We start from the raw sequence: 72,089 nt of genomic DNA, 5'->3' as shown, positions 1-72,089 counted from the left end.
AGCTCGAGTGGCCAAGGAAGCTTCTAAAGCCACGGAGATGACATCCTATGAATGTGGGGTGCAGAAAACGGAGACCCGGTTGACAGAAGAGATGGCAAAAGTGTGCAGGGACTATTGCACCGAGACATGGGTAGTAGCACTCAACCGAGCGAGAGTCCCTGCTGACTTCAAGCTGAGGAGGGCTGAGAACATCTTCTTCCCGAAGGACATCCAAAAAGTTCCAGCGACACTCCTTCCTTCTGTTGCTAACCCTCTCCTTCCTCCTGAGCAGCTCCCCACCACTCAAGCCCCTCCTCCTAATGCTGAAGTCTTAACAAGGGCTGGAAAAGGTAAAGAGGTTTTAACCACCGATGAAGGCTAAACACTTCGAGGAAGCTCTCACGATCAAGGATGTGGTCTCCAAGGCTAAGGATGCAGAGCTTAAGTCTAAGGCTAGAGATTCCCAATCCGAGGCAACTGATCCTAAGAAGGACCCTCACCCAGCAAAGGCAAGGGATTTCTTTTTTTTTTTATCTTTATGCATGTTTTTTTTTTTGGGTGGTATTTCACCACTGTTTATAATAGACTCTCCTTTTGATCAATGAAAAGACTTTACCTTTTGTTTCATGAATCTTGCTTTTTCCTTGTAACCTTTACTCTCTTATCAATATTAACCAAGATTGCTAACAATAGTGGATTGTTAGTCCTCATACTTTGACAAAAGCTAATAGTATTTTGTTACTGCTAATTCAAATAAATTGAACAAGTGCCAGCAATAAAGAGAATTATCACATACTTGTACTTAGAGCTGGGCCTTCTGCAAGGAAGGCTGAATCTTATGGAGATGAATAATATATCTTGTAAAAAATAAATAGGGCAGACAACCCTTATTCTGCTCAACACTTATATAAATATCTAAGAACATGAACTTACTTAAAGCCCCTGATCTAAGAAGTTGGGTATAACCTAGGATCTATTTTGACATTTAGAAAAATAAATAGAAAGTGCTAATTTACTCAAAGCATGTGGTCCAAAAGACTAGGCATGAATGAGGTTCTGCTTAAAACTTGGTGAAATGAACCTTAAGTATTAATTTACTCAAAGTATGTGGTCCGAGAGATCAGACATGACTGAAGTTCTGTTTAATACTTAGAACAATAATTAAAATATATCAATTTTCCTAAGGTATGTGGTTTGGGGAGTTAAGCATGACCAATGTTCTGTTTGATACTTAGATAGATGTTAAGGAGTATTAATTGACCCAAAGCATGTGGCCCAAGGAGCCAAGCATAGCTAAAGTTTTATTTAATACTTAGAACAATGATTAAAAGATATCAATTTTCCCGAGGTATGTGGTCCAAAGAGCCAGGCATGACCAAGATTTTGTTTGATACTTAGATAAATGTTAGGGAGTATTAATTTACCTAAAGCATGTGGTTCGAGTAGTCAGGCATAGCTAAGATTCTGTTTAATACTTAGACCAATGATTAAAAGATATCAATTTTCCCAAGGCATATGGTCCGAGGAGCCAGGCATAACCAAGGTTCTATTTGATACTTAGATAGATGTCAGAAAGTATTAATTTACCCAAAACATGTGGTTCGAGATGCTAGGCATAACTAAGGTTTTGTTTAATACTTAAAACAATGATTAAAAGATATCAATTTTCCTAAGGAATGTGGTCCAAGGAGTCAGACATGACCAAGGTTCTGTTTGATACTTAGATAGATGTCAGAGAGTATTAATTTACCCAAAGCATATGGTCCAAGGAGCCATGTATAGCTAAGGTTCTGTTCAATACTTAGATAGATGGTAGAACGCATGACACACAATATAATAAACCCAGGCATGGTAAAGAAAGCTTTCATTAATAATAATACCTTCTTAGGTTATTTACATTCCAAGGGCATGGTATAACCTTTTCCTCTAGATCTTCAAGATAATATGCGTATATTCCAACCACTAACGTAATACGATATGGCCATTCCCAATTGGGTCCCAATTTTTCCCATGTTGGGTTTTTTGCAATGCCCAAAACCTTTCTTAACACCAAGTCACCAAGTGCCGGTGGTCTCAGCTTCACGTTGGCATCATACCCTTACTTGAGCTTCTGTTGGTAATAGGCTAATTGGACCATGACATTTTCTCTTCGTTCTTCAATTAAGTCTAAGCTCTTTTCTAGTAGCCCATCATTACTGCTTGGAGTGAAGGAACTTGTTCTCAGTGTGGGGAATCAAATCTCTAAAGGAATAACAGCCTTGGCCCCATAAGTCATTAAAAATGGCGTCTCCCCAGTAGACCTACAGGGTGTAGTTCGGTATGCCCAAAGGACGTGTGACAATTCTTCTACCCATCTTCCATTTGCGTCGTCTAGCCTCTTCTTAAGCCCACCCACTATGACATTGTTGACAGCTTTAGCTTGTTCGTTCCCCTGTGGGTATGCCAGGGTTGAATATCTATTTGTTATGCCCAACTCACAACAGTACCTCCTAAAGGCCTTGCTATCGAACTACAATCTATTGTCCGAGATGAGGGTACGAAAGATTCTAAACCGAGTGACAATATTCTTTCAAACAAATTTCTTGGCATCCGAATCCCTAATATTTGCCAATGGTTCAGCTTCAACCCACTTGATGAAGTAATCCTTGCCGACCAACATATATCTTTTATTCCCTATTGCTTTAGGAAAATGGCCTACGATATCTAATCTCCATTGAGCAAAAGGCCATGGGCTGGACAAGGGATTAAGAACTCTTCTGGGTTGATGAATGTTTAGTGCAAATCTTTGGCATTGGTCACACTTCTTCATATATTTTTGTGCTTCCTTCTGCATATTTGGCTTCCAATAGCCTTATGTGAGGGCCCTATGAGACAAAGATCTGCCCCCATGTGGCTTCCACAAATCTCTTAATGTAATTCTTCTAGGAATAGCTCAACTGCTTCAGGGTGTACGTATAGCAGATATGGGCCAGAAAAGGATCTCTTATATAACTTTTGGTTCTCGGACAGCCAAAACCGAGGAGTTTTTCTATGTACCTTGTCGGCCTCAGACTTATTCTCAGGCAAGACATCTTTCTTTAGGAACAGTACAATAAAGTCCATCCAGTTAGGTCCTACCTTTATTTGATGAACATGAACCACATTCCTCTTTACCTTAGTGGGTTTACATAAGTCCTCCACAAGAATCACCTGAGGTAAACTTTGTGCCGAGGGGTTTGCCAACGTGGCAAGAGAGTCTGCATGTGTATTTCTACTTCTAAGGATTTGTAACAAATGAAAAGACTCAAATCCAAATTGTAAATGTCTAACCTGATTCAAATATTCCCACATTCTGAGATCTCTAACTTCCAAGTCTCCTTGAACTTGGCCTACAACCAACCTTGAATCAGAGAATATTTTCACTGCATTTCCACCCATTTTCTGAACCATGGTCATTCCTACCAGTAGAGCTTCATACTCAGTTTCATTATTTGTGGCTGAAAAGTACAATCTCAAGGATTTCTCAATTGTAAATCTCTTAAGAGATACCAGAACTAGCCCCACACCAGATCCTCTGTGGTTCGCTGCATTATCAACGTAGACTTTCCAAGACAAAGGTTCTTGTAAGGAGATTGCACCAACCGATTTTCCATCCGTGTTTTGGTTCTCTACTCTCTCTTCTAATGGGGTTTTGGCAAACTCAGCTACCAAGTCGGCGAGGACCTGACCCTTGATAGAGGTGCTAGGCATATATTTGATATCAAAAGCCCCTAAGATCGTACCCCACTTTGCGATTCTCCTTGTATAGTCAGCGCTCTGAAGTAGAGATCTGAGCGGGAGTTGGGTTAAGACAACCACTGTGTGTGAATGAAAATAGTGGGGGAGCTTACGTGTAGCATGCACTACTGCTAGAATGGTCTTCTCAAATGGTAAGTAACGGACCTCAGTCTCATGTAGTGACTTACTCACATAATAAACTAGCCTCTGTACACTACTATCAACCCATATCAACACCAGGCTCACCGCGTGGGAGGCCACTGCAACGTAGGCAAACAAAACCTCATCCACCTCAAGTCTGGACATAATGGGCGGCCGAGAAAGATATTCTTTCAACTACTAGAAAGCTAGGACACACTTCTCAGTCCATTCAAATCCCTTCCACTTATTCAACAACTGAAAGAAAGGCCTACACTTGTTTGCTGATCGAGAGATGAATCGGTTTAGAGTAGCGGTCATCCTCGTTAACTTCTAGACCTTTTTGAGATTCTGAGGTGGCTGTAAATTATTGATTGCCTTAATCTAGTTAGGGTTGACTTCAATTCTGCAGTGTGTAACCATATAACCCAAGAACTTCCCTGATCCGACACCAAAAGAACACTTGGATGCATTAAGTCATAGCTTATGTCTCCTCAAGATCTCAAATATATTCCCAAGGTCATTAACGTGGTTAGATTCCAACTTGCTCTTGACCACCATGTCATCTATATAGACCTCAATATTTTTCCTTAACTGTGGCTCAAACATCCTGGTTATCATCCTCTGGTAGGTAGCTTTTGGGCATGCTTTGTTTAGATCTGTGAAGTCCACACATACCTGCCACTTTCTATTTTTCTTCTTCACAACCACAATGTTGGCCAATTATTCAGGGTAGAACACTTCTTTAATAGCCCTAGCCTGCTTAAACTTCATCACCTTGTCTTTGACTACGTTAGAATGATCCTTAGATGAGTGCCAAGGTGGTTGCTTTCTAGGGGCGACAGATGGATTGATGTTCAGATGATGGCAAATGAAGCTCGGATCCACCCCCGGAGCTTTATAAGCGTTCCAAGCGAACATATCAACGTTCCTCTTGAGAAACTCCACCAGCTCTTCCTTCTCCTGAGGCAGTAGCTGAGTCCCAACCTAAAAAATCTTCTCCGGGTCATCACCTACAGTAAATTTCTCTAAATTTTCACATTTCACCTCATCGACTGGCCCTTCTATAGGTAACACCGAAGACTTTGACTGCTATAAGCCTCCCTCAGCAGAGGCCCAGGACTCGGCTGCAGGCTAATGCAAAATTACAGATACGAGGCACTATCTAACAATAGACTGACTCCCTACTAGCTCCTTAATCTGGTCCCCTGACGGATACTTCACTTTCTGATGTAAAGTTAAAGAAACAGCCCCTAGTGCATGAAACCAGGTCTGACCACAATGGCCGTGTAGGGAGAGTAGGCGTCTACTAAAATGAATTCCACTTCAACCACCTCTGAGCCTGCCTGCATGGGCAACCTAATCTGGCCCTTTGGGATGACAACTTTTCCATTAAAACTCACCAAACGTGAATCATAGGCTATCAGATCTTTAGGCTTTAAGTTTAGCCTTCTGTACAAGTCAGGGTACATAATCTCTGCACCACTACCCTAGTCTACCATTACCCTCTTCAAATCATGCCCTACTATTCTGAGGGTGACCACCAAAGCATTATCATGTGGCTAGATGATTCTAATCTTGTCTTCGTCTGAAAAACTCAGTGTCGGTTGGATCTCCACTCTAGCTTTCTTCAGCTTAGAATTAGAGTCCTCGACTAGTAGCCGAGCTACAAACATCACCTTGGAAGGATAAGAACTAGTTCTCCCCGCTGCAGCAAAGATGACATTGATTGTACCTAACAGGGGCCTCGAAGAAGCATTCCCCTGAGCCCCTGGCTTTGATTGGTCTCCTTGCCCGTTGGGGCGATACAAAAATTGTTGCAACCTTCCCTCTCTGATTAGTTGCTCAAGGTTCCACAGAGTTCTGCAGTCTTCGGTGGTATGCCTTTGCTCCTAGTGATATTGGCAATGAAGGCTCTGGTTGCACATCAAGGAGTCTTCACTCATTTTGTTCGGCCATTTAAAATATGGCTCGTTCTTGATCTTCTCCAAAACTTGATACACCGGTTCTCAAAATATAATGTTAACCACTTGAGGAGCTGTAGACCCAGACTGCCCAGCGAAATCTCTCCGAGGTCTGTTGTTGTTGTAGCGATCCGACTTGATTCCCTCATCTCTTGAGGGATAACCTTACCTTTTCCTTTGCCTTGCTACTAGTCCTCCTCAACCCTCTTATATTTATCAATCTGATCTATCAGCTGGCATACACTAGTAACAGGTTTCCCAGTTAAAGACTTCCTTAAGCCATGCTCGGCAGGTAGGCCGACCTTGAAAGTGCTAATGGCCTCGTCATTAAAGTCACCATCTATTTCGTTGAACATCTCCCAGTATCTGTCCGAATATGTTTTCAGGGTCTCTCCCTCTCTCATGGACAGAGACAATATGGAATCTAAAGACCGAGGAACCCTGTTGCACGTAATAAAGCGGGATCCAAACACCTGAGTGAGTTCCTTAAGGGAATCAATGGAATTTGCCCTCAGACCATCAAACCACTTCATCGCCATAGGCCTTAAGCTGGATAGGAATACCTTGCACATCAAGGCCTCATTCTTGGAGTGCATAGCCGTTCTTTAATTGAAGTGGCTAACATGCTCCACAGGGTTTGTTCAACCATTATACATGGTGAACGCGGGCTGAGTGAACTGCTAAGGGATCTCCCTCCCTCAATCCTGTATGTGAAAGGTGATCTGGAAATTTGGTTGAGTGCTTTACTCATAGCATCATTTTCCAAGCCTCTTGAAGATTGATTTTTGCTTCTGCGCTCATGATGGTAGTCTTCATCATACAAGAAAGATTCACTTGAGGGAGTCCTTAATCTATGCCTGTAGCTACCATCTTCTTCCCCATTAAAAGAGAAAACAGAGTTGAAAGGAGCTCGTCTTCATCGTTTGTGACGTAAGCTTCTCTTCAGGTGATTAATCTCCAACTGCATAGCTTTGGTATCTTTCTCATAAGACAGGTGGCTACGACCCTGGGAGTGGCTTTTACTAGTATAAGTAGTATGCACACTCCCCTCCCGATCCCTTATTTGCTCAAGATCACAGAAGTGATCTTGACGTTGAGACCCCATAGATTCTGCTTTGATTGGACTTGAACCTACCATCGTTGAACGTTAAACTCACTAAAACACGAGTAATTTCCCACAGATGGCACCAATTATAAGGACCAAATTGAAGTCCCTAGCCCAAAAGATAAATGGACTCAGGCCCAAGAAGCCCAAAACAATGAATTTGTAGAGAGTTGGTTGAAAAAACTGGGCTTTAGTGAATCAAACAACAAATAAGGTAGATTTTGATGATAAAAGAATGAAGATAAACAAGTTTAAACTAAAGAAAATTGTCCTTAGCAAAGTCCAAGGAGATTGGTTCTTATATATTTCTTTCAAGTTTAATTACAAAGTCAGTTTTTGATGCTACAGTGTTTTTCTCTTAGTTTTCTAATCCCCTCTTCCTCAGGGGTTTCTTACATTATATATCCCCCCTTGATCGATCTTGGCCTTCCATTTGTTGATCATCCAGACTATTACTTGAGTGCTAGTCCCATCAGACACCTTCTCTGGCCCTCTATAAGTTGGGGTAGCCAAGACAGCATTGTTCAGGAGTCTTCTCCATATAAATACGGCCAAAAAGTTAGTTGCAGAGCATTTAATGTGGTGGCAGCAGCTTTTCCTTAGATAACTCTGAGCTTCCATCCCTCTTGTACATTCATAATGCATGTCCCTATCAGTGGAACTTCTCGAAAGGTCACTTTGAATGATAGGATATACATTTGGTCTGTGCTTTGCTTATCTGAGGAAATACTCTTCCTCGGATCACTTCCCCCAACCCTTCCATTTTGCAACATACTCACGGGACTCTAAGCTTAACACCTTAACTACAGTTTGTTCGTCCTCGGACCGACCAACATCCTCAGCCAAAACCCAAAGCCTAATATATAATTTTGGGCCCTTATCCCTACAATTAGTTATCCTTAAAATATTGATAATAGACTTTTAGTTGGAGCAGAAGTCAAAACAAGGGGTTTTTTTCCAGAAAGAAAATGTGGGTTGTCATTTGGAATTTAAGTTTATAATTTTTTATAATAGACTTTTAGTTTAAATAGAATTTAAATTTTTTGAATTTTAAATGATAAAGTTTTACCTAAATTAAATCGTTGTTAAATATTATCCATTAATTTGAGGAAATATATCCTAACAAATAATATAAAATTAATTTACTAATTAGTGAGAGTAGTTACTTGGCTTAACTACAACTTCTATGCCCAATTTTTATTATATAGTATATGATGATATGATATGATTTTTAGAAACTTTTTATAGGAAATGGAAAAAAAAAAAAAAAAAAACTGATTTTTTTTTAACAATTTTTATACTATTTTCCACGAAAGTGGTATCAAAATTTTCCTAAAATTGTCCATTGACAAATTCCTTAAGGGTACCCGTTAATAAGATCATTTTTTTTTTTCACTTATAGTTTGTCACATAGAACAATTATAAAAAGTGTGTAAGAAAGTATGTAATAGTGGAATTATTTAATTTAATTTGATAATTTATCATGAGCAAGAGTAGTAAATACCATACACTATCAAAAGAGAAAGTAGGTACGCAACAAAATGTCATGACGTTTTCACAATTTTTTTTAGTTGTGATAGGTCCTAGTCTAATATTTTATTAAAGAGAAAAATTAATAGATGCTCTAAGGATATTAGTTTAGGAAAATAAAAACTTTTTTTATGAGAAAAAGAAAAAGTAATTGATTATTTTGACAACTTTTTATATTTCTCATAGAAGTGGTATTAAAATTTTCCTAAAACAATCCACTAACAAATGCCTAAAAAATGCCCTAAGGACATCCGTTAATAGTATCCTTTATTTATTTAGTTTTATTTTGACCTATAAAAGACTAACACCTTAACTATTATAAAAATATTGTAACAATTTGTTTGGTCCATCTTATCAAAATTTCAGTGGGCACTGAGCATCAACATAAACTCTAATTAAAGACCATGCAATCCATACAGCAGAAATATTAAAGGTTACTTTTGCTGTTGGTTTCGTTTGGTCTATTTTTTAGATTATAAAAAGACATTTGTTTCAACAATAATATTTTCTAAAAAAAAAATTATCTTTCAAAATGTATTTTTTTTTTTAATTATCTCATTTTCCTTCAACCTAATTTTTTTTATAATATTATCGAATACAAAAATATGCAGAAAACTAACTTCAAATAAGGTTTTTCATTAAAACAAATAAAGTGTCAGTGTTCATTTGATGTGATGTGTGGGTAATACAAGTGGGAATGGTTGAGAATCTTGAGATTCCTAGGACAAATATGCATGTTAGTGTCAGCCCAATGCTTTGCCAGCCTACTCGAGAAAGGCCCTCAAATGGGGACAATAAGTGATTTTTTTATTTATTTAAAAAATGTGATTTTTTTTTCTCCACCATCAAGAATGTGAAACGTTCAAAAAATTAAGTGATATTGAAGATAATACAAATTTTTACAAATTGATGTGTCCCTAACCACAAGGAGTAATTCAAATACTCGTTTATTACTAAAGTACCACCAATCGCATTCATTGTTATATCAATTTATAAGTTTTTTTTAGTAAAAATTGTAGTAATTTTAGTATTTTTTTTTAATAGAATTAGTAAGTGAATTAGTCATATTAAAAAAGGAAAAATAATGGATTTAAAATTTTAAAGAAAATAATGTAGAACAATAATTAAATATTATTTAAGTGCTATTTAAATATCAAAAGATCCATTTAAATAAGCACCAAGCCTCCTCCTTACCATGTCAGTAATTTTATGACTCTCAATTTTAGAGTTCTTGGAGATTATTATGAGTTTTTTACTTAACTATCAGTAGGTCTTTGCTCAGCTCTACATCAACGTACTCTGTACATGTTTCATTTTTTCAGGTCTTCTGACATTATGAGTATGGACAATTGGCTTATGTGCATCATCAATTACAACTAGGGGTGTCCACAAGTCGACCCGGGTCGAGTTTGTGCCCGACTCGGACTCGACCCGACAGACTCGGGTGGGAGAAATCATAACCTGTAACCAACACGTGTGGAGCTTCAAATCGGCCGAATCGGGTCTTGTTGGTTTCAGATGCATATCAGTCGGTTTCGGGTTCATTACGAGGGGTCGAAATTTGGCTGGATTTTGGCTGAAATCTTGCTGGATCTCAACAGATTTGGTCGGATCTATCGAGATGTAGCTAATATTCCTCCATATCCTTCAAGATCTAGCCGAGATCTCGCTATATTTATCGAGATCTGACCGAGATCTCATTATATCAGAAGAGTTTTGAGTTTAGGCTTACCGGTTCTTTGCCGGAACACGAGATTTGTGACTAGAAGAGAGAAAGGCATTGGGCAGGTTGGGTTCTTCAATTTCTTAGACAATCAAACTGAGACTCGAATCGATGGTATCGGGTCTTCACACCAGCGACCCACAGCCGATTGAACCATAGCTCGAATCGGGCAGTTATCGAGTTGGAGAGTGTCGGGCCGGTCGGATTCTTTAAGCTGGGCGGGTGCTGGACAGCCCTAGTTACAACAGGGAAGAGAATTTAATTTAAACTCTGGATATTTCTATTGGAATACAATAGGGAGGGGAATTTAAACTCTGGATATCTCTACTGGAAACATTAAAAAAAAAAAAATCAATTTGTTGAGTTACAAGTTCTTGGCAACTATAAATGGTTTAATTTGACAATTTTATAAGGCTTATAATTTCTATGTGGCTACCCAGTCACTAACGCATCAATGAAAGGTTTTGTGAAGCAACATGACTGGGTTAAAACTCCCATTAATTGCATAAAACTTAACTTCAATGTGACTATAAATTAGGGGCGTTCACTAAACCACAAAAATTGCACTAAAATCATCCGCAAAATGGTTTAATCGCATTGCACAGTACCCTCTATATATATTAATATATTTATCTATTTATATATATATATATATATGTATGTATTATAAGGACAAAATATCAAATATATTATACATTAATAATTTAATACCCTTGTAGCAGCTCCCTAGCCATATCTTACTGTTTTAGTTTCTTAAAAAAAAAAAAAAAACTTATCACTCTTACAGCCCTCAGATCCAAGCCGCCACACTACCACTCGAACTGTCACTACTGTTGCACTAGCTCAATCTATTATTGCGGTATTTATCTTTCTCTATGTGTTCAATTCAAGTTTCTCTTTGTTAAAGTTAATCTATTGGCCTATTGCGGTATTTACTCAAGACAAAGTAGCTTATATATGATAAAATTGTTAATTATATTATTATTTTATTGATTGTTGCCGTTGCTATTTGGAAAGTGATAGGGTCAATAGCTATATGGCCTATGTTAGATATTTAAGTTTCATTTTTTGTGGGTTTTCTTCATGAGAAAACATTCCATCAGGAGCTGGCGTAAAACATTGGTTTTACGCTAGCCAATAAAAAATCGCCACGTGGAAAACATTAAGTTCACGCTTAAACCCCTCTCCAAACAGACTCCAAACAGAACGAAGAAAGAAAATTAGCCCTCAGACAAAAGCTCAAGCCTTCACCTCTGCTTCCTTCACGCCGAACCTCCGCCACCGCCACATGGATCGCCAGAGCAGAACGATTTTGAAGAAGAAAGAGTTCTCGTCGTGCCCTCTGCTTCCTCCTCTGGGGTTGTGCCGTCCTTTGCTTGCCCTAACCTCCACCACACTACACACTGAAGCTCACTGCCACAGAGTTCGTCAGAGTTATGCGTGGAGCTTGGAAACAAACCGGAGCCGCCATGAGCCACAATCCAAAGGTTTGTTTTTCATGATTTTCCCTTTTCCCCAATTTGGATTTTGAATTGGGTGTTCGGATTTTTTGTTTGCTTCATCGAAAAGTTTCAAATTTTGAGCATTTCCTTTTTGATGAGAACGGAGGGTGAGTGTATGTTCATATCTTGTATTGTTCTAATGAAAGATGCTGTGTTGGGTTTTGATATGATCTGGGGTTTGTTTGGTTTTTGAATTTGGGATGTTTGATTGATTTGATTAAGTTAGCTTGACTGTTAGATAAATTGGCTTTAAATGTACAATGTGATGGGATTGAGTTTGGAAATAATAATTGAATACTGAATTGGAACTTGTTGTGAAGAAGTTGACAATTGTGTTGAAAGTTTCAAAATTTGTTTTACTTTTTCACAAGTGGGTTTTTGTTGGGTTGCTATAGCTATATTATGCTTATAAGATTGATATTTTATTTTATTTTTATTTCTTTTGTTGTGGTTTGAACTGGGTAAATTTTGGTTTTTGAAGTTTATGTTGGGTTGCTGGAGTTTTTTTTTTTTTTTTTTTTTTTTTTTTTTGTATGTATATGCATATGTGTATGTGGGTTTTACTTGGTGCAATATTGATATGGGAGGATTTTCTGCCCAAAGTGTGGAAATGGTGGCACTTTAGGGAAGGTAGCAAAATCAATTACTACATGTTTGATTGGAAGTAATATATAGAATGAAGTTGTTTAAGCATTGTATCTACTAGGAACAAATAGAGAGTGTCCATGCTCCATGACAACAGGGGTCAAGGATCAGCTCAGAGATCAAGAAATCTCCAACAAAAGAACTACCTGCTCTAATACCACTTGAACGGTTTTAGACCCCTTAAAACAACCAGATTGGTTAGCCGAGATTAATTAGCGAAGTTGTTACTTAGTCAAATTATGCAATTCTGGGTTAAAGCAATCAAATAATCATATCAAAATAATAAAGCAGCGGAATAATAAAAGACACAATGATATGATCACCCAGGAAACCACACTATAAAAACCTGGGGAGGATTTGACATAGCTATCCTCAAGGTAAACCTGAATCCACTATGCGAAAGAATCGAAGTTCATACAGAAGGACTACAAGCTCCCCGCTTGACTTCCTAATGCTACCTACCAGTAGAACTTACTGACACGATCACGTGCAAGCTCCGAATCCACGGACTCCTTCTTTCTTGGATTCTTCAATCAGCTACAAGCACCCACGCTTGATATTCTTTAAAATTCAATGGTAACAACCAAGTTGATCATCAAGATATTGATACTATCTCTAACTTGAAAACCTTAAGTTTTGTGTAAAGGAAAGCTCCTCTAGATCTCATAAGAGATTTACACAAAACAGCAATGTATGAGCAACAATACAACTGGAGCAACTCTAAAAACGTGGTTAGGGTTTTACCTTATATACTTAGGGCAAAAACATAAAACCCTAAACATTTAATGAGTTAGGGCTGAGTTGGAAATTCTGCAGAAAACGCAATCTGGTCGATTTTCGATCGATCGAATCTATTTTTTGATCGATCGAGCCAGACCGAAATGCCCCAATGCATCTGCAGTCGATTCCAACTTTACAATAATTAAACAACTTTGAGCACACTATAACAAGACTAAACATATTGTTTTGATCATGATTTGCCAATATTACACATTAGAGTTCTAAATACATAAATTCCTAAACCTTTAGAACCTAACACATTGTACATCTAAAGCCAATTTATCTAACAGTCAATCTAACTTAATCAAATCAATCAAACATCCCAAATTCAAAAACCAAACAAACCCCAGATCATATCAAAACCCAACACAGCATCTTTCATTAAAACAATACAAGATATGAACATACACTCACCCTGCGTTCTCATCAAAAAGGAAATGCTCAAAATTTGAAACTTTCCAATGAAGCAAACAAAAAATTTGAACACCCAATTCGAAATCCAAATTGGGGAAAAGGGAAAATCATGAAAAACAAACCTTTGGATCATGGCTCACGGCGGCTCCAGTTTGTTTCCAAGCTCCACGCACAGCTCCGGCGAACTCTGTGGCGGTGAGCTTCGGTATGTGGTGTGGTGAAGGTTTGGGCAAGCAAAGGACGACACAACCCCAGAGGAGGAAGCAAAGGGCATGGTGAGAACTCTTTCTTCTTCGAAATCGTTCTGCTCCAGGGATCTGTGTGGCGGTGGTGGTGGTTCAGTGTGAAGGAAGCAGAGGTGAAGGCTTGAGCTTTTGTCTTTTAAGTGTAAACTTAATGTTTTGCACGTGGCGATTTTTTATTGGCTAGCGTAAAACATTGGTTTTACGCCAGCTCCTGAAGGAATGTTTTCTCTTTCTTCATTTTTGTTTGTTGCTGAATCTAGATTTATATCTAACATAGGCCATAGCCATTGATCCATCACTTTCCAAATAGAAACGACAACAATCAATAAAATAATAAAATAATTAACAATTTTATCATATAAATAATAATATAATTAACAATTTTATCATATATAAGCTACTTTGTCCTGAGAAAATACCGCAATAGGCCAATAGATTATATATATACATACATATATATATATATATAGGGATATTCAATGTTTCTCTGTACCATTGTTTGGGTCTGTCAAGCCAAACTTTGATATTGTAGAATTGTCGTTCCCTTTGTGTAGGGTAGTGAGTACTTTCAGCAGCACTGTTGCTTGAAGGTTTTGTGGGTTGGTTTTTTTGGGTTTCTGGGAAACACTGTGTGAGTAGAGGTCTACGAAGTCTAGGAGGAACATCATGGAGAATCTGGTGTCGAAGTGGGGAAATTTGTCATTGGACGATAGGGAAGGTGAAGAGGTCCAACTAAATGAGAATGAGAGCTCGATGAATGTTACCATTGCAGCAAAATTTTTGACAAATAAAAAAAAAAAAAAAAAAAAAAAAAAAAAAAAAAAAAAAAAAAACAAAAAAACAAAACAAAACAAAACACAACTGATTTTTTTAACAATTTTTATACTATTTTCCACCAAAGTGGTATCAAAATTTTCCTAAAATTATCCATTAACAAATTCCTTAAGGGTACCCGTTAATAAGATCATTTTTTTTGTCACTTATAGTTTGTCACATAGAACAATTATAAAAAGTGTGTAAGAAAGTATGTAATAGTGGAATTATTTAATTTAATTTGATAATTTATCATGAGCAAGAGTAGTAAATACCATACACTATCAAAAGAGAAAGTAGGTACGCAACAAAATGTCATGACGTTTTCACAATTTTTTTTAGTTGTGATATGTCCTAGTCTAATATTTTATTAAAGAGAAAAATTAATGGATGCTCTAAGGATATTAGTTTAGGAAAATAAAAACTTTTTTATGAGAAAAAAAAGGGTAATTGATTATTTTGACAGCTTTTTATATTTCTCATAGAAGTGGTATTAAAATTTTCCTAAAACAATCCACTAACAAATGCCCTAAGGGCATCCGTTAATAGTATCCTCTATTTATTTAGTTTTATTTTGACCTAAAAAAGACTAACACCTCAACTATTATAAAAATATTGCAACAATTTGTTTGGTCCATCTTATCAAAATTTCAGTGGACGCTGAGCATCAACATAAACTCTAATTAAAGACCATGCAATCCATATAGCAGAAATATTAAAGGTTACTTTTGCTATTGGTTTCGTTTGGTCTATTTTTTAGATTATAAAAAGACATTTGTTTCAACAATAATATTTTCTAAAAAAAGAATTATCTTTCAGAATGTATTTTTTTTTTTAAATTATCTCATTTTCCTTCAACCTAATTTTTTTATAATATTATCAAATACAAAAATATGTAGAACACTAACTTCAAATAAGGTTTTTCATTAAAACAAATAAAGTGTCAATGTTTCCTGAGTGATCATATCATTGTGTCTTTTACTATTCCGCTGCTTTATTATTTTGATATGATTATTTGATTGCTTTAACCTAGAATTGCATAATTTGACTAAGTAACAACTTGGCTAATTAATCTAGGCTAACCAATTTGGTTGTTTTAAGGGGTCTAAAACCGTTCAAGTGGTATCAGAGCTCTAAAGATTTAGGATTTTATGTATTTAGAACTCTAATGTGTAATGTTGGCAAACCATGATCAAAATAATATGTTTAGTCTTGTTTAGGCTTGCTCAAAGTATGTTTATTTGTAAAACTAGAATCGAGTGATTGCAGATTTATTGGACTAAATCTGTAAGGCTCGATCGATCGAAAATTAGACTCGATCGATCAAACCACGTGCAGATTTATTTTTCTGCAAAGTTCCAGTTCAGCCCAAACTCTATTTAAACGCCTTGGAGTTCAAGTAAAACACTCCTATATATAAGGAAAACCCTAGAACATTTTTAGGACTTTTGAAGAGAGAGATTAGAGTGCCTTTTGTGCCTCCTTTTATTTTTAGGGTTTTGTACCCAAACCTCTCTAAGTCTTTGTTGCTCATATTGCTGTTTTGTGTAAATCTCTTATGAGATCTTTAAGGAGCTTTCCTTTACACAAAGTTTAGGGTTTTCAAGGTGGAGATATTATCAAAACCTTGATGATCATTTAGTTGCAGATTCAAGAACTTAAAGAAAAACAAGCGTGGGTGCTTGTACTTGATTGAAGAGTCCAAGAAAGAAGGAGTCCGTGGATTCGGAGCTTGCACGTGGTCGTGTCAGTAAGTTCTACTGGTGGGTAGCATTAGGAAGTCAAGCGGGGAGCTTGTAGTCCTTCTGTATAAATTTCGATTCTTTCGCATAGTGGATTCAGGTTTACCTTGAGGATAGCTAGGTCAAATCCTCCCCAGATTTTTACCGTGTGGTTTCCTGGGTGATCATATCATTGTGTTTTTTATTATTCCGCTGCTTTATTATTTTGATATGATTATTTGATTACTTTAACCTAGAATTCCATAATTTGACTAAGTAACAACTTGGCTAATTAATCTAAGCTAACCAATCTGGTTGTGTTTTAAGGGGTCTAAAACCGTTCAAGTGGTATCAGAGCGGGTAGCTCTTCTGTTGTAGATCTTTTGATCTCTGAGCTGATCCTTGACCCCTGTTGTCATGGATAATTTGAAGTGTCTTTCTGCTCATGCTTCTGCTGATTTTATTAATGCCTGTAATATTTTGAATAAAAAGGACACTATTGTTTCTGTTGATTTTTTTGATGCTTTTGAAACTCTTCGTAAAGAATTATCTAAATCTTTGAAAATTTCTAAGAAATTTAAAGAAGAGTTAAAATTGGCTATTCTTGAAAAAGAGGATTTGATTGTGAGATTAGATGAGTCTAATAAAAAGAATGAATTTTTGAGAAATCAAATTTTCTCTCAAGATGAGAAGATGAAAAACTTGGAACAAAAGTTAGTTGAATCTAAAACTAAAATTGAAAATTTGACTAGTACCAAGCCTTCTATTGATAACAGAAGTGTTTCTGTTTCTCTTAAGCCTAAGACTGAGAAAGTCTATATCCCTCCTTTCAAGAGGAATAATAAAAAGAAGGCTTATTTTGCTAGGTTAGACAAAGGTAAAGGTTCTGATGTTAACACTGAAGTTTCTAAACATATGTCTAAACCTGCTGCTAGTGTGTAAAAGAAATCTGTTTTTATGTCTACTTGTCACCTTTGTGGTGTTGTTGGTCATATTAGACCAAATTGTTCTTTGTTGAGGCAAAAACCAAAATCTGAGACTAGACTTACTGTTAGGAATATTGATGTTCCTAAATTTATTCCTGTTTGTCACTTTTGTGGTATCTCTGGTCACATTCGTCCTAATTGTTATAAATTAAAATTTAAGCATTATGTGTTTCAATCTAGGATATGTGATGATATTTCTCCTACCATAAGTCCAAATAAATTGTTTCATATTCTTTTGAAAAATTTGAGCTTGTTGGCTTGTGAAAGGAATTTGCAGGATTTTAGTCTCTCTCAGAAGATTGGTGTAATTCCTCAAATACACTCTGCTTCACATGGATTTTCACCTACAAAGCCGAAGACTCGTGCTAGATGGGTGAGAAAAGATTCTCCAAGGTGAGTGTTGCTAACTTGTCCCTGATTTAATTCTTTCAATTATTTGTGGACATGTTTTGTTTTTGTTTTTAATTGTGTTGTATTTTAGGTTGTTTTTATTTAAAAAAAAAAAATCCAAAAACATTGAAAAATTTCAAAAAGACAAAAATATTTTATTTTGTATCTTGTTTTATTGTTCTTGAGGATTTCATGGGTTATGATATCTCTCTCTTGATTTAGAACATGCTTGACATTGTGGAGAAACTTGAATAGCTTGTGCTAAACTATTTCTGATTTTGTGTGAGTATGTTCTAGTTTATACATGTACTCATGGGTTAATTAAGAAATTGATATTTCTTGTTTGTGTACCCTCTATAGTTTAGTTAAGCATTGTCATGCATTGCATTTGCATTGATTCATTTAGCATAATATGTGCTTTTTGTGTTTGGTCATAAATTTTCTTTTAGAACCAAAAGGATTTTTGTGTTTTGTATTTCACATTTTAGATTTATAATCAAGGATTGGCCATATTATCTTTACATAACAAGTTTATGTACCTTGATTAGCTTTGATGAGCTTATTTATTGCACTTGACTAGTTGAAGCTTTATAGTGCATGTTGTGTGGAAAAGATGTTTATGGTTGTTAATCACTTTGTCTTGATATTGAAGTTACATGTCATTTGACTGTCGGACTTGATCCTTTTGAGAAAGGCATAAATAACCATCCCACCACTGTTCACTAGCCAATCATGAACACTTTAGTGCATATCATAAGATTCTGTGCTCAAGAAAGTGTAGCACATGCACAAAAAGAACATAAGGTGTTGCCTCGACTTAATTGCTTAATGCTTAAAATTGGTGTGTACTATTAGGCTTGATGTCATCTCACATAATTAAAATTGGTGTGTATTATTAGGCTTGATGCCATCTCACATAATAATGAGGCAAAAATACAAGAAACTTACATGATTGCAAACTTTTGTTCTAGGAGATGTGGGAGTTATAGGATGTAACTCTTTAGGTGATAGTCTCTTTTAAATTCTATGTGATGGATTGTGTGGACTTTGTGATTAATTGCTATTCACATATCACCTCACATGTATCTCAAGTTTTTGCTAGTTGCACACACTACATAAGTTTACTCTTTATTAAATTTGGTACATTTTATTGTGTGTGATTTTGTTGTAGCCATCCAAAATTAAAAGTTCCTTGACTTTAATGCAAAATGTTTATAATGTTTGCGCTTTGAGGAAAAATTTATTGAAAATCTTGATTTTGGAAGATCTGGGTTAAATTTAAGTGTTTTTGAAAAACTTTTCGTCTCATACTCATGCATTTTTTTATAAAACAATGTGTTTTGAGGAGTTTCTGCATTAAAATGCTCTGTTTTTCAAAAATCTGATTTTTCCAGATTTTCGATCGATCGAACCTGTTTTTCGATCAATCGAAATTGCGATTAAAATTATTGGTCTGAGTCTGCCTGACTCGATTGATGTTCGATTGATACTCGATCGATCGAAATTGAAAAATTTTCAGTTTCTGTATTTTTTACCAAAATTTTTTTTCATGCATCACTTGTGTTTAGGATTCACATGCATTGCATTGTTTTTGTATCCATCTTGCAGTTTTGCAGTCATATCTCTCATTGTTTTCACACATAACATGCATACACTTTACTAAATTGGGTACTCAACTTGATTTAAAAATTGATTGATTAATTTTTAAGTTGTGTACATTCTAGTATATGTTATTTCTTATGTGTAAATTGTAGAAAATATTTTTCTTAAGAGATATGATGGATAATCAATGTGCAAATATTTTCTCTACTCATGCAACTGTTTATGGGTCACATAGTGCCATGTTTGCATTTTATTGAAAGAGAGAATATTTTTTCTTCATGTGTATCCTCACCTTGTTTTTCACTTTGGTTTGTGTGTTTTTAACTTTGGTCCTGCTGGTGAAATTGTACCTAATCCTGTTGGTGATGCTGCTTCTCCCCCACCTCCTTTATTTTTCCCCAAAACTGTTTTTCCTAAAACTTGTTTTGTTTTTCCTATTTTTGATAGGGGGAGCAAAGTTTTTTTAACCTGTGTTGTTTATAGGGGGAGCTGTCTCTATTTTCTATAGAGTTGAATTGTTTTGTATCCCCTTCTTTCCCTATTTTCTCTTATCCTTTGTTGCGTATGTTGACTGTTTACTCTTTGTATGAGTTGTCTTTGTCAATACGTGACAAAAAGGGGGAGAAATAGTTGATATGTGGGAATATGTGTGGAAAATACAAGAATGTTATGTTTAGGGGGAGTTAACATTGTTCTTGATGTATCTAACTTAGGGGGAGAGTTAGTTTGCATATTTGTTGATTTACTGTTTTTCTGTCACACATGCGTTTATGCGTTTTGTTCAGTGTTTCAGGAAATATACAGGTTGATTCAATTGTGTTGCTGTCTACTCTTGCAACTGATAGATAGTAGTTAGGTTGAATTGTATTTGCGCTATTTGTAACTTTGAGCATTTCATGTTTGTGATGTGTTTTGTCACGGATTACCAAAGGGGGAGATTGTTAGGTTCTAAGAAATTAGGAACTAATGTATTAGAACTCCAATTTGTATTTTGTTGGCAAACCATGATCAAAACATTTAGTCTTGTTTAGACTTGCTCAAAGTTTGGTCTTTTATGTAAAGTTGGAATCGAGTGACTGTAAAAGTATTAGTGACTTTCGGCCTGGTTCGATCGATCAGAAATTATATTCGATCGATCGAAAGTCACTTATCAGCAAAATCAGCAAACGTAAAAAGGCCATAACTTATTCGTTTGAAGCCCAAATCGCAAGCCGTTTTTTCCAGTATTTAAAGGACATCATAAGCTAACCCTAAGTAGGGTTTTTGGAGCTTTTTAGAGAGATTAGAGTGCCTCTTGTGCCTCTTTGGTATTTTAGGGTTTTGTACCCAAACCTCTCTAAGGTTGTTGCTTATATTGCTGTTTTGTGTAAATCTCTTGTAAGATCTTTGAGAAGCTTTCCTTTACACAAAGCTTAGGGTTTTCAAGGTGGAGATATTATCAAAACCTTAATGATCATTCAGTTGCAGATTCAAGAACTTAGATACACAAGCGGGGGTGCTTGTACTTGATTGAAGAGTCTAAGAAAGAAGGAGTCCGTGGATTCAGAGCTTGTACGTGGTCGTGTTAGTAAGTTCTACTAGTGGGTAGCATTAGAAAGTCAAGCGGGGAGCTTATAGTCCTTCTGTATGAACTTCGATTCTTTCACATAATGCATTCAGGTTTACCTTGAGGATAGCTAGGTCAAATCCTCCCAGGTTTTTACTGTGTGGTTTCCTGGGTGATCATATCATTGTGTCTTTTACTATTCCGCTGCTTTATTATTTTGATATGATTATTTGATTGCTTTAACCTAGAATTGCATAATTTGACTAAGTAACAACTTGGCTAATTAATCTAGGCTAACCAATCTGGTTGTTTTAACTTTGGTCCTGCTGGTGAAAATGTACCTAATCCTGTTGGTGATGCTGCTGCTGCTGCTGCTTTTGCCCCACCTCCTTTATTTTTTCCAAAACTGTTTTTCCCAAAACTTGTTTTGTTTTTCCTATTTTTGATAGGGGGAGAAAAGTTTTTTTTAACATGTGTTGTTCATAGGGGGAGCTGTCTCTATTTTCTATAGAGTTGAATTGTTTTGTGTCCCCTTCTTTCTCTATTTTCTCTTATCCTTTGTTACGTATGTTGACTATTTACTCTTTGTATGAGTTGTCTTTGTCAATACGTGACAAAAAGGGGGAGAAATAGTTGATACAAGAATGTTATGCTTAGGGGGAGTTAACATTGTTTTTTATGTATCTAACATAGGGGGAGAGTTAGTTTGCATATTTGTTGATTTACTGTTTTTCTGTCACACATGCGTTTATGCATTTGTTGAGTGTTTCAGGAAATATACAGATTGATTCAACTAAGCTGCTGTCTACACTTGCAACTGATGGATAGTAGTTAAGATTGGATTTGTTGTTATGAGCATTATTTTTGTAATGGGCTTTTACTTTGTAAACTTTGAGTTTTTAGTTTGTGTTTTGTCACGGATTGCCAAAGGGGGAGTTTGTTAGGTCCTAAAGATTTAGGATTTTATGTATTTAGAACTCTAATGTGTAATGTTGGCAAACCATGATCAAAACAATATGTTTAGTCTTGTTTAGGCTTGCTCAAAGTATGTTTATTTGTAAAACTGGAATCGAGTGATTGCAGATTTATTGGACTAAATTTGTAAGGCTCGATCGATCGAAAATTAGACTCGATCGATCGAACCACGTACAGATTTATTTTTCTGCAAAGTTCCAGTTCAGCCTAAACTCTATTTAAACGTCTTGGGGTTCAAGTAAAATACTCCTATATATAAGGAAAACCCTAGAACGTTTTTAGGACTTTTGAAGAGAGAGATTAGAGTGCCTCTTGTGCCTCCTTTTATTTTTAGGGTTTTGTACCCAAACCTCTCTAAGTCTTTGTTGCTCATATTGCTATTTTGTGTAAATCTCTTATGAGATCTTTAAGGAGCTTTCCTTTACACAAAGTTTAGGGTTTTCAAGGTGGAGATATTATCAAAACCTTGATGATCATTCAGTTGCAGATTCAAGAACTTAAAGAAAAACAAGCGTGGGTGCTTGTACTTGATTGAAGAGTCCAAGAAAGAAAGAGTTCGTGGATTCGGAGCTTGCACGTGGTTGTGTCAGTAAGTTCTACTGGTGAGTAGCATTAGGAAGTCAAGCGGGGAGCTTGTAGTCCTTCTGTATGAACTTCGATTCTTTCGCATAGTGGATTCAGGTTTACCTTGAAGATAGTTAGGTTAAATCCTCCCCAGGTTTTTACCGTGTGGTTTCCTGGGTGATCATATCATTGTGTCTTTTATTATTCCGCTGCTTTATTATTTTGATATGATTATTTGATTGCTTTAACCTAGAATTGCATAATTTGACTAAGTAACAACTTGGCTAATTAATCTAGGCTAACCAATCTGGTTGTGTTTTAAGGGGTCTAAAACCGTTCAATCTCATTTTCCTTCAACCTAATTTTTTTGTAATATTACCAAATACAAAAATATGCAAAAAACTAACTTCAAATAAGGTTTTTCATTAAAACAAATAAAGTGTCAGTGTTCATTAGATGTGATGTGTGGGTAATACAAGTGGGAATGGTTGAGAATCTTGAGATTCCTAGGACAAATATGCATATTAGTGTCAGCCCAATGCTTTGCCAGCCTACTCGAGAAAGGCCCTCAAATGGGGACAATAAGTGATTTTTTTATTTATTTAAAAAATGTGATTTTTTTTCTCCACTGTCAAGAATGTGAAACGTTCAAAAAATTAAGTGATATTGAAGATAATACAAATGTTTACAAATTGATGTGTCCCTAACCACAAGGAGTAATTCAAATACTCGTTTATTATTAAAGTACCACAAATCGCATTCATTGTTATATCAATTTATAAGTTTTTTTGTAGTAAAAATTGTAGTATTTTTAGTATTTTTTTTTAAATAGAATTAGTAAGTGAATTAGTCATATTAAAAAAGGAAAAATAATGGATTTAAAATTTTAAAGAAAATAATGTAGAACAATAATTAAATATTATTTAAGTGCTATTTAAATATCAAAAGATCCATTTAAATAAGCACCAAGACTCCTCCTTACCATGTCAGTAATTTTATGACTCTCAATTTTAGAGTTCTTGGAGATTATTATGAATTTTTTACTTAACTATTAGAAGGTCTTTGCTTGGCTCTACATCAATGTACTCTGTACGTGTTTCATTTTTTCAGGTCTTCTGACATTATGAGTATGGACAATTGGCTTATGTGCATCATCAGTTACAACTAGGGGTGTCCACAAGTCGGCCCGGGTCGAGTTTGTGCCCGACCCGAACTCAACCCGACAAACTCAGGTGGGAGAAATCATGACCTGTAACCAACACGTGTGGAGCTTCAAATCGGCCGAATCGGGTCTTGTCGGTTTCAGGTGCATATCAGTCGGTTTCGGGTTCATTACGAGGGGTCGAAATTTGGCTGGATTTTGGCCAAAATCTTGCTGGATCTCAATAGATCTGGTCGGATCTATCGAGATGTAGCTAATATTCCTCCATATCCTTCAAGATCTAGCTGAGATCTCGCTATATTTATCGAGATCTAATCGAGATCTCATTATATCAGAAGAGTTTTGAGTTTAGGCTTATCGGTTCTTCGCCGGAACACGAGATTTGTGACTAGAAGAGAGAAAGGCATTGGGCGGGTTAGGTTCTTCAGTTTCTTAGACAATCAAACCGAGACTCGAATCGATGGTATCGGGTCTTCACACCAGCGACCCACAGCCGATCGAACCATAGCTCGAATCGAGCAGTTATCGAGTTGGAGAGTGTCGGGCCGGTCGGATTCTTTAAGCTGGGCGGGTGCTGGACAGCCCTAGTAACAACAGGGAAGAGAATTTAATTTAAACTTTGGATATTTCTATTGGAATACAATAGGGAGGGGAATTTAAACTCTAGATATCTCTATTGGAAACTGTAGGGTTAGGATTTGTGGCCCAAGCCCAGAACAATGAATTTTTAGAGAATTGGTGAAAGAGCTAGATTGATTATGGAATTGACAGCAGTTAATCACAACCTACACGTATAAACCAACATGAAGTTACTCATAAAAAATGGAATGACTTGGTTTCCGAAGAGGCATATCATTGATCATATAGCGGTTACAATTCTTAAAACTACAGTAAGGTTTTCTCTTTCTTTTCTCCTCCTTTTTTCCTTTTTCTTTTTTTCTCAGGAGCCTCCTTCCTTTATATATCCTCCCTTCTCCTCATCTCCATCGTCCACTTGTACCTCATCCGTGAGCCTACTTGAGTATATGTCATGTCAAGCATCTCCTTTAGCTCTGTGTGAGTGGCGGTAGGTGAGGTTACACTGTTCAGGAGTCTTCTCCATATAAATGCGGCTAGAAAAGTTGCTGCAGAGCCTTAAATACGGTGGTAGCAGCTTTCTCTTTAGATATTTCTTCATCCTTATCGTCTCCAAGTATACTCAGAGCTTATCTTGATCAGGAGGAGTCCTCGGAAGATCATTTTGACCTTTTATACGTTCAATTGATCCATACTATTCGCGTCAGAGGAATATAATCTCTTCGGACAGAAGGCGACCTCTTCGGATTGTAATCAGTTTTCTTTTTGGGGGTCCCTCTTCCAGATGGGCCTTGCTCTTACCTCTCCTTCTCTTTGGACGCACAGTAATCCTCACATGGGGCTCTAGGCCTACTACATTAGACTGGACCTTTTCCCCCCCACAGAAACATTTAAAAAAAAAAAAAAAAAAATCAATTTGTTGAGTTACAAGTTCTTGGCAACTATAAATGGTTTAATTTGACAACTTTATAAGGCTTATAATTTCTATGTGGCTACCCAGTCACTAATGCATCAATGAAAGGTTTTGTGAAGCAACATGACTGGGTTAAAACTCCCATTAATTGCATAAAACTTAACCTCAATGTGACTATAAATTAGGGGCGTTCACTAAACCACAAAAACTGCACTAAAATCATCCGCAAAATGGTTTAATCACACTGCACAGTACCCTCTATATATATTAATATATTTATCTATTTATATATATATATATATATGTTTGTATGTATGTATGTATTATAAGGACAAAATATCAAATATGTTATACAGTAATAATTTAATACCCTTGTAGCAGCTCCCTAGCCATATCTTACTATTTTAGTTTCTTAAAAATAAAAAAAATTCTTATCACTCTTACAGCCCTCAGATCCAAGCCGCCACACTACCACTCGAACTGTCACTACTGTTGTACTAGCTCAAACTATTATTGCGGTATTTATCTTTCTCTATGTGTTCAATTCAAGTTTCTCTTTGTTAAAGTTAATCTATTGGCCTATTGCGGTATTTACTCAGGACAAAGTAGCTTATAAATGATAAAATTGTTAATTATATTATTATTTTATTGATTGTTGCCGTTGCTATTTGGAAAGTGATGGGATCAATAGCTATATGGCCTATGTTAGATATTTAAGTTTAATTTTTTGTGGGTTTTCTTCATGAGAAAACATTCCATCAGGAGCTGGCGTAAAACATTGGTTTTACGCCAGCCAATAAAAAATCGCCACGTGGAAAACATTAAGTTCACGTTTAAACCCCTCTCTAAACAGACTCCAAACAGAACGAAGAAAGAAAATCAGCCCTTAGACAAAAGCTCAAGCCTTCACCTCTGCTTCCTTCATGCCGAACCTCCACCACCGCCACATGGATCGCCGAAGCAGAACGATTTCGAAGAAGAAAGAGTCCTCGCCATGCCCTCTACTTCCTCCTCTGGGGTTGTGCTGTCCTTTGCTTGCCCAAACCTCCACCACACCACACACTGAAGCTCACTACCACAGAGTTCGTCGGAGTTGTGCGTGGAGCTTGGAAACAAACCGGAGCCGCCGTGAGCCACGATCCAAAGGTTTGTTTTTCATGATTTTCCCTTTTCCCCAATTTGGATTTCGAATTAGGTGTTCGGATTTTTTGTTTGCTTCATCAGAAAGTTTCAAATTTTGAGCATTTCCTTTTTGATGAGAACGGAGGGTGAGTGTATGTTCATATCTTGTATTGTTCTAATGAAAGATGCTGTGTTGGGTTTTGACATGATCTGGGGTTTGTTTGGTTTTTGAATTTGGGATGTTTGATTGATTTGATTAAGTTAGATTGACTGTTAGATAAATTGGCTTTAGATGTACAATGTGATGGGATTGAGTTTGGAAATGATAATTGAATACTGAATTGGAACTTGCTGTGAAGAAGTTGACAATTGTGTTGAAAGTTTCAAAATTTGTTTTACTTTTTCACAAGTGGGTTTTTGTTGGGTTGCTATAGCTATATTATGCTTATAAGATTGATATTTTATTTTATTTTTTTTATTTCTTTTGTTGTGGTTTGAACTGGGTAAATTTTGGTTTTTGAAGTTTATGTTGGGTTGCTAGAGTTATTATTATTATTTTTTTTTTGTATGTATATGCATATGTGTATGTGGGTTTTACTTGGTGCAATATTGATATGGGAGGGTTTTCTGCCCAAAGTGTGGAAATGGTGGCACTTTAGGCAAGGTAGCTATTACAGTTGGTGAAAATGGAATTTTTTTTTAGTAGATTGTCAGCCACAGATTAGATTGCACGGCACTAAAGTAAGTATATCCAAATGTGCGATTCACAAGAATTATTATACTTCTAATTGTAGCTTAATTCTGTTAGTTTCTTACTAGCAAACACTTGTTCTATACAAGTGTAGTGTTCTCTATCTTGTTCCTACCATTTGATTGTTGCGTACTTCGTCTTATCATCACTGCTTCCTGCCATTTGGTTACAGAAACTATCCCCTCCTTACTGGTTCCTACCTATTATGATGAAAATATTAATACATTATAGAGGATAAGTATTTTTTGGATTTGTTTGGTGGATATTTCATTCTCAAGGCCTTTTAGAATCCAGATTGGAGCTTTACTGGCTATTTGCATGCATGTGTTTTGACATTTGTCCCTCTGCAGTTTTCACTGCCTTTGCCACAGGGTGGAAGGGAGGCCATTGCCAAGAACCTCATCTTGCGTGAAGATCAACTCCCACAAAAGTTTCTTCATCCCAAGACAAAGAAGAAAATGAATAAGCAGGTTTGTTTTGGTTTGTGTACCTGCTAATTCTTGTATTTGTAATTTTTCGTTTTTTTGGAGATCATGTCTTAATCATAACTAAGACTACTATATATTTGATTCTCAGGGAGATGACATCTTCACTGCAAATGACTTCGACCGCCATGTTGATAAAAGAGCCCCCCTGTAGCCTCATGTTGATAAAATGACAACCATTTTTCTGGTTCTAAGCATTAGTTGGATAACTGAAATTTTGTTCTCTCTGTTTTCATGGAAAATGTATCAAAACTGGCTTTGATATTTAAAAGTTTAATGCCACCAAAGTGGTGAAAGCTTTGTCGTGTTGAGTGGGACCTCTAGTGAACTGTCACCTATGATTAATATGTTCTATAGATATTTTGCTTAAATGTGAGCACAGTTTTGGTCAGGTTTTACCTTTTATGTTTCTTTCTTTATCTTTATTTACCCCTCATGCTAGATTGTAGAAAGGGATTGCAATCATTGCATACCAATTGCAGTATTGTTCTCATAGGCCAAGATGTGGAAGTATGTTCAAAATTTGTGATATCAAACTAGGTACTGGGTTCCCATATAAATGGATGGTCGTATGCTGCGAACCTTCCAAATCTATTGGCGATCAAAGATGCGTTTTCATAAGTTCTAATCATGGTCTGCCTAACAAGCTAGTAGTAACTCAGGGCATCTTAATGAGAATTTGATGAAATAATAACCAGAAAAAAAAAAATTTGAAGAAGTCGGTTATTTTGCTGTAGTGTGAGCACAGTTTTTCTCATGTATTGTTACATTCAAGTTTTCGTTCCAAGCTCATAAGAATGGGAGAAGAGGCCAGACAAGAATCATGTGCTTAAAAAAAAAGATGCAAGTAAATCCTTGCTTGCCTTTTCCCAAATCCAACTTGGATTGGCCCGTGAATCATTATTTGTAAAACCTATCCTACATTTTGAAATTATCTTTCAAGATGATAGTATCCTTCTAAATTTAAGTAGTTAACAGTGCTGGATCTTTTGATTGTGTAAGAACTCTTCAAATTCAAAAATTCCTTTGACTACTTACAGAACCCTAGAATTTGTTCTTAAGAGCCCCGAACTTAAGGCCACAATGTTGTTGATAGATGATACAAGGAAACCAATTGGCAAAGACAGAATTGATAAACATGAACCAGACACATCTTCAAAGCACTTTGATTGTGACTATATCTAACGCTTTGATGCTCAAGAAAACAGGAGGGGCATGGTTCGTAGATTTTTTTTTTCTTCTTTGAGGAAGTAGGGGAAGGGTGAATGCTGGTCAAATGGATAAGTATTTGCTGACTGCTTTCTTTATAAACAGCTCACCACATCAAAAATAACTCAAAAGTCAATGTTCCATCGTGTAAAATAAATTCATTTCTGATTTGCACCCAAAGAACAATTTCTAAGAAGATTGTGATTCAATTAATCTCAAAACTTTACTAGTTAACTACTCGTATACAGAGAGATTTTGTCATGCCTGAAGCTTTACTTTTCCTCCTGCATGGAAGCATTTACAAGGAACAGATAAAATTAAGGTGGGAGAAAAAGAAAGAAAAATGTACTAATGTACTACCATATACTCCTACTTTACAATGTGTTAGCTTCAACTTATTTATGAAGAAAGGGCAAGTTCAGCCCATGCCAAAGTCGACCGATATCGATGTGTTAATTCCACTCTCTAACATGGTACACAGTTCCTTCATGGACAACTGCTTGTTGGAGTCAGGATTAATGCAACGATTAACTACCTCACATACAACTTTGAGGTCTTCAAATCTGAAATGTTTCAACTCTAGGTCCACCACATAAGACATAACTTCTGGCAGGTCAAGATATTCCTTAGCCTGTAGCAGAGAGAAGTTTTGGTGCATTAACTACCTTAAACATTTTACTTACATTCCCTTTCTCTAATATAAATTAGAAGCAATTTTTTTTTCTTTTTATAAAAGAAATCAAACAATTCAGAAATCCTATCATACAAGAAGTAACATTCTTTTGAATCTTCAACAAATGGGTTAGATAAATACCAACCCAAAAAAAAAAAAAAAAAAAATTCAGATTCAATTCAGTCAAGCAGAAAATTTTGCCTAATCTATGTTAAATGACAGTCATCTCCTACACCTTATGCCATGGACTTGAGCATAAGCTGCCATTGAAGAGCCATACACAACAAACAGGAAAGCATAAACAACCTAGTAGATACAATGCTTAAACAACTTCATTCTATATATTACTTCCAATCAAACATGTAGTAATTGATTTCACTACCTTGCATAAAGTGCCACCATTTCCACACTTTGGGCTGAAAATCCTCCCATATCAATATTGCACCAAGTAAAACCCACATACACATATGCATATACATACAAAAAAAATAACTCCAGCAACCCAACATAAACTTCAAAAACCAAAATTTACCCAGTTCAAACAAAAAAAAAAAAAAAAACTTATAAGCATAATACAGCTATAGCAACCCAACAAAAACCCACTTGTGAAAAAGTAAAAAACATTTTGAAACTTTCAACACAATATATCAACTTCTTCACAGCAAGTTCCAATTCAGTATTTAATAATCATTTCCAAACTCAATCTCATCACATTGTACATCTAAAGCCAATTTATCTAACAGTTAATCTAACTTAATCAAATCAATCAAACATCCCAAATTCAAAAACCAAACAAACCCCAGATCATATCAAAACCCAACACAGCATCTTTCATTAGAACAATACAAGATATGAACATACACTCACCCTCCGTTCTCATCAAAAAGGAAATGCTCAAAATTTGAAACTTTCCGATGAAGCAAACAAAAAATTTGAACACCCAATTCGAAATCCAAATTGGGGAAAAGGGAAAATCATGAAAAATAAACCTTTGGATCGTGGCTCACGGCGGCTCCAGTTTGTTTCCAAGCTCCACGCACAGCTCCGACGAACTCTGTGGCGGTGAGCTTCGGTATGTGGTGTGGTGGAGGTTTGGGCAAGCAAAGGATGGCACAACCCCAGAGGAGGAAGCAAAGGGCATGGCGAGAACTCTTTCTTCTTCGAAATCATTCTGCTCCAGCGATTTGTGTGGCGGTGGTGGCGGTTCGGTGTGAAGGAAGCAAAGGAAGCAGAGGTGAAGGCTTGAGCTTTTGTCTTTTAAGTGTAAACTTAATGTTTTGCAGGTGGCGATTTTTTATTGGCCAATGTTTTACGCCAGCTCCTGATGGAATGTTTTCTCTTTCTTCATTTTTGTTTGTTGCTGAATCTAGATTTATATCTAACATAGGCCATAGCCATTGATCCATCACTTTCCAAATAAAAACGGCAACAATCAATAAAATAATAAAATAATTAACAATTTTATCATATAAATAATAATATAATTAACAATTTTATCATATATAAGCTACTTTGTCCTGAGAAAATACCGCAATAGGCCAATAGATTTTATATATATATATATTTAATTGATTGTTGCCGTTGCTATTTGGAAAGTGATGGGTCAATAGCTATATGGCCTATGTTAGATATTTAAGTTTAATTTTTGTGGGTTTTCTTCATATATAATATATATATATATAAATTAACATTGTTGCCGTTGCTATTTGGAAAGTGATGGGTCAATAGCTATATGGCCTATGTTAGATATTTAAGTTTAATTTTTGTGGGTTTTCTTCATTTTTGTTTGTTGCTGAATCTGGATTTATATCCAACATAGGCCATAGCCATTGACCCATCACTTCCCTAATAGAAACGGCAACAACCAATAAAATAATAATATAATTAACAATTTTATCATATATAAGCTACTTTGTCCTGAGTAAATCCGCAAAAGGCCAATAGATTATATATATATATATATATTTGCCAATAGATTATATATATGTATATGTATATATTTTTTCAACAAGATGTTGAAGCAGGTAATTTTCTAAAACTATATGTTTAAATTGTATATCAGTGTATTGTTCTTTGTTTATTAATTTACTAATAACATTCACATTAGCTCTTGTAAAAAAATGTCGTCTATTTTACAAAAAAAATTATTTTGTATCAGATAATACCAGGTCATATGTATTAAAATCCAATAAATGAAAAACATGTATGTAAAAATAACTACCCAATAACATGTCTCACACCTATTAGATTTTGATACCGCTTACATGGTATCATTTTATACCAAATACCTTCTCCTATTTTACAATAAAAACCTACTTTTTCTATTTTACACAACTATTTTTTCAAAACACCCACATCAAATTATCTATTCTACACTAAATTTCATTAAAATATTATTTCTTTACCAATAATTTATTATTCTCTTGATACTATTTCTTTCCGAGTTTTTTATTATTCTTCTTCCTCAACCAAAAGCTACCACCCCCATCAACAAAAATTTCAAGTAGATTCTTATAAAAAAAAAAAAAAAAAAATCCAGCAAATTAATTAAAGCCAAACAAGCATGAAAAATCCAGGCAAAGCTACACCAAAACAAAATATCAATATCCAAAGTTTTCTTTAAAAAATTAAAAATTTCTTAGAAATCAAACGCAAGCTAGAAATATCAAAGCAAAATTAAAACAAACCCACAAACTTGACAAAATCAAATTCTGATTCTACTGCTGCCAATAGCCAGGTTTATCATTGATCCTCAACAAACCCACAAACTTCTCAAATATCAAATACCCATACCCAAATCTAAACCAAAACAGAAACCCAAAACAAATCCATTGATCTCACCCAAACTTTGACTTCAACCATAAAAATAATTTGCACGATCACAAAGCCTATCTCACTGGATCAACAACTCAAGCATGAAACACAAATGCCATGGAGAAAATCAAAAAGCCTCCTCTGTTCTTCTAAATCTTGGTAAATCTTTTTTGCTTTGTACCTGGTGCTTCACATAAACTCTTTACTTCATATTCTTGATCTAAAGTGAAGAGTATTAGATTTTGATAATTAAAACATTTAAGTTTTAACTGCATCCTATACACTGCACTGCACTGCACATGTGACCACAAAAATGAGATGTAATGCAGTTATGGTTATGGCTAAATCGCACCACAAAGTACGGTGCTAAAAATGGCCCAAACTGCAACGCACCACACCTTGAACACCCCTACTACAAACTAATGACAACTCAAGTTTGCATGTGTTGTTTAAACTTAAGGGACTAAATGATAAAAATAAAACTTTAAGGGACTAAAATGGCAATTCACCAAACATAAAAGGATGTAAATAGTAATTTTGCCTTTTTTAACTTTAAAATTATACACAAAGCATAAATTTGTGCATTAAATTTGTGTAGGGACCAAAATTGCATTTTGGGGTCAATGTCAATTTGGTCCTTATATTTTACTTGTATTCAATTTGGTCCTTATTATTTTCAATTTGTAATCAATTAGGTCCACGTTATTTTCAATTTGCTATCATTCTGGGTCCAAATTTGAGTTTGTTTTAGTCGCTAAGTTAATATGCATGTCTCTTGGAGTGGAAATTGGTAAATTTGATTTGTGTTTGGCTATTAAGAAAGTGCAAGAAAATGCAAAAAAAATTGTGATTTGGCAATAATGACCAAATTGATTGGAAGTTGAAATAATAGAGGTCATATTGAATGCTACCAGAATGTAAGGATCAAGTTAATGGTAAACACAAATACCCTCAAAACTTGGAATTCAAACCCCCCAAAAAAAAAAAAGTTAATGGTAAACCATATATAAAGACCAAAATGGTATTTTTCTTCTAATAAATAAGATCTTATTAATATGGAATTCAATGTGCGTTTTAGAAACAAATTAAATATGTAATCTAACAGCATGCTTTTCATTTAGAAACAAATAAAAGATGTAATCTAACAACATGACTTTCAATGTTATGAATAAAGTTGCCAAGAACCTGAAACTCAATTCATACTTTCAAATTTTTCGTACAAAGAAGCCTAAGTTCAAATTTCCTTTTCTAACTATCAAATTATAGATAAATAATAAAATTATAAACAAAATTACACCTTCCGAAAGATAAGATTCCCATTGTCAAGGAAGATAAGATTCTCATCTATTGTATCCTTTCATTCAAAAAGGATTAGGTGTCACATTTCTCCACTTTTTTTTTTTTTTTTTTTTTTTTGGATTAGGTGTCACACATTCTACTAAAAATGGAAGCAAATTAAAGAACTTCTTATACCACTTTTAGAGATTAAAAATAATCTCCGCCTATCAAACCAAAAAAAAAAAAAAAAATCTCAGAGTTGACAAATTTGAATTCCAATAATACCCTCAACTCAGGAGGGGCCAAAAGCGAAAGACATCCTAGACTCTCTCGACTCCATTCTTTCTCTCTCTCCTTCCACAGCCCCCCGACACATCCGGAATTGTCCCCCATCACAACCACCACCTAACCACCACCATCAACACCACCATCACCACCACCAACAACAACAACAACAACAGCAGCAGAGAAAGATGGAATCACAGTTCACAGCAAAGCCACCGCCGGTGGCAGTCGACATATCACAGATGCCTGAGACCCCACAGCTGCGTGGGTCCCACCACCGCAGGGCCCATTCCGACACCTCCTTCCGCTTTCCCAACTTGGACGACCTTCTCCTCTTCGACCCTTCCGACCTCGACCTCTCCACCCTCCCTTCCCCGCCTCCACGTGGCACCCCCATGGCCGTTGATTCGTCTGACGAGTCCGCTAAGCCCACATCCGGGTCCATGGCCCACTTCCGAAGCTTGTCTGTTGACTCTGATTTCTTCGAGGGTCTCAGTCTCGGAACTGGTGACGAGAAAAATGGTGCTGGGGACAAGAGGGTCCGCCATCACAGGCATAGCAATTCCATGGATGGGTCTTCCACGACGTCGTTTGAGGCTGACTCCTCGATCGATGCTATGAAGAAAGCTATGGCGCCTGATAGACTCGCCGAGCTTTCTCTGATTGATCCCAAAAGAGCTAAAAGGTAAAGGAGCCCTTGTTCGTTTGTCAATTTTATTGAAACTTAGTGGTAGGTAAGAGAGAAAGTTGTATTTACTATTTATATGATGCTATGTTCTTTGAGATTTATGGTTTGTTTTGTTCATGAATTATCTAGATTTTTGAGAAGTGAATGGTGCAAGTGGGTATTTGTCATTTTGGGTATTGTAGGATTCTTGCTAATAGGCAATCCGCGGCGCGATCAAAGGAAAGGAAGATACGTTATACTAATGAGCTGGAGAGGAAGGTGCAGACACTTCAGACCGAAGCTACTACGCTCTCGGCTCAGGTCACTCTGCTACAGGTATCACCCTTATACTTATAGCTTTATATATGGATTGATAAGAGAGATCTTAAGTTTTTTGTATGCAATGAAACCCTCGGCTAACTATGATGTGAATTTTGTTGGTATGTCGCGTTTGTAAATTTTTTCTTTATTGGTAAGTTACATACTTGATCTGTGATCAATTTGAACTACAACTCATTGGAGTAGGAAGTGCCATTTGAACTACAGCTCATTGGTAACTTGTTTGTATATTTAAGTGAGGTGTGGTATAGGTTATTTTCACTGGCTTATTTTGATTAAAGAACAAGACCAATCAATGGAAACTATAAAAACATTTACCCCATTTATATGGGTTCTTATATCTTCATCCCTCAACCAAAAAAAAAAAAAACCCAAAGAGAGACGTATTCAATGGAACTATACAATATTTTCCTTCTTTATATGGAAAAGCGCATGCACACACTCTACACACATGCACAAAAAGTTTTAGATTTTACATTTGTGAAGTTGCTAATGTTTGGTGGCTTGTGCATATCTTCCTTGAAAGTAAAGCATTGTGGTTGCATGAATTTATCAACTTGAAGTTCCATGCTTTCTCTTAGAGCTTTTCGGTTTTCTTTTTCTACCATGTTAAAGGAAGTGCTGTAAGGTTTCTCAACATCTATGAAGAATAAACACCAACTGAAGACACAGATGTAATATGATGCATGCATAGAAAATATATGTCAAAATGGTATCACAATAAGTCTTGTTGTCTACACCTGTATCACTCTGTAATGGAGGGTTGAACCTGCAACGAGGTTCAAAGATATAGTTACAATTGTTCCAATTATTTAATTCAGCCCTAAATTAACATACATTCTGGGTGGTGCATAGGTAGCTCACACAAGATATTATTTCAACTAGAGTAATTCCAAGTATGTTTAATGGAATGGTATTGATATTGCCTTATATTGCAGCCAACTCTGTTCAAAATGAATCACTCATTTTAAAATAATAAAAAAATTTCCTTTTACCACAATCACTCATGTTTTGCCTATAGAGGAAATGGTACCAATATTGCCATGTTTGGCATGGAAAAAGAGGTAAGTAGTACATAAGGAAAGGATATATATATACACTTATTACTTTTTATCAAGAAAGCATGGACATGGCAATTTGCCAGCCATGCCTGTGTTGTACGCATACGGGACACGGCTACACGCTTGTCCTTCCCCCCCCCCCCCCCCCCCCCCCTTTTTTTTTTCATAATCGGACATGGCTGGGACACGCCTTGTGCAAAAAAAGAAAAGAAAAGAAAAAAAGACTAACCCAGCCCACCACAGATCTTCTTCTTCTTCTTCTTCATCTAATAATCAGACATGGCCGAGAAACAACCGGGACACACCTCGTGCAAAAAAAATAAAAGATTAACTAACCCAGCCCATCACAGATCTTCTTCTTCTTCTTGCTTAAGAAGGACCCAAGGAGTCTGGCCAGATCTAAATCCATTTTGTGATTTCCCCCTTTTGCTCTTTTGTTTTGTTTGTGTGCACTTAGGTTAGGCCAACTTCTTTTTAAAATTTTCTTTTATGTGTTTACTTTTTATTATTCTTTTTTCATTATTTAGGTAGACAATAGATACATGTGTGTATATATATTTTCTACTTACAAAAGAATTGTTAATAATTATTTAAAAATGAATAATATTTTTGATATAAAACTAATTTTGTAACCTTTGAAATTACAATACTGGACCTTCAAAGTTACATAAATTCTACTTCAATTGGACTTCATACTTGGACCCATTAAATAAATCTTAAATTGAAGAATTTGCAAAGTAGTAACAAATTACTCTTCTATGTGTGCATTGTTTTTCCCGGTTAGAAAAAAATTGGCTTCAAGTTTTGAGTTTAAAAGTGTTGAAGTATAATAACCGTTGAACTTGAAATTTGAACCAACTTTTCAATCATCTTCCTAAGCATTACAGATAACAAATGTTTCGTTCCCACCATTTCATTAAATGATTAAATTCTTTTGAAATAATAAAAATAAATATTTTTAAGGCGTTCAATTTAAAATCCTTATTGAATTGATTCATAGTAAGATCATCAATTTCTTTATTGATCTTGGCTTTTCCATAATCAACCTTATGCTCATTTTGCTTCGTTGTGGTCTCCTTGCTCTTCTAATGCATTATTCTGGCTTTTCTTGAAGTTGGACTAATAATGAATCACAAGGTTTAGTTTTCTCCTTAGTACCACACCTTTAAGGCATTGAACCAATACACAATTGAGGTTGGTATGGCAACAAATTGGTAGGACCATATCCAAAAGATGATTAGATTTTGAAGGGATAATGGTGAATTGGTTGCCAACAAGGGTGGGGATAAATTTGGGTTTTTAATATAGAATATCTAAGTTATTGACATCTGCTAACCTAATAGGATTTTTTCCCAAACTAGCAATTGCCAGCTTATCTAAAGTTTGTCATATAGAACACAAATCTTATAGCTTTGCTTCTATTGAACACACCCTTTCATTCAATTTTTGCAAAATTTTCTTGGTTTCTACAAAATCTTGAGAAAATGCATGTAACTTTGAATTTAGTTTTGTGTAGGCAACCACCATCTTGAATGAGATTTTTTTTTGGTGAGAACTCATGAATGAGAAATTTTGTCAAGGGTGGAGAAAAGTTTATCAATGAACTTGTGGTAGGATTTTGGCTCTGATACCAACCAAATTGACATAGGAAAAAATTAGGGAATTTGTTTATGCGTGCTTGTGGTGAGTTTGTGGTTGTGAGAATTTGTGGATCTAGGGTTTAGAATTGTAGAAGAAAAGGTTACGAGGTTGTGTTTGGAATTAAGAGGTGATTTGATGAGCTATTTAATGGATATTTGGTAGAAGAAAGCATGTGGAGTTTTAGGGTTTTGATAAGTAAAAGAAATGGTTTGAGCTAGGGTTGTAAGGAAGAAGGAAAAGGGTGAATTTTTATGCTGTTGAGGAGCTGTATGAACAATGCCCATGATTAGTACCACAAGAGAGATAAGAAGAAAAGGGAAAAGAGAAAAAGTGGGGAAGGTTGTGATATCCCAAATTGTCCAAATTGGATTGTTTGGGAGTGTGTTGTGTGAGCGTGTGTTGAGTCCCACATTGTGTATTTACCAGTTACTAGGTGGAACTTGGGTTTATGAGTGATCACAAGGAACCCCAATTGCAACTTGACTAGTCATTTTGAGGGGTAAGTGCATATGTAGCTAGTGCTTTCCTCGAGTTGTTACATTAATACTTAAAAAACTTATCAAAAAAAATTAATACTCAAAAAACTCAATATTGTTTATTAATTAACTCCAATCTTTGCCAATAGATTTGTAGCTTAGAGGTCTTGCTCTCTTTTATAAGAAGCACTAGGGTTCAAATCCCCTCTTCCCAAATTATTGAATTATAAATAAAAAAATTAGCTCCATTATTCTCCGAGTAGATTGAGCATAAATATATATATGTGGACTCTTTCTTGTAGTAGTAGTATTTGGACTCTTTGGGTGTGTTTGGTTGGAGGGGTGGAAAAGTGAGAGGATAGAAAATGGTGGGAGGATAGAAAAGATTTTAATTTCTCTCATTTTTGTTTGGTTGGGAGTAAAAAAATGGAGGGATGGAAAAAGTGAGTTTATATAAATTTACTCATATACCTTTGTTAAAAAATGATGCACAATTAAAATAAAAAAGTGACAAGCAATTAAAAAAAAAAAAGCAATCACCCAAATTTATTAAAATAATAAAAACTATATCCAGGAAAAAAAAATCATGTCTAATTAAAATAAATAAATAAATAAATAACACCACGTACAGCCCAAGAAATCAAAAGAAAAAAGGATTAAAAAAGAAAAGAAAAAAAGTAGGCAACGTTCCCTGGAAGTGAAAATAATAATAATAATAAATGCCTTAAAAGGAGCAAATGCCCAGGAAAGCAGGCAGAAGGGGAAAAAAAAAAAGAATAAAAAAAAAAGAAAACCAAGGCAACTAGACGAAATTAGTGCAATGAGCAATTTTGTCATTTATCCATCAAACTCCTCCCACCATGTTTTCTCTCCATTTTGGAGAGACAAGTTTTAGGTGGGCCCAGGTGGAAAATGCCTGGGCCCCTCCAAAAAATTCTCTCCCTTCCTCCTTACCAAACAACTCCCTTCTCCATTTTCTCTCCTCTCTCCAAAGTTTTCCATCTACCCTATTTCACCCCCAAATAAACACACCCTTAGTTTGACTAGTAAACTAAAAACATAATACAACTAATTGGAACCAAAGAAAATAAAGCCTAAGATATTTAGGATCTCTTAGAAAATTCTGGACTCAACTAAATTACCAAAATACCTTAATTCACAAGGATTGCAAAAAATATAGTTTTACTCATGAATACAAATTTGACCATAACTTTTTACATAAAAACCAAAATGTGAAATTGTTCTAACTTTTATCCTAGGACACACAAAATTAGACACTTCAACTAGATAACTTCTACTTCAATTAGACTTCACACATAGACCCTATAAAATGGTCCACAAAATAAATCTTGAATTTCAAGATGAATTTGCGAAGTAGTAAGTAGTAACAAATTACTCTTCCATGGGTACATCACCAAGTTTAACTTAAATCCAACCCTATATGTCTATATATACACACGCATAGTAGTCTTAATTGCATTGGTCAGGGGAAAGGCTTGTCCCTGAGTCATCTTATGCTTCTATCTGTGACTTGACATTACATATTGCTGTTAGTGTTTCATAAGGGTGTATACTACACAATTCATGTAATAAATATGTAAATATCAATTTTCACTTCAGTTTCTGAAGTCTATATGGTTTTGAGTATTGACTAACATACAATGAGTTACTTTTTTCTTTTTTGTTTGGGGGGATGAGTAACTAACATATAATTGTTTACTGAAGGTTACAGAAACTGTTGGATCCTTTTGATTATCAATTACAACAATGAAATAGTCCTTGTTTGGATGTTTTAAAATAAAGCAGTGAAAGTAACCTTGTTTGGGAGTAATATGAGAGTAATATAAAAGAAATGTAATGGAATCATTTTATAACAACATTACTGTTATACCCCTAATTTAAAATAAAGAGCTGAATGTATAAGGGTATTTTGGGAGTTCTAATGAAAATTTTGTTAAACTTAATTTCATTTTCTCTAATTCCTCCTAATTTTGAGGGGAATGAAAATTTGAGGTTTAAGAGAAAAAAGAGTAATGGGTGTTTCTTCCTACCTATTCATTCCTTCCCTCTTAAACTCCAGGAAAATGGACTTTTCATTTCCTACATTAAAACTCCCAAAGAAGGGAATGAAAGGAATATTCTAAAATTATTATTTTCATTTTATTCCATTCCCTCCTCCCAAAGAGAGTGTTAAGTTTGTGCCTTTTTAAATTCAACATGAGTTCATTTACCTCAATGTTCATATTCATATTATAGTTTGAAATTATTACAATTTGAACCTCTATGAGTCTATGTTAAGTGAAAGTTAACAAAAAGCCACATAAGCTGTACTTGAACTTGGCTAGGCTCTAAATATTTAGCATGTGAGTCGTAAGTGGTATTTTGACACCAATATAGGATCACAAAATGGCTTCCTCATTCGTAAAATGCCCAGTCAGTTCAGTGAAGTCTAATGATGATGCCATCATTTTGTGGGTTTTCTTGCACTAAAATACTGCTCTCGAATTTGCTTGAAGAGCCTTCTAGTTCCCAAAATGGTCTCAAGTGCAATTTATGTGAGTTTCATTTACTTTGGGCTATTGGGGTCTAGATTGCTATGGTTTCAAAACTTGTATAAAATTGAAATTTCGGAGTTTAATTTGAAACCAGGGTCAACCTCTCTCCTTAGCCCCACAAGATACTGCGCAGTGTTGACATGAAAATCTCTTAAGTGTTGAGATTGATCTCAACTGCTGTTTATGTGGGTTTCTGTTATTTTTAGTTAACAGAGACTTACGAAGGGTCTAAATTGCAAAATCTATAAGGTGAACATTGGTACAATACTACAATTGAACTTTCAGGGTTTAATTTGTAAACAATGTCAAACTCTGGGGTTTATTAAATAATTGAACCCCACCCCCCCGCAGTGATTAATTTCATGAAAAAGGGATTAATTGATGTAGCTACATCATGTGTTGGTGGATGTCAAAAATAGTTTGTGGGAAGAGGCGAGTGATATTTATTCCAGAGCAGTAGATGTCAGTATTAGTTAGTTTTATGATATGTAAAATGCTTCTCTGCCAGTACTGCATAATATTTTTGTTAATACAATGCGTGCTTAAATCAGTCTGTATACTGGCAGTGTGTTCATTATACTTTGCCATGACAAGAACAAGAGTAGCCACATTTTTCATCCTTGTATTGACTGCTTCATTCAATGATGAATGTTGAACATGTGCTATATGTTTTTTTAGAAGAAGGTAGATATTTGTTTTGTACCAGCCTAATATATGGTTTTCCATGGACTCCAGGCATGTGCATGCGTATATGTTTGTGTTGCATCAAGGGCTCCAGTAAATGTCCCCATATATTATTCATGTTTCCATTTTCTTTTTGTCATTTTGTGCACATCCTCATCTGATCTGATTTTTCTTACCCCCCTTCCCCCCCTCTTCTTTTAATGTAGAATAATATTATATGACAAAGATTCTTGCATAGAGGCATAGGCTAATGTAGTGGTCACCTAAATTTGACCCAACATGGCAACTTTTAGGCTATATTATATATTGGTTAGAAACTTAGAATTTATACAGTAAACTAAAATAAGGAAAAACAGAGAAGAAATGTTAAGAAGGCTTCTCATGTATATTTCGTGTGATGCAAATAAGGAAAAACAGAGAAGAAATGTTAAGAAGGCTTCTCATGTATATTTCGTGTGATGCAGAGAGACACCACTGGCTTGACTAATGAGAACAAGGAACTCAAACTGCGATTGCAAGCTATGGAGCAGCAAGCACAACTTAGAGATGGTATGCATTTTGTCAACTGTCTGTAATGGGCCTTTTGAAGCCTTTAGGATGGGTTGATACAAACTATCCTCATTCACCATTTCATATAAAGTGCAGTACCAAACAACTTAATCAATAAAAATTTCTTTAATTTTATGAAATATTTCTTGCAAGTGCCATAAAAAAGAATACACAATGATTTGGTTTCCATCTGGTTTGCAAATTCCTAGAGAACATAACCTTTGGGTTTTGATGACTTGCATTCTATTTTAATGGATTTTGAAGAATAAAATCAGGTCAGGTCAGGTCAGGAATTAATGTAACTATTTACTGTGTGATCTACAGCTCTCAACGAAGCTCTGAAGGACGAAGTGCAGCGGCTTAAGATAGCAGCCGGCCAACTTCCAGCTGTCAACGGCAATCCTTTCAACAGAGGGCTGCCCCCTCAATATTCCTCCCATCAGCCTGCCTTACATCACTTTGGTAGTCTCCAGACCCAGACCCAGCCACATCAACAGCAACAGCAACAGCGTCACATGACACAGTCATCCACAAACAACCAGACTCTAAATGGGCAGCCTCGCCCTAACTTCTTGGACTACAACCAGAGGGTCTAGCAGCATCACATGTTATAGTAGCAAATTGATACTTATAAAATAGAGGGTAATTCATCTCAGGTAGCATCTTGTACATGTATGTATCATCATGTATGTATATGTATATGTGTTGCAGGTAAATTTGTGAAGGGTGTTGCTCAGAATAGCCCCTTGTATCAGTCACATATATGGCTATGTTTCTAGTATTAGGATAGAGTTAAAAGTATGCTAGTAGTACAATTAATGGGTGGATGAACATTGTTACGTTTTACCAACGGAACAAGCAGCCTCTGCTTTAGAATGATGGAACTTAGCAGATAATATTTTCTCATTTTGGCCAGATGTAAAAATAGGAGGCATTTTTCACCATTAGTAAAACAGAAAACTATCCTTTCTGGTTGTCTTATATGGGGATGGGGGAAGTCTCCTCTGATGTTCAAATTGATTGATATATTGACTACCATTTTCTTAGGTTTAATTGCAATTTACTCCCTATAGTCTGCATTTATCATAATTTAGTGTACAAACTTTCAATTGTTAAATTTGATCTCTAAAGTTTATGGCATGTTTGGATGTTTAAAAAAGGAGGGGGAGTAGAGTAGAGGGAGGGAGAGTAATGCAATTACCTTATTTGGAAGTTTTTTAAAGAATGAGGGGGAGGGGTTTGGAGGAGTTTGGAGGGGTTTGGACTCCCTCTAGCCCTCAATTTTAATTCCCCCAAATGGAGAGATTTGGAGGGGAGTAGAGTACATAAACTATTGACCAAGTAAATTACCTAATTTACCCTTATTATATTAACAAAATTACACAAGGGGAAGGGCTAATTACTCCCTTTCCCTTACTAATTTTAAAACATCCAAATAAGGTGGAGGTGAATCATTCTCCTCTACTCTCCTCCCCACTACTCCCCTTCCCTCTACTCCCTCTACTCTCCCCCCTCTCTAAACTTCCAAACAAGCCATTAGTTTGAATGAAATTGTTAGGATTCCATCTATAATATGGTTCAAGATTATATTATCTAAACTTGAACGAGCACGTATTTTGAGCGTGTTTCGTGCCCCCTTTTAAAAAGTAGCTTTTAAGCCTTAAAATCGGAAGGTTGTGGATCCCACTAAAAAAATGTTTGTTTGGTCGGGTGTTTTAACAAAACATAACTTATACATGCTAACTCATATTTTAATGTGCAAACACCAAATTAGAAAGCATCTTTTGATGCTTTTTGATGTTTTGGTTTTTGTTTTAGGACTAATTTACCCTCTCTCTCTCTCTCTCTCTCAGTAATGCAATTAGGGTTGGTGGTAGGGTAAGGCGGGGTCGGATTTTCGGTGCTTCAACCCCCCTCCCCCTCCGCCTTGCATTCACGTAGGGCAAATTGCCTTACCTCATTGTCGCCCCACATGACCCAATGGAGCCTTACAACGTACCATATCTTTTATAATTTTTTTAATATAAAACATGTTACAATAATATAAATTATACTTGAAATTAAAATTAAATCGATCACACTCAAGCACTGATTGGGGTAACTCTTTGACCAACACCACTCCTCCCACTGTCACAAATTTGGGCGAGCACTTCCATTGGAACTCGAACTCTCTCGAGCCCAATCCTTTAAATCATCCTCTCACCATCACCAATTTGATTAGATTGATATTTTTTTTTTATTGGAATCGATTGGATTAAATTTTTTTGATGTTAAGAGGATGATTTTGTTTGGTGGTGACTTAGGCTTTTAACATTACTAAAACTTACAGTCTAATATATGGTCTACTCTATATTTCTTTTTACCTATTTTGAAAATATATTATAAAAATTATGAGGCAAATAATCTCGTAACCTATGAATTGAATTATTTTGTGATATAGTCTTAGAGCCAACTTAGTAAGTTCGTGTTTGCTCGGAGAAATTGCTTCACAAGCAATTTCTTGCTTTTCTTTAGGTAATTCACAATGAGTTTCATCAAACCCATCCTCATTATAGTTTGACGCTAACCATTAAGCTGCTTGACTTTGTTGTATCTTCTAGTGATTTTTATTATATTTATTATAATTTTACGTCATTTATAGTTGCCTCACTCAATGTCCATTAATATGTGATTAAGAATTATGTTTTTACATCATTACATGTTTATATGTAATTTACAAATTTGTTCATAAAAAAAAAAGTAATTTACAAATTTATGTTAAATGTAATTTTATTTTAGATTAATAAATTTTTATTTGAAATATCACTAAAAACAAATCTTTTAATGCTTGTTTATACTTTATTATTTTTTATCCAATTATAAATATTTCATTAAAAAAATTATGGACTTTTAAAGCTTGAAAAATAAAATAAAAAAGAGGAAACCAAAGTGTAGGAGGGAGAGGGGCAAATGGGTAATTTCATATCTTAAGCCCAATTTCTCCCCTATTTTCTCATCAATTTTGGGAGAGAACCTCCTCTTCACAAAATGTGGCCTAGTGAGAAAACAATTATCCCCTCCTTTTCAACCCTCATGTTCCATGTTCTCACTCCAATCAAACGAACTCTAAAGTGTTTGCAAAATAAAAGATTACATGTAGAAAATGTTTAGGTGTTCAAAGATTTTTGTCCACACACTTTAATTTAAAAAGAAGGAGAAAAAAACAAAAGAGTGTAGCTTGTCAAATGTCTTTGGACAATTGGCTAGCACCCTGTTTTTGTTTGCATCATCCCCAAATTCAAACAGGAAGAGGTTGTTGCCAAACCTCTAACTGTAACCTCCTTCACCTTTGTTGATGCCCATATTTTGATATAAAAAAATGCCCAATAGCAGAAAAGCCCATAACAAGTAAAAAAGGAATGCAATAAGAAATTAGTAAGTAATGGCAGAAACAAAGGGATGTAAAAGCCCAAAACAAAGAAGAGAAAGAAATAAGGCCCAATGGGCTGCCTTGGTAGAAAGTAGCAGTAGGTAGACCCACGGGCCCAAGAAGGGGCAAAAGTGGGGCAAAGCCTAATAAGCCCATGACATTTCCCATAAAAGATAAGCACGGGGCAGAGAAAGTGCAGGACTAGAACAAGACAAGGCCATACATCCGCGATAAGAATGGTGTGGAAAAGAAAGAAGAAAAAGCAAGAAGCAATAAGACAACCACATCTTGGCCAGAGCACCACCAACATATACCCAACCAATGCAAGGGAGGTAGGCCCACGGTTAAAGGATTTGTAGAGGGTGTAATTTGGTGGAGGGGGGAAAATGATTTATTTCGGGTACCCAGCCATGGCCTCTTTTAATAGATGCTCTCTGGGAATGAATCTTTGCCCAAAATAGGTAGTAAATGGCTGGGACCACTTGATGCATGCTATAGAGATAAGTAAAAAGAAACCTAAAGCTTTGCCCATCAGAATGAGAGAGATAGACTAACGGCAAAACCAAACAGATAAGGATTTGTCGTGAAATAAGTAGTAGAAGAGAGAGAAAGCACTAGGCATGCCCAGGTGTAGTGGAAGTCGAGAGCCAGTGGACCAGTGGGCAACTCTAAAGGGGTGCTCACAGCAGACAAAAATGTTGGGGAGCAATAGGGGTAAAATTGAAAAATCCAATGGGGTTAACCTAGTATAAATAGGAACAGTAGGCATAAATGAAAGGGGGATGCGACTAAGGTAAGAAACAGAGAGAATTGAAAGAGAAATAACAGAGAAAAAAAGAAAGAGCTAAGTAAGAGAGAGAAAAGTGAGCACAGCAGAAAAGGCATGTATCAATAGGCCATCTTTCCCCTCCCTCTTATAACAAACCCGCTCTTTGAAATTCCAACGGATTAACAAGTAGCTATCCAGACCCATTTTCCAAAATGCACAACTTTGATGGCTTAGCCCAATAGTAAGGTTGTCCAAGTTGTGTTTTGGGTTTTCTTTTGTTCACTTCTTGCAGAAAAATTTGTCATTTTACACTTTGCTGTATTATTTCGCATTCTACTGTATTGGTTACGCTATCTACTTCCTGACTAACCTTCCTGTTGTAAGTAATCTTCTTGCTACAAGATATTTGCTCTTAAATCTATAAACGTGTATGGACATTTGTGGACTAATATATATATATATATATAGAAAGTTTCAACCTATAGCGTTCGCTCCTAATGATGCTCTTTATCATCAGACTAAGACACCAATTAGATTTTGGTGTAGGCATCTCTTATTCAACCATCAAAGATTTTACAAGTTGAGCAAACTGGAACCTATATATATATATATATATATTTGTTAATGTTTGTTGTCTTTATTTTTGGGTGCTGAGTTTGTGCAAAGACTGGCCCTTTAGCAAGGTCCTGCTAGTATAATGGGCCAAGCTCAACTCTCCGACCCACAGCAGAAAAGGGCCTTAACCCAGCAGAACGGGCTTTAGCCCATCAACACAAAAAGCACCTACAACCTTCAATAGGGTTCTCTTCATAGCATCATAGTTAAAACCCTTTGTGGTCACCAGTTTTGCTATTAAAACATTCTTTCCACAAGTTTTCAACGGTTGTAAAAACCCATTCCTCAATATCTACTACTAAAGAAAAATAATCCATCTAAGCTATATAAGTAAGTTATCTGAAATACAAAAATAATTAGTCCTTTGAATGTTGTGCAACTATGGTTAAGACAATTGTGAAACAGTGACAAAATGATACTAGAAAATGTCATTTGGCTAGAATTCATTCATGCCCTGCAACGCAGACCCTCAGTATCATCACTGTCTTGATCGTGACATGCATCAGATTTGTAAGGACGGCAAACAAAATATCACTATCGCTCACAATTTAGAGCCGGTGAAGCGTCCAGCAATTTGTTCATTTCCGTTAAGTTGAGGATGTGTGTAAGGGACTAACTTGGCAACAAGAATTGAAAGTTATAATTTAAAATATTAAGCATTTGACGAAATAAACAAGAAGAACTAGCTTCCCTTGGATACCATCTGAAGAAAATGATAAAACACGCACAAAGGTATAACTTGTAATGTATGGACTCATTACTCACTTGTGGGAGGACCTAGTTAATTACAAAGTAATTATTAGTGGGTGATATTAGGTAATCTACAAATTTTATTAGATAATATTGAATTTCAACTTATATGTCCACTTTTTATCATCAAGTTAAGACATCAATAGATTTTTGGTGCAGATGGGATTTAAACCTTAAATCTTTTTATCAATAATAAGAGATTTTACCAATTAAGCTAATTAGAAATTACAAATTTTATTATCATAATATTTTTTAAAGAAGAATAATTATTCTGACACTACCAATTATATTAATTTTCAATAGTATAATTTGTAGCACCATTTTCCATTGTCAGGATTTTAAATAGGTACAAATTAATTGCTGGCTTGCTGCCTAAGTTATAAAACAACACAGAGTGTCCTGACATAGCCATGTGGCCTATATGAATGTAACAACGCACTGAAGAATATACACATCGGAGCTAATCATTTGATACATATAGAGCGATCTTTAGTTTCCTTTAGATTTGGTGCTGTCTGCTGTCACTCATTAGCAATGGACTCAAGCATGTTACAAACTGTAGTGCTCCTGTCGACGTTCGTGCTTTCAGCTTTCTTCTTGCTGAAATCACAGGCTTCGCCAAAAGAAATGGAGCAAATCCCAGGTTCCATGGGTTGGCCTATTGTAGGTGAGAGCTTCTCGTTTCTTTCTGACTTTTCAAGCCCATCTGGTGTTTACAACTTCATGAAAAAGAGGCAACAAAGGTAACTAATCCATCAAATTTTTAATGTAAAAGGTAATATACAAGTGCCACAATTTACAAAAAATAATCACTTTTACTGTTTCTATTGGTGGATTTTATCTTCTAGGTATGGAAAGGTGTTTAAGACAAGTGTCATGGGTAGATTCACTGTGTTTATGACGGAGAGAAGCAAGCAAGATCTTATTAACAGGAAAAGATGGGATGGTAAGCTTGAACCTCTTCTACACAGGCAAGCAGGTGTTAGGCCCAACCAGTTTGCTTCAAACCACTGGAGAAATGCACAAACGGCTTAGACGGCTGATTGCTGAGCCCCTATCACTTGATGGTCTGAAAAACTATTTTCAGTTTATCAATATGCTGGCAATTCAAACATTGGATCAATGGCCTGGAAGAACAGTTTTTGTTCTTGAAGAGGCTTCTACAGTTGAGTTTTGGCTATTTAGTCGAAAGAACATAATATTGCCTAGTCTTAATGCTGTTTCTGGAAAAATAAATAAATCTTTGAATATTGCAGTTCACTCTCAAAGTGATTGGAAATATGATAATGAGCTTAGAGCCCATTGGAGAGGAGCAGGAAAAGTTTCGGGCCAATTTCAAACTCATTTCTTCTTCGTTTGCATCTCTGCCATTTAAAATTCCTGGAACAGCTTTTTATCGTGGCATTCAGGTAACAATTCATTACAATACCAAATTGTTGACAGTGAGCTTCTTTAGAAACTCATTCTTGCATTTTAATGACAATCAAATTAATGCCTGAGACCATGCATCAGAAGTTCTGCAGCTTCAAATGTAAGGGGATAAAAGTTCTAAGTTTTGTCTAATACAATGTTTCGTCTGTTTCACCAGGCTCGGGATAGGATGTATGAGATGTTAGACTCCATAATTTCCAAGAGAAGAAATGGAGAAGGCTTTCAACAAGATTTCTTAAGAGTCCCTGATAATGAAACATAGCAACGCAGCAGATGGAGGAGGAGATGATGAAAATAAACTCACTGATACACAGTTGAAAGACAATATACTAACTCTGCTAGTTGCTGGTCATGACACCACAACTGCTGCACTCACATGGCTCATGAAATTCCTTGGAGAAAATCCAGATGTTCTCGAACAACTCAGGCTATTCTAACTTCGACAGCTCATAACCGGAAGTTTTAATTTCTTCAGCTTTAGACATTGAATTTAATTTGTACGGTGGATATGCAGAGGAGCACAGACAAATTCAAGCAAACAGAAAGGATGGAGAATATCTCACATGGTCTGAACTTAACAAGATGCCTTTCACCGCCAAAGTGAGTAGCACGATGATCATTATTATCTTTAACATATATATATATATTGTTAACAGCTTACGAGTTCTGAATTCTTTTGTCTCTCATTCAAATTCAGGTAATTAGTGAAACTCTCCGGAGAGCCACAATATTGCCTTGGTTTTCAAGAAAAGCAGCCCAGGACTTTGAGATTGATGGTATGACTCCACAAATTGGATAGCCTCTCCAAATATAAGCTAACAGAAATATGATTTAATTATAATTTTTTTTTTCTTTCCGAATATTACAGGATATAACATCAAGAAAGGTTGGTCAGTTAATCTGGATGTTGTTTCCATCCACCATGACCCTGAAGTTTTCCCCGATCCCCAAAAGTTTGACCCTTCTAGATTTGATGTAAGCTCTTCCCACTTAATCAATCAGCAGTCCACCTATCTACCTACAGATTTCATACTTGGAAATAATTTTTCAATCAAATGCAGGAACCCCTAAAGCCTTTCAGCTTTCTTGTTTTTGGTAGCAGACCACGAATGTGCCCTGGAATCAACCTGGCCAAACTCGAAATATCCATTTTCATTCATTACCTTGTCCGCAGATACAAGTAAGATGTACAGATTATACAGTAAATATAAATTATGGGATTTTTATTGCTTACAATATATATAAGTGGGGGAGGTCAGATTTGAACTCGAGTTATTCTTTATGAGAGAACTGGACAATGTCACTAAGATACAAGGCTCATGGCCTTAGAAAAAGAAGAACTAGAATTATCGAAAAATTAGTTGAACCAGTTTCTTAGCAGTTGAAATACTCATATCACTTAACAGTAACCGTTACCTCAAATTTTGCAGAACTAGAATTCTTTTTCTGAAATTATGATCTCTTATATCACAGGTGGAGAGCTCTGGAGAAGGATGACTCAGTCCAGCCAACACTTGTACGGATGCCAAAAAACAAGTATCCGATTGTAGTTGAGTCACTGTAAAGCATTTCTGCTGCAGGAAATCCTAAGGCATAAAAACAGGAGAACCCAAAGAAGTGGAATATAAACAAGATAAGGAGATAGAGAAGGATGTAACAGAAGACCACCGCTATCTTATAGTAAAATCAACTGTCCTGTCTAGAAATAACATGCCAATAGATTAGTTGTCAATGCCTCCATGGCACTAGACATCAATCATGTACAAGTATCGTATACCCCTATATCAGCTGCAATAAGATACTTCGAAACATTCCATTACAGTTGTAATGAATGAGAAATCATGACAGTACAGATAAGTAGTATGGAATCGAGCCATCGCTCATACTTTTCATTTCCAATTGCGAATGATAAAGCTGAAAGAAATGTCAGATTAAATGATAAGGATATGCGAAAAACTAAAAAGAAAAAAAAAAAGCTTATTTACTTTTTAGTGGATTTGATTTAAATCACGGAAGCACGGATAGATGTATGGATGGTACAAAAGAATAAGTTTAGTGCCACACCTTTTGGTATAACAAATGCCACAAATTCGCTTATGTGGTGAGTTGTGGTTGATAGAGGGGTGATGGTGAGTTCATGTGAGGACACCCCTTCACTAACCACAACTCATCACCTGGCGAGTTGTGGCATTTGTTGTGTCAAAATGTGTGGCACTAGACTTATTCATACAAAAAATTAAAATATGATACGGTAAAGATAAGTATATTAATTAATTATTAAATATATTGTTATTTTTATATTACTTATATATTTTCAAGCACATTTATATTTCATATATGATTAAACATGTAACAATTTAAGAAAAATAATAAATAATAAAGTAAATTTATAGCTATTAAATAATGTTTAGAATACAATTTATATATATTTTTTAAAGTACCAAGTGTCCAACCCATTAAATACTAACAGAGCCATTTATTAATATCCAAATTTGACCACCACACACTTTGGTGTGATGGTCACTTCTCAAGTATAAATGTTTGTGAGGGATGGGGGGTAAGAGTTGGGATTCAAGTTTCTAAGAGGGAGCTTCACACGCATATATATTTAGATTATGCTAGAATTTCTATCTTGTAAAAAAAAAAAAAAAAAAAAAAACAAATATGATCATTTTTAACAATTAAATTGGTATTGTGTTTTTTAAATTTCCCATCACAAAGTCCTCTCTTTCTTTTGTAGGCTTGGTTGAATTTTGGTTTGGGTTAATACTTAATTTTTTTGGAAATAAGAATTTGAGTTTATAATAAAACACAATCTACATGGCTTTAAATTTGAATATGCCTACCATTTGTTTGAGTAATAAATTATTATAAAGTCTATCTTTTATTCCTTTGATTTCATTTTAATTTTGGTTAACATAAATTGTAATTTTGTGATAAGTTTTTATTAAATTGATAATCTCCTTATTCTTTAAGAGATGAGAAATTTGAAAATTAAAAAGTTTAGTTGTATATTAGGCAAATATGACACACTACAACAGAAGTTAGAAGAATATGATTCTCCTTAAAAAAAATATTAATCAAACATACAAAAAATAATATTATGATATATTTGTAGAGATAAAAAATCTTTGTAGAATTTTTTTTTTTAAATAGATAATACTTGAAGTAATTATTACTTTTTATAAATTACACTCCATTACATAATATTTATATATTCTCACGCATCGCGTGGGTCTGCGACTAGTTATATTAATTTTCAATAGTATAATTTGTAGCACCATTTTCCATTGTCAGGATTTTAAATAGGTACAAATTAATTGCTGGCTTGCTGCCTAAGTTATAAAACAACACAGGGTGTCCTGACATAGCCATGTGGCCTATATGAATGTAACAACGCACTGAAGAATATACACATCGAAGCTAATCATTTGATACATATAGAGCGATCTTTAGTTTCCTTTAGATTTGGTGCTGTCTGCTGTCACTCATTAGCAATGGACTCAAGCATGTTACAAACTGTAGTGCTCCTGTCGACGTTCGTGCTTTCAGCTTTCTTCTTGCTGAAATCACAGGCTTCGCCAAAAGAAATGGAGCAAATCCCAGGTTCCATGGGTTGGCCTATTGTAGGTGAAAGCTTCTCGTTTCTTTCTGACTTTTCAAGCCCATCTGGTGTTTACAACTTCATGAAAAAGAGGCAACAAAGGTAACTAATCCATCAAATTTTTAATGTAAAAGGTAATATACAAGTGCCACAATTTACAAAAAATAATCACTTTTACTGTTTCTATTGGTGGATTTTATCTTCTAGGTATGGAAAGGTGTTTTAAGTCAAGTTTCTTGGGTAGATTCACTGTATTTATGACGGAGAGAAGCAAGAAATATCTTATTAACAGGAAAAGATGGGATGGTGAGCTTGAACCTCTTCTCTACAGGCAAGCAGGTGTTAGGCCCAACCAGTTTGCTTCAAACAACTGGAGAACTGCACAAACGGCTTAGACGGCTGATTGCTGAGCCCCTATCACTTGATGGTCTGAAAAACTATTTTCAGTTTATCAATATGCTGGCAATTCAAACATTGGATCAATGGCCAGGAAGAACAGTCTTTGTTCTTGAAGAGGCTTCTACAGTTGAGTTTTGGTTATTTAGTCAAAAGAACATAATATTGCCTAGTCTTAATGCTGTTTCTGGAAAAATAAATAAATCTTTGAATATTGCAGTTCACTCTCAAAGTGATTGGAAACATGATAATGAGCTTAGACCCCATTGGAGAGGAGCAGGAAAAGTTTCGGGCCAATTTCAGACTCATTTCTTCTTCGTTTGCATCTCTGCCATTTAGAATTCCTGGAACAGCTTTTTATCGTGGCATTCAGGTAACGTGGCATTCAGGTAACAATTCATTACAATACCAAATTGTTGACAGTGAGCTTCTTTAGAAACTCATTCTTGCATTTTAATGACAATCAAATTAATGCCTGAGACCATGCATCAGAAGTTCTGCGGCTTCAAATGTAAGGGGATAAAAGTTCTAAGTTTTGTCTAATACAATGTTTCGTCTGTTTCACCAGGCTCGGGATAGGATGTATGCCATGTTAGACTCCATAATTTCCAAGAGAAGAAATGGAGAAGGCTTTCAACAAGATTTCTTAAGAGTCCCTAATAATGAAACATAGCAACGCAGCAGATGGAGGAGGAGATGATGAAAATAAACTCACTGATACACAGTTGAAAGACAATATCTTGTGGTACAACAAATGCCACAAATTCGCTTATGTGGCGAGTTGTGGTTAGTAGAGGGGTGATAGCGAGTTCATGTTGTGCCAAAATGTGTGGCACTAGACTTATTCATACAAAAAATTAAAATATGACATGACAGAGATAGGTATATTAATTAATTATTAAATATATTGTTAATTTTATATTACTTATATATTTTCAAACACATTTATATTTCATATATGATTAAACATGTAACAATTTAAGAAAAATAATAAATAATAAAGTAAATTTATAGCTATTAAATAATGTTTAGAATACAATTTATATATATTTTTTAAAGTCCCAAGTGTCCAACCCACTAAATACTAACAGGGCCATCAATTATTAATATCCAATTTTGACCATTGCACATTTTGGTGTGATGGTCACTTCTTAAGTGGGGGGTGGGAGGTAAGAGTTGGGGTTTAAGTCTCTAAGAGGGAACTTCACACGCATATATATTTAGATTATGCTAGAATTTCTATCTTGTAAATAAAATAAAAAATAAAAACAAAACAAAACAAAAAAAATAAAAAATAAAAACCAAATTTGATCATTTTTAACAATTAAAAAATATTAAGCTTAAAATTTAGTAAAATAATTTCCAAAAAATTATTATTATTTTTTGGTCGAACACGCAAATAGCCATGTCTGATAGGATTGAAACGTGTCCAACATGGACACACAGCCCATTTTACCATGGCCGTGCTTCCTAGATTTTAATTGACTTTAGTTCTACGACCCAATATGTTTATGCCTAAAGTAAACATGTTTTTCATTTTTTTTTTTTTTTGAATTAAATAAATAAATACGCCTTTTTCTTAAAACATTATTATTATTATTATTATTTGAGTCATTAGTTCTTCAATCATCCATGGAAATGTAATAAATTGACCCAGACATAAAAGTGCCTGAGATGGTCGCCATTAGGAGACTTGGCCCACGTGTCGCATTTATTTTTTAAGATTAAATTGCAATTTAGTAGATGTAATTTTGATTATACCCTTAAAGTTTAAAATATTTAATAGGTTTTAATTAACTCAATTAGTAAAGTCTTTTATTGTCGAACAAGAAATTTGGAATTCAAATCCCGCCTATACCACTCGAGCACCACTTGGATCTCCATCTCAGTTGCATCATCGTGAACTGTGAGATTTTGGATGGGAATTTTGGGTTGTTACTGGTTGTTCAGTAGGTTCTTTTTTCTTCCTTTTTTTATTTTATTGTAAATTCTTACATGTTATTTGTTAGATGAGAAGATGATAGAAAACTGGTGAACAAGACTAATTCAAGGTTCTGGATGCTTGAGATTGTAGCTGATTTTTTGACGGAATGAAAAGATGGTATTGAACCAACAGCCACAAAAACAAAAGGAGTTGCTCACCTAGAAAAGGTTAATAGAAAAAATATATATCATGAGATGAATTCATAAATGAAAGCTGTCAGTCATGCTTAACAGTCCTTATGTTATTTTTGTGTAATGCTATTTTTGTTTGGCTCTTGTTTTTTAAATATTGTTTTTCGAAAATTGTTATCTCGTTTAACTGTGTGAAACAGGTTTTCGAAAACAACCGTTGGAGTGTTTTTCGAATATAAAAAATTGGAAAAACACATCTAGTTTTCCAATTTTTTGTTCAACATAAATTCCCCCATACAAATCCTCCCATTAAAAATAAAAAATCTTAGAATTGGAATCGGATATCAAGTTCTTTTATGGACACAAACTTTAACACAACTTGCATATTTGTTAATGTCTAATTAGATTACATCACTTATACATGAGGGTGAGAATTGCCACCAATACTTGTGAAAATTAATCGAATTACCATTTAAAATGTGTACAACTTGTGGTAAAGTGTGTGCTAAGTGTCTCTATACTTTTTGTATGGACATCACAAGCATCATCCCAACTAGTTTTCTCATAAGTAATTGTAGTCTTGTAGGTACTCCAATAATGTAGTGATATGGTGTTCTCTCTTCTCACATTCAAATAAATGCATTAATTTAAATCATAATAGAGTCTACTATAAATAGAAGGAGAGGAAGTACCACATCATCATAGTATTGGAGAATCTAATATAGGAGAATCTAATGATTTTCTAATCTGCACATAGTTGCATTATTACAAAATCAGTCTTATTCTCTCATTCCTGTCCCCAATTACAGTGTTTCCTTAGATATGACTTTTCTGAGTCTCCTCTTCACTAGTTGGACACAATTGAAATGACATCAATTGCAACCACCTAACTTACACCAATTCTTTTCTTAAGGTAACTTAGGCCAATTTTTTTCTTCAAATAACATCTTCGAATGCTGTCGTTTTAATATGTCTATCAACATTATTCTGCATGACCTTCACTGTTTATTTTCTCCATTTGGAAGATTTGGATATCTAGAAATAAATTTATTTTCCAAAAAATGGACACCACAATCACGCAAGTTACGCATTCCACCATTCAACATGCTACATAATTTTATTATTGTACTTCGATTACACGATTCTCACATTAAACAATCACATTGGATTTCATGGACCCTTCCTCCTGAAGGGACTGTCAAACTTAACATAGCTACATAATAGCTCTTTAAGGTAATCCAAGCCCCTCAGGATCAGAGAGAAATATTTGAGATCACTTTGGTAATTGGATTGTGGTTTTTTAATTTTTTATATCAATATAGGGCTTTCTACTAGTAATATTGTAAAATCATGGGCAATGTGAGAATGATTGACACTGGCCTGGAATTTAGGTTTTAAAACATTGTGAAACGGATTCACCCTAATGTTTTGACTTCTTTACTACCAAGTACCATGACTAACATAACATCCCACCTTGTTAAACTGCTTTTGTATTTTGTTGCAGGAAATTGCCCACAAGACACTGGCAAATTGCAATTAACCATATAGATATATATATCCAATATTTTTATTTATCAAAAGAATAAAACCAATACTTATCAATTTGTATAAATATAATAAACTACCATACACGGCCAGCTCTCACATTCTTTTTGTACTTTTTGGAAAAGCCCTCAAAACATTTATTTATTTTTCTTGTTTAGGATACTCATCAGTCATCTACCTGTAGGCTGGTTTAGCAGATGGTTGTGTACTAGCGTATCCAATGTAATCGTCTAAAGCAAAAATAATAATAATAATAAATTAAATTAAATCATGATTCAAAAATATAGCAAAATTCTTTTTTGCTTTTGCTAAGTCATTACAATGCTACACTGAAGCAGGAAAAAAAATCCTCAGGAAGGGACCTACATTCTACTTTAATCAAGCGTTTTATTTAAGATAAAACAAGAACCAAATGGAAAGCTTTGAATAGAACAATGATTCACTCGTGTAGTGAGTGCAAGGGCGATTCTCCCTCCCCAATGACTAGTCACTTATTATGCAGAGTACAAAGACAATTCTCACTTCCCACCTCTGTTCCAATACAAGGGGGCTTAACTTTTCCATCCTGATACCAAGTAGAGCGTTTTTCAACTAATTCACTCAAAAAATCATCCAGCTTGTCAATGGTGACATTGGGCATCACCACCACATGTGCGATATTTCCTTGGCAAGCTAACTGCCACCGGCGAACGAACTCCTCATCCCAAGGTCGTTCAAACACAACTGTGCTGCTGAGCTCATTTAGCATGGCACTAATTCCAGCATCAAGTAAGCGGTCCTTCAAATAGTGAGCATTTCTAAGGCATTTCTGGACTTCTTTCTGGAATCCCTTGTAACCTTTTTTGTTGAGGGTGTACCACAGGAAAATAGGAGCATGACCATTGCGGCTTCCCATTATTGTAGCATCCCTTGAAGCAAGGTACTCAACGTCCCTTGACAGAGCATTGATGTGCTCCAGCCTCGTTATCTGAACACCACAAGGCATTGGACATCCAACAAACTTATGGCCAGAGACACTAACACTTCCAATGGGCTTCTTGAAACTAACCTTTGGTGCCTGTTCACCAGCAAGTAAAATGAGAAAAATGAAACTTGCCTAGATTTGAATAAGGTTATAATTAGATATGAGGAAGGAAACGCGAGGGAAAGGCAACATAAAGTCAACAGCCATCTAGGACAAGCTTTCAACTTTGATTCACTGACAAAGTGGAACATAGAAACTCTCTACACTTGTTAATTATGAGTCCTAAACATGAACAACTCAGGTTTATCCATTTAAAGGATTTATTAAAGACAAAATTACCACTATATCTACTCCAGTTTTTATATGAAAGATAGATTCTTAAAAATATCACCATGATAAATATTTAGGACTTATAGAAATCACACCTCATAAACTTCAAAATCGGAAGAACCAAATGCCTTCTACATGCACAGGGCATTTACAATGAATGTAAAAGGCATGTGGTGATAATTTCCTGTCCTCAACTACAGTTGAAAATTGAATACTTACACGTTTGACAAAAGGCATCATAAGTCCAAATAAAGCTCCATCACAATGAATGTAGAACCGATCATGTGTGAATCCACTTTCTTCAAGGGTTTGTATTACGAGATCAAGGTCATCAACAGCTCCTTTGACAGTTGTCCCTGCAATGAGTGATTCATCAAATCAGTTCAACGAAGGAGAAACTCATGTGCTAACATAAGCAGTTAATGAGAGAGAGAGAGAAAGAGAGAGACCTATATTAACATTGATGATGGCTGGTTTGTCTTTATGAGCTAGTAGTTTAACTTTAAAATCTGCACAATCAATCTCACCAGAGACCAGAGTGTCAACCTTCACACACTCCATTCTATACATTCGCGCGGCTTTAAAAACAGAATAATGTGTCTCCCGTGACGCATACAAAATCCCATCTGGGAACACTTCCCTCCTGCACAGTTGAGCTATGTTTAGTTTCACTATTCTCAGACAAAAAGAGAATTTCTTGTGATGTGAAAGTCAACTAGAATAAGGCTCAAAATTACTAACCCAACTAAAATCCCATGAAGATTGCCTTCTGTACCACAATTTGTGATGTATCCCCAGTACTCATCCTTCTCGATTTCCCATAGACGAGCAAACCAATCTAAAACGCCAACTTCAAACTGCCTTGAATGGACACCATAGTTGCTCTCAATAAAAGGGTCTCCTAGATTGTTAATGGAAAAATGCTGCAACTGCGCTAGAGCACCATAGTCGAAGTCCAAATTATACGGATAACCTGTCGCAAAGAGAATATTATTATAGCATTTCAGGTAAGAACCAGACATGCTTATACATGAAAACAGAATAATATTCCAATATAAATAAAATTGCTGACTCCAAATCGGGTGTTAAGGATCCATAGAGAACCCAAGTTCGGACTAAGCAATACAAATCTATTGTGTTCAGCTGTCGCTCTCTCTCAATCTAATAAGTAATACATAGTACACACAATGCCTTAGATTTGGTAATACCAGAACTAACTTAGCATAAAAATGTAGGAAAATAAATAAGGAATTCAAATTTTGCTGATTAAAAGCGACAATTTTCTATAATAGAAAACAAGAAATTCCATGTTTTTATTAACAAAATTACCTAAATGGTGCTTGGTCCTTTCGAGGAGGGTCTTTCGATAGCGAGCAAGGATGCTAGCCATGAAGGCATCTTTATCGCCGGTGAAATCGTCATTGGCTTCTGGCTCCGTCACCTCCAGGCACGTGGTGTGCACGTTCCGCCCCAACACGATCTCTCTGTCGCCGTTCGATTTCCCATTCACTAATTCGCCGTCGGACTCCACCACCTTAGGCAGCGGCTCAGGGACCACAGCCGTCGGATCGAAGTGGTCCGGCAAGATCTCCACTGCCTCTCCTCCATTCTCTACGCTCCCAACCATTGTGCCCTTCTTCTCTCGTCTTTACAACCCTCAAATCTAAAAATAAAAATAAAAAATGACTTAGTTTTTTTAAAATAAAAATAATGAAATTAAAAGAGAGAGAGAGAGAGAGAGTACCAGATTGGTGAAACCGACACGTTCAGAGAGTGAAAGAGTTGTAAGGGGGAAGACTGATTTATAGGCGCGAGCGCGTAGATCTCTCTCTCACACACACGGCCACAGGGCCCACAGGACACCTTCCCCGAGACCGGGTGTCAATACTCAAATTCAATAGCGGGTCTGCTGCACTACCAGCTTAAAATGTCGCCACTTATTAAATAAATATCGCCAGTCGGTTTTCCTTACGTATTAAGCTTTTCCTTTTTTCTTTTATGGGAAATAAGAATTTACTTATTTCCGGAAAACCATAAGAATTTTTAAAGTAGAAAATAGGAACTAAAAAAAAGAAAGAAAGCAGGATTGCTAATAGACTTATCCACTTTAAGCTAAGAATTACTAGTTTTCATTACACACTTTTTGCCACGTGTTAAGACTCTAAACTTTTTTATTAAAAAAATTAACTAAAATACTTTTTTTTCCGAAAAATTTACATGAATTTCATTTTTCATTACTAAATTTTAAAAAGTTCATTTTTAATCCTTAAACTATTGAAACTATTATACTTATTATTTATCAATCTTCAATTTAAAAAGTTTTTTTTTTTTTTTATCCTTAAACTTTGGAAAATTTTTTGTTTGTCTCTATTTTTACTCTCTAAACAGTAATTTTTTAACTCTTAAAAAAGTTAAGGAGATGAAAAACATTTTTTAAAACAATTAAGTTGATAAGTTTTTACTAATTATTATATAGGCTTACTACTAGTGATATCATCTTTTATTTACCAATAATAATTTGTCATATAAAATATTGTGAAATTTTTATGTAAATCTTGAATTATTGAAAAAAAGATAAATATTTTGTAAATGATTTATATTGAGAAATATGTGAAACATCTTTCATTGTCTTCTATTAAACGTAACAACTTTACTAAATAATTAGAATAATAGATTATCTTTTTTTCTCAAAAATAATAATGGTTAGAATAGATTCCTTTGAAAATGAAGAAAACAATAATAATTTTCATTAGTAGTACCTTTTAAAAATTTGGGGATTTCAAAAAAAAAAAAATTGCAAATAATTTAATCATTTAAAAAAAAAATTTGTCTAGACATTTATAACTTTTATTGAGTATGCTAATTATAATTGAGGGCGAAATGCATTTTTTTCCTTCTTAAATATAATGAAGTTGCGTGTAATATAACTTGTTCCACTCTCCCTTAAAAGTTACCATGGCTTTTAAGTGGAATTGTGGTATGTCTTTGTATTAGAACTCATTTCTCTTTCCTTTGTGTGTGTGTGTTTGTTTCTCAAAAAAAATAAAAATTATATATATATATATATAGGTCCGGTTAATGTGTGCCCTAAGTTTTCTATTTTTGGAAACATTTTCTCAGAAATTCCCTAAGGGCACACATTAGTAAAATCCTATATATATATATATATATATATGTAAGGATTGGAATTTGTGACCCAAGCCCACTAAGAATAATGATGGTTGGCCCAATAAGCCCAAAACAATATATTTGTTAGATAGTAGATCTTATAAGCAAACTACAAAACCACATAAGTTCAGGTTGATAGAATTAGACACACAAATTCAACAAAACATCTTCCTCAGGCCAATCCGAGGACAATGTGTTCTTATATTAATCAAGCTTTTATGTTCACAAAGTGTTTTTTCTCTCTCCTACTTTTTCCTCAATCTTGCCTGCTCGTTTTTATGAAGGCAATTTCCTTATATAGTCCCCCCCAATACATCCCAGCCTTCCACCTGTTCAATTTCTAGGAAATCATTTGGATGCTTGTCTTATCAATGCCTTTCTGGAGATAATAAAAAGGGCTATGAGATGGGAAAACACTGTTCATGTGTCATTTCTCCATAAATACTACCAGTTCAATTGGTACAATGCATTTAATGTGGTGGTAGCTGTCACCTTCCTAGATATTTCTTCTTTCCGTTGCTAATATGGCTTCGCTACTTCCCCTGGAGCTCATCCTTCTAGAGTGGTTTGACTTCCTAAAGTGCTCTCGAGGTGCCTTTATTCCTCGAGAACCTAGGTTACCATGTCGGATTCCACTTTCCTCCTCGGCCTTCTGGATCATGTATGCATGTATCTTTTAACCATCCTCGGGTATTTGATCATCCTCGAACAGGGCTCGTAGCCTAAAAATGTGCTCGAACCACCTGCCCCCACAATATATATAATGAAGTTGTAATGTTTTTTCTTCTTAAAAAATAAAACATGTAATGCTTTTCCTAAATTACAAACTAAGCAATGTTTCTCTTAACTATTGTTAAAAAGTTTAGGAATGAAAAACGAAATGTATGCAAGCTTTAGGGGCTGAAATAATATTTTAGCCTAAAAAATAAAGTTTAACAAATTCATCATTGGATTATATTTTCTTCTTATATCCTCTATACTTGCAAAATTTTCAAAAAATCTAAGATCACTAGCTATATCATCAATTAAATGTTTAAATTCCAAGTCTTTGTATTCTAAAATTATACATAAAAAATAAGTTTATGGATTGAATAGTAAACAATATCTAATTGATACAAAATTTGACATGCATGTTAAAAACATAAACAATATAAAATCTAATGGTTAGATTTGTAAAATATTTAGCCTTGTTAATTTTTTTTTAGTGAGAGTTATAACCTTGGGGTACAACCAATTTTTTTATGTGCTACAAACACAATAATTGCTACAACAATTAAGTTGGTAGGTTTTGACTGATTGTTATTTAGGCTTACTATTAGTAATATCATTTTTTTACTTATCAATGACAACTTGTCACATCAAGAGTCGTGAAATTTTTATGTGATTCTTAGCTTATTAAAAAATAAGAATATTTTGTAAATAATTGATGTTGAAAAAAATGGAAATGTTAACAAATGTCTTGAGGACATTTATTAGTAAATCATTTTAGGAAAGTTTTAATGGGAAAAGAAAAATAACAATTAATATTTTGATTTTTTTTCTATTTCCCATAAAAGTGGTGTCAAAATTTTCTTAAAATAATCTATTAACAATTGCCCTAACTGACCAATTAACATGACATTGAAAAATATGTGAAACATCTTTCATTGTCTTCTATTGAACGTAACAAACTGAATAAGAATAAGAATACTAGATCAAAAAAGAATTAGAATACTAAATGGTCTTTTTTCTCAAAAAGAGTAGTAGATGGTCTACTCTTTTTTAAAAGTTAGAATAGATTCTTTTGAAAATGAGGGGAAAAAAATTATAATCTTCACTATTAGTACCTTTTAAACATTTGGGGTGTAAAAAAAAAATCATTTGCAAATAATTTAATCATGGAAAAAGTTTAGTTACAACCTTACTCAATATCTGTTTATTAGAGGTGAATTTAAACAAATCCAGCATTAGATTATATCTTATTCTTATATCCTTCATGTTTGCAAAATTTCTAAAAAATTAAAGATTAATAACGGTGTCATCCATAAATTACTTAAATTGCAAGTTTTTGTGATTTAAAGTTACGCATAAAATATAAACTTATAGATCGTATAGTAAATAATATCCGATTGACACAAAATTTGACATGTGCATTAAGAGAGTAAATAATTTGCAAATAATTTAATCATGGACAAAGTTTAGTTACAACCTTACTCAATATCCTTTTATTTGATGTGAATTTAGACAAATCTAGCATTAGATTACATCTTATTCTTATATCCTTCATGTTTGCAAAATTTCTAAAATATTAAAGATTAATAACTATGTCATCCATAAATTATTTAAATGGCAAGTTTTTTTTTATTTAAAGTTACGCATAAAATATAAGATTATAGATTGTATAGTAAATAATATCCGATTAACACAAAATTTGACATGTGTATTAAAAGAGTAAAGAACATGCAATTCAACGGTTAGATTTTCAAAATATTTTAGTAATATTTATTTTATTTAATAAGGTTGTAGCCTTAGGTTACAACCAATTTTGTAACTAAATTTTGTCCCTTAATCATTTGTAAATTCATTTTTATAGACATTTATAACTTTTACTTATTTTACTAATAAATGAAGGCAAAATGCATTTTTCCTCCTTAAATATAATGAAGTTGTACTGTTTTTCCTAAATTACAAACTATGCATTGTTTCTCTTAACTATTTTTAAAAAGTTTAAGGATGAAAAACGAAATTCATGCAAATTTTAGAAACAAAAATAATATTTTAGCCTAAAAAATAAGAGTAATACTACAAACACAATAATCTTTACAACAATTAAGTCGATAGGTTTTTATTGATTGTTATTTAGTATTACTACTAGTGATATTATTTTTTACTTATCAATAACAATTTTTCACATCAAGAGTTGTAAAATTTTTATATGACTCTTGACTTATTAAAAAAATAAAAATATTTTGTAAATAATTGATATTGAAAAATATGTGAAACGTCTTTCATTATTTTCTATTGAACGCAACAACCTAATTAAGAATCTATATAATAATTGTGAGGGGGAAAGACCCAATCTAACGTAGTGGGCCTAGGGCCCCATGTGAGGATAACTGTGCGTCCGAAGAGAAAGAGGTGGTAAGGGCAAGGCCCATCTGAAAGAAGGATCCCCAGAAAAGAAAGATAGTTACAGTCCGAGGAGATCGCCGTCCTTCCAAAGAGATTTTATTCCTCGGACGCGAATAGTACGGATCAATCGAACGTATAAAAGGTCAGAATGATCTTCCGAGCATTCCTACTGATCAAGATAAGCTCTGAGTATATCTGGAGACGATAAGAATGAGGAAATATCTAAAGGAAAAGCTGCTACCGCCGTATTTAAGGCACTGCAGCTATTTTTCTGGCCGCATTTATGTGGAGAAGACCCCTTAACAGTGTAACCTCACCTACCGCCACTCACAAAGAGCCAAAGGAGATACTTGACGTGACATATACTCAAGTAGGTTCACAGATGAAGTACAAATGAACGATGGAGATGATGGGGAAGGATGTTATATTAAGGAAAGAAGCTCCTGATGAAAAGGAGGATGCTTGACTATAGCTCTAAGAACTGTAATCACTACATAATCAATGATATGCCTCTTCGGACACTAATTCATTTCATTTTTACATGTAAATTCATGCTAATTTATACTTGGAGGTTGTAATTAACTATTGTCAATTTCATAGTCAATCTAGCTCTTTCATCCATTCTCTACAAATTCATTGTTTTGGGCTTGGGTCACAAATCCTAACCCTACAATAATAATAATAATAATAGGTGAAGCAGGAAAAAACTCAAATTAGAATTCCAAATTAGAGTTCTAATTTTGCGCCATGTGTCTTAAATTATTTATTCTTAAAGAGTTTTATTTCTTAATTTTAGAATCAAATGTGGGACCACATCATAAATATTCATTCAAGTGAGTTATTAAGTAGAAAAATCAAAGAGTTTAGAATGAATGAATCGTAAAAAAAAAAAAAAAATGTTTCAATTTTTTTTTTTAAATGGACAATTTACATTTTATACCTACCTTACAAATTTTTTTAAAGTGTTAACAAAATATAAAAATGACTATCAATAGTACTTAATTTATATATATATATATATATAAATTATATTATGCATCTTATTATATATTTTTAAGTGTATCCATACATATGTATAAAATTACAAGCTAGTTAGAATAATAGACCGTCTATTCCTCAAAAAGAATGCTACATGGTCTTTTCTTTTTCTTTTTTAAGTTAGAATAGATTATTTTGAAAATAAGGAAAAAATTCATAATCTTCACTATTAGTACATTTTAAACATTTGGAGTGTTTGAAGTGCTAATGTTTAAAAATCTTGAGAAGGTCGGCCACACGCACACTAGCCGACCCTATAGGCCAGTTTGGATGGAGGCCCTCCATCCAAACTGGCCAGTACACGACAAATTTTTATCGTCCAATCGTCTTAATATTCCTCCATTAATGGCCCTCCATCCAAACTGGCCAGTACACGACAAATTTATATCGTCCAATCGTCTTAATATTCCTCCATTAATATTATTTATTTATTTATTTGAGAATCTATTCCTTTCTTTATACGAAAAATATTAGTCCAAGAATCAATCAACGCAGGATGAATGATTTTAAGTTGCCAAACTTGATGAGTCAAATTTTCTTCCATCCAATAAAGAAAAACAGTTTCGTTGCGTACCAATCGAAATGAATCGCCAACGAGAGTAATTAGATGCGCCCAATTATGAATTAGAACGTGGAAAATGCCAGGCGCGTGTAGGTAGGGAAGGAAAAGTTGAAGATTCTGTTGGGCGGTGAGATCCGACAGATATCATAATTCATATAGAATCGACCACGTGCAGTGCAAATAATTGGAATCTTAGCCCAAGACTAGTTGTTTGTGCATTAGATAGAGATACCCTACTCATCCCGGATTCACGTGCGATGACATAGCACTGCCTTTTTTTTTTTTTAAAAGATAAATAATATATAAAAATAGGGACTTTTTTTATGAAAAATAAAAAAATAATTAGCTGTTTTTGATAATTTTTTTCAACTCTCTATACAACATTTCTTAAAATGAATGGTCCAGAAATTTAAAAAAAAAATGAACGGTTAATAAGGGCATACATTAACGGGATGTATGTCCTAAAATTAATATATATATATATATATATTAAAACCAAATTATATAAAAGAAAACATTAGAGGCCTCCCATTCTCAATGGAGAGTTGCTAGGTTCACAACATTTTTACAATATTTTCACAACAAATTACAGGTGGTTAGTTGTTATTAGTTCAAATTTGAACCCAATATTAAAATTACTTTTTTACCCAACAATAACAACCAATAATTACCTACCACTTACAATTTATTGTAAAAATGTTATAAAAATATTATGGTCAAATCCTTTTTCTTCTAAAAAAGGAGATAAGCTTGAAGATGGTTGGGGATGTTCAGGTGTCTTGATAATTTGAAATAATTGGATTTTGTGGTAAAACCCTTGTTCCTTAAAAAAAAAGGAAAAAAGACAAAAAGAAAAAGCCAATGAGTGTATTGGAAGAGAAAAGAAAAAAAAAGAAAAAGAAAAAAAAAGAGACAAAGCCAAGACAGATTGCCGACAGTGATCACAATTTATAGTTATTAGATAAGTCAAGACATTTAGATATAAATAATCAGGGGCGGCTTAATGTATTTTGAGGCCTAAGGCAAAAATTAAAATTAAGGCATTTTATATATTTAAATATGATTTTTTTTTTAAATTTAAATTCAATTATCTTATTTTAGATGCAAAATTACTACTAATTAACATGAACCATGTAGATTTTTTTTTTTTTGAAAGTCTATAGACAAAAAATTTGACAAAACTTTTCACATCTATTGACGTGGTAGATTAATAATTTGATAGTGGTAAGTAAAAAAGTGATGTTAGTGGTGGATTTAAATAAAAACTAGTAAAAGTTTGTCAACTCAACTTGCGAAAAATGTTGTGATTTTCTTTTTTGTATTGCTCTTTTTTTTTTTAGTAGCTATATTCATAATATTTTCATAACAAATCTTAGGTGTTAATTTGTTATTGATTCTAATTTGAACTCTTTATTGAAATTAATTTTGTATCATCAATAATACCGTGTAACAACTTATCTCTTATGATTTATTTTGAAAGTGTTGTGAAAAATGTTGTGAACGTAATATTTTTTTTCTTTTTTTTCATTTGATAAAAAAATATTATTTTATTCATTGACTAATATTTGGACTTAATTAATACTATTATAATATATTAAAAAACCTCTATTGATTAAAATTTGAGGGCCTTTTTTTTTACTTGGGGCCTTAGGCAACCGCATCGGTTGCTTTATATATAGAGCCGGCACTGTAAATAATATATATATATAACCGAAACCTTGACTTTTTGTTAACCTATCCAGAATTTGCCACATCATTATCATTTGTTTTAAAATAATATTATTTTTGTTTAATCAAAATTTAACAAGGAGTGAAACTTTATCTCTCTAACAAGTCCAACTCAAACTTAAAAAAAAAAAAAAAAAAAAAAAAAAAAAAAAAAAAAAAGATACTTCTGAGAAAAAAAAAACCAAAAACACAATAAAATAAAAAAATCTCTCTTTCTCATATCTCTCACACTACCATCTCCTTCCCCCCAAAACCCAAAACTCAAATAATCTCTCTTTCTCATATCTCTCAAAAGCGATCAACTACTACCCCCAAATCTCAGATCTGACCATCTCCTTCAAACTTTTGGATCCGGCATTGATCTTGGAAATTGGGATTAACATGTTGTATTTGGTAGGGGTGTGCAGAAAACCCACCGACCCGCTAAACCCGACCCACCGGGTTGGGTCAGTTTTTAGGCCTTTGTGGGTTGGGTTGGGTTACAAATTTTTTTTTTATAGCGGGTCGGGTTGGGTTTGCGTCATAAAATTACAAACCCGCCAAACTTGACCCGACCCACCGACCCACCCATATTTAATATATATTTAAAATATATTATATATTTAATATTTTTTTTAAACCAGGGCACTTATATATATATATATATATTATATTTAATAATTTATATAAAAAAAAACCAGCTGTAGAGCAATACTTCCTCAGTTCCTCCTACTAATACTAATTATATATATAATATGTATTATATAATTAATAAATTTTTTAAAAATAACTAGCTCTTCCTATCCTATATAAAAGCCAATTAGTTCACACAAATTCTAGTAAATTATTATTGTTGTTTAGTTATTGGTATTGTTTGCCCTTAAGGAATTACATCGATACTAATCTTTGGGTTTTTTTAATATATTAATATTTATATTTTTTTCTACTCAATTTAATAATAATAAATAAAAAATTTCAAACCCATGGGTTCAACCCGACCCATGTGGGTTGGGTTGGGTTGGGTTGGGTTGGGTTGGGTTGAATTTTTTTTGACCCACCATGGTGGGTCGTGTCAAAAAATTCCCTCAACCTGACCCAACCCGACCCATGCACACCCCTAGTACTATTTGGCTAAAGTCCCTGGAGGGATGGATGACTGAGTAAATTCGTTCTCTATCATTGCAATTCTCACACTTTAATTTTTTTTTTTTTTTTAGACCCAAGTCACATTGTTAATTGAAGAGTAACCCTGCAAAGACTAAACTAGACTTTAACATGCTGAAGAGTGACTATGTGGAGACTAAACTAGACTTTTCACGTTTATTAGTTTACTGCTTTTGATTGATTTTCATTTGTAGTTGTCTACCATTGTCATTAAAAAAAAAAATAGTAAATAACAAACGCATTAGGTTTGAGGAAATACCAAACGCATCTTGTTAAAAATGGCCAATCTAATCCTTCAACACAAACGGTTTTTAACATCCACCGTTAATAACAAAGTCTTACTCTCTCACCTCTTTTCCTTTTCTTAGTCTCACCGTACTCTCTTTCTCTCTTAATTTTTGTTTTTCCAAATCTCTTTCTCTTTTCTTTTTCACAATCTCATCTAACACCCTTTCTCTCTCAATTTTCTTTGCCTTTGGTTGTCTAAATCTTGCTGATGATGGATGATGGATCCGCTTCCTTTCTTATCTCTCTATATCAGTGTGGAGATCTTGTGGTGGTGGGATTGGATTTGGGTTTGGCTAACATGGGTATCAACAGTTTTGATGTTTGCTTGGTGTTTGCTTGGTGGTTGATGTTTCCTTTCTCATCTCTATATTTAAGTGTGGAGATCTTGTGGTGGTGGGACTGGATTTGGGTTTGGCTAACATAGGTATAAACAATTTTGATGTTTGCTTGGTGGTTGTGATGGAAATATGAATGTACGCAACAAAAACTTAACGGATCTATTTCATTTGCAATTGATAACATGTGCTATGTAAGTTTTAGAATATAAGAATAAGAGAATGTACATTGATGCGGTGAAATTCAAAACCAAAGATGAAAAGTACTTGGGAACACTTTTAATCTTCACTCCAATTCTACTTGATACCCAAGAAGTGTGGTCTCTTATTCAGTTATATGTGTATATTCTAAAGAGAATGAAAGAGTGTCCAACACTCACATACATTCCAATTCATGTATATTGTTGTTCTTGTTACAAAATTTTGTATGTTTCTCTCCAAATAATTGATTATCTAATTGGGCTAACCTTTTGGACATTTTCAATTGGGTTTTAGTATGTGGCTTGGAGTGGGACTAAAAGGGAACAAATAAGACACTAGCTCCAATGAGCCTTGGGTTTTTTGTCAACTCTTAACAAGTTCAAAGTTACCATTAATTATATTTAATACCACTATATAAATATAATTGCACTCTAGGCCTTATTAATAAATTCTATATCCCAAGACTTTATTGTACATGCAACTCCTTTATAAAATATTCGTAATAATACAAAGCCATGAATGTAGACTGCCACTTTGTAAATTACTACATCTTAACCCTTGAGTACCTAGTTTAATCCTTTAAGTTATTCATCATATATTTATGAAATCTAATTTCATAAATATATATTTTAGAAACTATGTACTAAAGTAGTTAGATCTAACATTCTGAATAACAAACCCATTAAACTTATCTCAATAGAATATTTTATATTTCCGTTAAGAGACTATGAATTCCATTTTGAAAATATATGTTCTATCAACACTAAATGTGGCTGTCCAATATACTGAGATTTTGACTGTTACTTTAGGTCTCACTCTTGATATATCAAAGCAGTCTACACTTCATGATCGGTCCATTATTCTCTTAGGATTAAGAGTTCATGTAAATATAAGTCGTGAGTGATGGGGAAGGAAAAAGTATCCAACTCCCAGGTCGTCCACACACCTCGTCCAAGAAATGGGGAAGGAAAAAGTATAACTCCCAGGTCGTCCACACACCTCGTCCAAGGAAAAGGAAGGGGCCTTTGCCAATTAAATCAACGTTCATCCTAATCGGTCTCCGTCATCCTGAGGGACAAAGATGAGACATTGTAATAATGTCTCGTCCGTCCTTGATGATGGACGAGCTAGGCATTATAACAGCGTCTTGTCCTTTGTAAATGTAAGACGGACGAGATGAGACGTTGCCTCTGTTCTCAACGGATGCAATGTTCCATCAACCGTTCTATAGTAAATGATTGAGCATGGAATCTAAGTATTGTAACTTCCATGATAGTTATAGCGGTTACTCTCGAGACCCGCAATGACCGGAGAAGTTACAAGGTAACCGCTTTGGGTGAACACTATATAAAGGACTCGTTGGCAGAGAAGCAAGGTATGAAAAAACATTCTGAAAAATTCTTGATAGCACTTTTTTTCTTTCGACGATTAGCAAAAAGATTAACTTTGCCATCGGAGGACCCTTGGCCGGCCTTCACCGGTCTCCTCTAATCCTATTTTGTTTTCCAGGACACCCTTCGAGATCAAGACCCGGAGATCTTCAACCCACTGATTTCCTTGGAAACATCAGTTGGCACCGTCTGTGGGGAAGAAATTAGATTGTATTCACTGCATTTGAATTTCATTTGTCGAGTCCTACTATTTCTTTCTCAGGAAAAAAGGCTGAGATGGTCCGGACAAGGTCAAGGGCTACCAGTCTAGGCCCCCAGGAGAGTAGAGACGCTTCCAGTAATCCCAATTGCAGTCAACAATCGGTGCCCGCCATGCAGCCCTCTTCTGCCCAACACATGCAATCCATGGCCGTTGCCATGGTAGAATTAACTCGCCAAAATCAAGACTTGCAGAGGGAGATTAATTTCAGGAGGCAATGGCACGAGGCTCATGGAGAGGAGCGTGAACAAAGTTAGGAAGGTGAAAGAAACCTTGAACCTGAAAATCAATCAAGGGGTGCTGTTTCACGGAGGGTACCACATTTGGAGAGGGAGGTGGACCAAATGAGGAAGGTCATGGATGAAATGAGGGAGAGCATGAGAAGGACCAATCCTGTAGAAGATTTAGTTCACAGAACTGACTCACCCTTTATCGCATCCATCAATAGCCATCCCTTGCCACCAAAGTTCAAGATGCCTTCCTTAAACTCATATGATGGCACACGTGACCCCTTTGACCATATTGCTACCTTTAAGACTACTATGCATCTTCAAGGGGTTCCGGATGAGATAATGTGTAGAGCCTTTCCAACTACCCTCAAAGGGCCTGCGCGAGTTTGGTTCAGTAAAATACCCCCGAATTCAGTAAGTTCTTTCGAGGAGTTAAGCAAATTATTCGTTAATAACTTCATTGGAGGACAGAGACATAAGCGTGCCTCGTCTAGTTTGCTAACCATAGAGCAAGGAGAGAATGAAAGCCTGCGTTCCTTCATCACACGCTTCAATAGGGAAGCCCTGACCATGGACAAGGTAGATGACAAGCTACTGTTGGCAGCTTTCCATAATGGGGTCAATTCTGACTTGTTTATACATAAACTTTATGAGAAGGAACCTTAGTCCATGGCTGAACTCGTCCATTCTGCCCAAAACTTCATGAATGTAGAGGATGCGATTATAGCTAAAAAGAGGAAGAGGGCTGAGAGAATGGAAACAAATCCTGCTCGTTATTCTGAACAGGGTCCTCGTCCGAAGAAGGGACGAACGGAGGATAAGAAAGACCGAGAGAAGAAGGCAGGTCCATCAGCGAGGAACCAACAATATACTCTTTTGAACGTGCTGCTCGAGCAAGTCCTCATGCAAATCAAAGACGAGCATTCCTTAAAGTGGCCAGAGAAGATGAAGGGAGATCCCAACAAGCGCAATAGGAATAAGTATTTTCGCTTCCATAGAGATCATGGGCACGACACGGACAAGTGCTTCGATTTGAAGCAGCAGATTGATAATCTCATCAGACAAGGGAAGCTGAGAAATTTCCTTGGA

General features: G+C 35.0%; 2 protein-coding genes, 2 long non-coding RNA genes and 1 pseudogene across 4 annotated transcripts; 3 read left to right on the top strand and 2 right to left on the bottom strand.

The window, feature by feature from the left end:
- Window positions 1-25,886: 25,886 nt before the first annotated feature.
- Window positions 25,887-27,778, top strand: LOC136068659 (uncharacterized). Its single transcript, XR_010629993.1, has 3 exons — window positions 25,887-26,175; window positions 27,253-27,372; window positions 27,479-27,778. It is a non-coding gene; the product is annotated as an uncharacterized LOC136068659 (long non-coding RNA).
- A 961-nt stretch (window positions 27,779-28,739) lies between these two features.
- On the bottom strand, window positions 28,740-30,676 carry LOC136068658 (uncharacterized). Its single transcript, XR_010629992.1, has 2 exons — window positions 30,259-30,676; window positions 28,740-29,227 (listed from the first exon to the last, which is right to left on the bottom strand). It is a non-coding gene; the product is annotated as an uncharacterized LOC136068658 (long non-coding RNA).
- Window positions 30,677-33,613: 2,937 nt separating this feature from the next.
- Window positions 33,614-42,664, top strand: LOC112021095 (transcription factor VIP1). The gene is made up of 4 exons (XM_065776105.1): window positions 33,614-34,331; window positions 34,517-34,649; window positions 41,534-41,618; window positions 41,943-42,664. Exons 1-4 carry the CDS (start codon window positions 33,835-33,837, stop codon window positions 42,212-42,214), a joined length of 987 nt encoding a protein of 328 aa, XP_065632177.1. The 5' UTR covers window positions 33,614-33,834; the 3' UTR covers window positions 42,215-42,664.
- Window positions 42,665-47,516: 4,852 nt separating this feature from the next.
- Window positions 47,517-50,491, top strand: LOC112021096 (abscisic acid 8'-hydroxylase 3-like; annotated as a pseudogene).
- Window positions 50,492-56,494: 6,003 nt separating this feature from the next.
- LOC112021093 (serine decarboxylase) lies at window positions 56,495-59,420 on the bottom strand. Its single transcript, XM_024053664.2, has 6 exons — window positions 59,291-59,420; window positions 58,876-59,209; window positions 58,288-58,519; window positions 57,996-58,189; window positions 57,766-57,902; window positions 56,495-57,309 (listed from the first exon to the last, which is right to left on the bottom strand). The coding sequence occupies exons 2-6, from the start codon at window positions 59,171-59,173 to the stop codon at window positions 56,740-56,742; spliced, it is 1,431 nt and encodes a 476-aa protein (XP_023909432.1). The 5' UTR covers window positions 59,174-59,209; window positions 59,291-59,420; the 3' UTR covers window positions 56,495-56,739.
- Between the last annotated feature and the right edge of the window lie 12,669 nt (window positions 59,421-72,089).

This window comes from Quercus suber, unplaced genomic scaffold (assembly GCF_002906115.3).
Source record: "Quercus suber isolate HL8 unplaced genomic scaffold, Cork oak 2.0 scaffold_128, whole genome shotgun sequence".
NCBI lineage: Eukaryota > Viridiplantae > Streptophyta > Magnoliopsida > Fagales > Fagaceae > Quercus > Quercus suber.
This window is presented reverse-complemented; position numbering and strand designations above follow the sequence as displayed.

Bases quoted from the DNA above. Each gene is read 5' to 3' on its own strand.
- LOC112021093 (XM_024053664.2), bottom strand. From the start codon at position 59,173: ATGGTTGGGAGCGTAGAGAATGGAGGAGAGGCAGTGGAGATCTTGCCG. The intron at 58,520-58,875 runs GTAATTTTGTTA...TCTTTGCGACAG, and splicing joins AAGGACCAAGCACCATTTAG to GTTATCCGTATAATTTGGAC. The intron at 57,903-57,995 runs GTCTCTCTCTTT...CACTCATTGCAG, and splicing joins CATCATCAATGTTAATATAG to GGACAACTGTCAAAGGAGCT.
- LOC112021095 (XM_065776105.1), top strand. From the start codon at position 33,835: ATGGAATCACAGTTCACAGCAAAGCCACCGCCGGTGGCAGTCGACATA. The intron at 34,332-34,516 runs GTAAAGGAGCCC...TGGGTATTGTAG, and splicing joins GATCCCAAAAGAGCTAAAAG to GATTCTTGCTAATAGGCAAT. The intron at 41,619-41,942 runs GTATGCATTTTG...TGTGATCTACAG, and splicing joins GCAAGCACAACTTAGAGATG to CTCTCAACGAAGCTCTGAAG.